The sequence below is a fragment of the Pomacea canaliculata genome, linkage group LG7, assembly GCF_003073045.1.
Source record: "Pomacea canaliculata isolate SZHN2017 linkage group LG7, ASM307304v1, whole genome shotgun sequence".
NCBI lineage: Eukaryota > Metazoa > Mollusca > Gastropoda > Architaenioglossa > Ampullariidae > Pomacea > Pomacea canaliculata.
In genome coordinates this window covers 4,490,757-4,560,173 of record NC_037596.1, presented here as the reverse complement: position 1 = coordinate 4,560,173, position 69,417 = coordinate 4,490,757, and the positions used below count along the sequence as shown (strand labels likewise).

At 39.0% G+C, this 69,417-nt stretch overlaps 4 protein-coding genes across 9 annotated transcripts in view; 3 read left to right on the top strand and 1 right to left on the bottom strand.

The window, feature by feature from the left end:
- LOC112568937 (anti-sigma-I factor RsgI6-like) overlaps positions 1 to 5,211 on the top strand; it is an 18,551-nt gene extending 13,340 nt beyond the window's left edge. Inside the window, 1 exon segment of the mRNA XM_025246513.1 lies at positions 4,952 to 5,211. Coding sequence (XP_025102298.1) covers positions 4,952 to 5,200 — 249 coding nt within the window. The 3' untranslated portion in view covers positions 5,201 to 5,211.
- A 29,558-nt stretch (positions 5,212 to 34,769) lies between these two features.
- Positions 34,770 to 39,521, top strand: LOC112568765. 4 transcript variants are annotated; one of them, XM_025246240.1, is made up of 3 exons: positions 34,770 to 34,949; positions 38,428 to 38,705; positions 39,061 to 39,521. In XM_025246240.1, exons 2-3 carry the CDS (start codon positions 38,445 to 38,447, stop codon positions 39,229 to 39,231), a joined length of 432 nt encoding a protein of 143 aa, XP_025102025.1. In that variant the 5' UTR covers positions 34,770 to 34,949; positions 38,428 to 38,444; the 3' UTR covers positions 39,232 to 39,521. The 4 variants fall into 4 exon arrangements, with proteins under 4 accessions (XP_025102025.1, XP_025102023.1, XP_025102026.1 ...); XM_025246238.1 differs by having other exon boundaries at positions 34,771 to 34,949; positions 38,421 to 38,705; XM_025246241.1 differs by having other exon boundaries at positions 34,773 to 34,932.
- A 641-nt stretch (positions 39,522 to 40,162) lies between these two features.
- LOC112568764 (acetylcholine receptor subunit beta-type unc-29-like) lies at positions 40,163 to 46,383 on the bottom strand. The gene is made up of 8 exons (XM_025246237.1): positions 46,159 to 46,383; positions 45,475 to 45,734; positions 44,429 to 44,626; positions 43,848 to 43,946; positions 42,503 to 42,673; positions 42,140 to 42,337; positions 41,761 to 41,872; positions 40,163 to 41,341 (listed from the first exon to the last, which is right to left on the bottom strand). The coding sequence occupies exons 2-8, from the start codon at positions 45,670 to 45,672 to the stop codon at positions 40,959 to 40,961; spliced, it is 1,359 nt and encodes a 452-aa protein (XP_025102022.1). The 5' UTR covers positions 45,673 to 45,734; positions 46,159 to 46,383; the 3' UTR covers positions 40,163 to 40,958.
- Positions 46,384 to 49,117: 2,734 nt separating this feature from the next.
- LOC112568614 (receptor-type tyrosine-protein phosphatase kappa-like) lies at positions 49,118 to 68,992 on the top strand. 3 transcript variants are annotated; one of them, XM_025245991.1, is made up of 30 exons: positions 49,118 to 49,271; positions 50,708 to 50,788; positions 51,185 to 51,427; positions 51,630 to 51,827; positions 52,422 to 52,562; positions 52,827 to 52,964; positions 53,341 to 53,478; positions 53,837 to 53,968; positions 54,463 to 54,600; positions 54,814 to 54,954; positions 55,241 to 55,346; positions 55,582 to 55,703; positions 55,913 to 56,229; positions 56,779 to 56,866; positions 57,158 to 57,237; positions 57,446 to 57,482; positions 57,624 to 57,721; positions 57,842 to 57,970; positions 58,329 to 58,477; positions 58,670 to 58,805; positions 59,007 to 59,150; positions 59,423 to 59,522; positions 59,824 to 59,897; positions 60,382 to 60,522; positions 61,466 to 61,594; positions 62,149 to 62,303; positions 62,526 to 62,661; positions 62,823 to 64,271; positions 65,284 to 65,634; positions 68,312 to 68,992. In XM_025245991.1, exons 1-28 carry the CDS (start codon positions 49,175 to 49,177, stop codon positions 62,892 to 62,894), a joined length of 3,660 nt encoding a protein of 1,219 aa, XP_025101776.1. In that variant the 5' UTR covers positions 49,118 to 49,174; the 3' UTR covers positions 62,895 to 64,271; positions 65,284 to 65,634; positions 68,312 to 68,992. The 3 variants fall into 3 exon arrangements, with proteins under 3 accessions (XP_025101776.1, XP_025101775.1, XP_025101774.1); XM_025245990.1 differs by having other exon boundaries at positions 62,146 to 62,303; positions 65,316 to 65,634; XM_025245989.1 differs by having other exon boundaries at positions 62,146 to 62,303.
- The last annotated feature ends 425 nt before the right edge of the window (positions 68,993 to 69,417 follow it).

Genomic DNA, 69,417 nt, shown 5'->3' with positions numbered 1-69,417 from the left:
GTGCAGAGACTACTAACTGCTACCACCTACAAGAACGACTCTCACCGAAGTAAAAAACAAAACTGGAGGAACAGCGATAGAGAAAACAAAATGGAGGTACAGACCTCTCCACGAGTTTCAAGGTTCAGCCATACAAAGATTGATGTCATATGCTAAGAATAAAATTTAGAATGAATACGAAGGACAAAATTGCAAAAAGAAGGCACCAAATGAAAAACAAGCTCAAGACATATAAGTGAGGGTAAATAATGAAGAATATCATAAATCAAGAGAGAATAGAAGTGCCAAACCAATTTTGCATAATCCAGTTCATCGTACCTACAAAAAAGATGAGAAAATTGCCTGATCTCTAAATCAATTAGAATAGTCGTGAGATTTCATAATAACGAAGTATATGTACGAGCCAACGACGCATGACTTTTATTTAATAGTACATAACTGAATGCTAAGTGCCAGTAAATAGGTGGTAAAAGCACGAAAAAGCTGAATAAAAAGAACATGTCAATTTGCAAGACCCAGGAAACAAAATGGCACCAAGGAAATTACGCAAATTAAGGCTAACTAAGGCGGACCACAATGGTCCGGAATAGCATACAAAAGACCAGAGTGGTATTCTACAACATTCGCGGCGACATTTTCATAATTGAATCCAAAGCTCCGAGCAAAGTCATGTAACCAGATCATCACACTCAAATTGAACCTTTATACCACTCTGAACATGACGAGACCAAATCTGTGAACCAAATAAAGATCAAAAGATCTTGAATTAGAACCGGCTTAGTGACAAAGCAGCAAAAGCAAACTGTCCATGTCTGGGCAAAAAAGACAAAGAGGGTGATCACAATTATTACATGCCAGAAAGTGATACGGAAACAGTGTTAAAAATTCCCCCTGGGCGATGCGAAACTGAAAACTTAGGGTTTCAAGTAACCGTTGTAGACGCAAGACCAACTTTCTCAGATGGAAAACCACATGGCGAGAAGTGGAGCTACCCATGACCTTAGAAAAGAGATTTGGGTAAAGCATAATTTTCAAAGCAAAATTAGTGTAAGCGCTAAATAAAGTCGTGTGTGAAAGTTATGGAGACCAGGAGAGGCAGTAACATGGTTGTGTTGTTTACTGCAGGATGTTGGTCAGCACGACCGTCTATTCGTCAAGCGCCCACTGAACGGCAGGTGTGGAGAGTTCCGACTGTCGAAACACCTCGGTACACAGAAATAACCTCTGACCACGCGGCGGGCGAAGACCAGACGACGTCATCAACAGACTCCGCAAGAGCGGACAATCAACGTGCAGTGAGTTGGATTGCCGCTTACTAGGTCTGCTGCTGGCTGCCAACTACGTGACACAAGTTGTGCAAACACTATTGTACAATGAGACCAATTATATGTAATTTGTCATCCATGTAATCAGATCTTTCACAAGGAAGTAAGTATTAAAGCTGGGGATATATATTAATTAGGTCTCTCTGTGACTGTTTGTGACCTCACAGATAAGACCTGTGGATGTCTGTAGACTTATCCAGCCAGACAGGAAAGTTATTTACTCAGACATGGAGAAATAGTGTTTGTCAGAGCTCTAGCCAGTCGTTAAAAATGTCATCGTTCCTTACAGGGTCACCACTGCGAGTGGCGTGTCTGCTGCAGATGTTAAGATACAGGTAATAAATATTTGTGGTAAATAAATAGAAATACGCTAATGTTATTAATGATTATGCTATGAATTGTGGTATACTGCGGTAATTGTGGGTAGTAGATTATAAAGGTCGATTCTGTCTAGAATAAAGATTCTGTTTATGATTAGATGAAAATTAGTTTCTGTGAGTAGTAGTTGGAGGGAAGATTATGTGTATTGTAGATTGTATTGTAAGATTCCGTATTGTCTTAGATATTTTTTAAAAGATCGCACATAAAAAATTTCTAAAGAAAGGTTTCAGTCCTATGTGAGGTAAAATTTTATATAAGGCTATATCCTGTATTAGACTGAGTCCCGTGTCATACTCTTCTTCAAGAGCTTCTGTGGCAGATCGTACAAACCCGCAAGTCGTATCCCTTTGGCATGGGTGGCTTGGATCGGACGGAAGTATTAGAACCAACAACGAAATTGTAAGACGAACTGGGTGCACGACCACTTCAACTGGGCCACCCCGGCAAACATGCTCAAGTGGCGGCAGTTTGACTGGCATCCTTCAGGGGTGAGTCGAGAACTGAAAGATGCAAATCGTCAGCAACCCTCTAACTCTCGCAGTCTCTGTTCTTTCTCCCCATCTTTGTTTCTCATTGTAATTTTCTCTGTTTTACAATTTCCCACTCACTTTATGTGATAAAAATTGCTAGTGAACAGAATGTTCTAAAAGATGCTGAAAAATATTCAAAACGTAAAATAAATTGCCAAGAAGCGTGTGTGTGTGAGAGATAAAATGTTTCAACTTTTATGTTGTCAGGATAATATTCCAGAGAAGCTATCTCGGGAAACCTTAACGACTGAGAAGTAAAGTGAGTTTGTGATGTAATAAACATGTTTATACATACTGATAAAAAAGTGCTGTTCTCACCTGTCTGCTGCTGTTTCTAACACCTGTTTCCCCAGCATACCTTCATCTTCCGTCACCAAAAAATAAAATCTGACTTTTCAGCTGTGAAACTGTCGCAGCTCGTTATTTTGACAAAGATTCTACGACTGATGTTTTGTTTATTAATTTTATGACATAGACTAGGTTATGTCATCTACCCCAGTACCGGTGTTAAAATGTTAAAGGCTCAGACTAGTATCCTTCTCACTCTTGCTCTTTATTTCTATGATTCCTATTTATTTTATTCTCTCCCCCTTTCCAGCTGTTTGATCCTGACTCTCACTTTGTCTTGCTCTTCTTTTTCTATTAAATAACGCTCGCGCTCGAACATACAGAGAGACAGAAAGAAAAGCTGACATATTTATGCTATGTTTTCTGTTTATACACATCAAATGAAGAAAGGTTTACAATATTCGTGTCTGCCAGTCAAAGTTCGTGATCACGAACATGGTGTGGTCTGTGTCCGAATTCATGCCTGTCTCCATTCTAGGCGCTCCAGTGGGACGGACGCTGCGTAAACGCCCGTGCAGAACAATACTTCAACGTCTGCAACCTACCCGCGGCCTGTGAGGCTACTTCGCTGTATATCACATTTTATTCTCGTTATTTTCCAAGTGTTCATACAATACACTTCGAATATTTTAATGATTCCAGTTTTTTTTCTGTGGTTTTCTCCATTTTGCGTACTGCCAGTGTATTTTCTTAAGTATTTTACATGTATTGCCGCAACTTTTCAAGGGGGAACACTGGGATGTCACAACGAAAACACTACATGGACAGGGTTCCAGAGAGGCTCACCGACATAGACTATGACATGGAACTTTTCCGGCAATGGTTCACGGCTTGCTGACCCGGATGTTTAAACTTTTCACTCACGACTCAACGAAATGGTGCTCAAGTGCGCAGGACAGCTGTACGGCATGCTTCATTATTGTTGGCATCTATTATTCTATTTTCTCACATTTAATAACCTAACGATAACAGATCTTTATTTGTAATTTTTGCCAAAGCTCCCTAGTCATAAGTATGTTCCTTCTAGCACTTCCTTCTATTTGTATAAAATTGATTTATCCCATTTTTCTCAGTCAACTAAAACAAGGGAGGAGAGAGGCTACAAAGAAACATTGAGTTACATGAAGTATTTTGAATGCACACGTGTGTATGATGCTTTCATTACGCGAGCACACTTACTGTTCTTGAATCTCTTTGTGTATACAGAGATAATAAATGTTGCGTGTGATGTTCGTGTCTGTACGTGGGTTCCGAACTTTGACAACCGACTGATTTCCGTGAACTTTCTCGATGTCACAGGCGTACTTGGCTCAGGGTCTGAGGTTCAAAGCCGCTAACTGTTAGTTTGTACGGCATGGGAGTCCAAGTCCACTTCTTCAAGGGCCAGGAGCCAAGCCCGCTCTAGTGAAGGTCACATATTTGGCCAAAAAAAAACCTCTTCGATCTATTTGAACGAAAGAAGGAAATGCTTCTGATGATTAATTAGAAAGTTATTCTGGCACAAAGCATTTTGGCAAAATGTGAAATGAGAATATAATTAGAGATTTCAATAAGACTTCCATCATTAAGATTTTCTGCTCGACTCTAGTTTGTACCAGGTGTAACAGTAAAAAAGTTTTTTTTCATACGTTACTACCGTCTTCAGGAGCGCCTGGCCCTGGCACAGGTAGGTGTACCCCTGTGGGTGACGGAGCTCAGCGCTGAGGACGATGACCCCAACCGTGAAGCGGACTTTTACGACCGCGCCCTGCGCGCCCTGTATGGACACCCGGCTGTGGAGGGAATCTTGTTTTGGGGGTTCTCGGGCTACAAAGAGGCCGCTGATGGTACTCAGCAGGTAGGCTTACAGCTGAAAGTAAACTCTAAGACAAAAATTATTTTAAGCTCAAAGTTTCTGACATAGTATAGTGTAGTGAATAGTTTGTCACAACATGCGGTTTAGTAATAATAGTAAAGTAACTTTATATAGCAGTGTACCCCACCATCAAAGGAAGGCGTAAAGCGCTTTACAAAAAATATGTAAACACGCAGTATAATAATAATAGTAATAATATAAAAGTAAAAGAGTTTATTGTATTAATTAGTGAAGCTGCTAATGTTGAGAATGTGAATGGCATCAGCATAGATGCAGTCACTTCAGCTCAGTGCCACCACGAACTTTATCAATGGACTGCTTGCAGACGATTTTTTTCCCCCAGTTGACTACTAAAACGAGGCTAGTGTATACAAAGCTTCCGGTTTAGTCACATTCATTGTTTAGGCTCGCCGAGACTTACAGCGTAGAACTTCGCGAGAGGCTAAGCGTTGGTCTCGGCACACATTGTGTTTAAAGATGTTGGCAACGCACCTGCTGTATCATGTTTCCAGTTGACCCCATCAGCTGTGCGCGTGCTGGACCTGCTGGAGAAGCAGTGGATGACCAACGACACCCGGCCGCTCGCCGCCGCCTCCTCCCAGTACACAGTTCGCGGTTTCCATGGTGACTACGAGCTGCGCGTGGTGTACAAAGGTCAGGAACTGACCAACCTGCGCAGACTTTCACCTTGGGCACCGATGCCAAGAATGTCTCTGTCAATGTGCAAGCATAGTACACACGCGTTTGACTGTAACATCTGAAAAAAATATTATTTATCAAAATAGGTGTTTGAATGGATCGAGCGATGGATGGGTGTGAATAAATAGATAGAGGGATGCGGAATAGTGAATGTTTGACAAATTTCTTACATTCATACTGTAAAATGGTCAGGAAAAAAATATATAAAAATCTAATGGATCGTTTATGTAAAGCCATCTTATTTAAGGCAAAATAAAATTATCAATAATAACAGATTTCATATACTCTTATTAAGCTCCTGCTGGCACATAGTCTGTGAGCTGATTGCACTGGCCGACATCGGTCACACAAGCTAAACGTTTCTTCGTAAGACACTCTCCTTTTAATGTAGAGACTGGGTAAAGAAACACTCCACCTAATGTTCTGCCCACGAAATAATATCCCTGGACTGCTGGCAGACGATTTTTTCCAGTTAACTGCTAAAACGAGGCATTAGACGACATAGCTTCCGGTTTATTCACATTCTTTGTTACGGCTCGCCGAGACTAACAGCGGATCATTTCGCAAGAGGCCAAGAGTGAGTCTCGGCATACAGACATCAGTCCATAAATACACGTCCATGGTTCTGCCTGAAATAATTTATCACAGAGAGAGAGAGAGAAAAAAAAAACACACACACACACATTGCACTAAACGTTTTGAGGACATAGTTACCTATTTGTGTGTGAGAATGTTTGGTGTGGTTTGTGTTAAATGTATGTAAGAGCATGTATGCCTGCCTGTCATATTATGTGTTGTGAGCAAAGAAAAATTTCTGTCTTGGGTTTCCTCGACAGACAATAAAGTTTGATTCGATTTGATTTGATGTCTTTTAAAATGCATCATAATGTGACTTTCTTTTCCTACTTTTAATATGCTTATAGTAATACTCACATAGCCACATTCGTATTACATAGTTTTGTATAAACTATAGAGTTTGGGCGCACTGATAAAAGCCTACACAAACTCGGGTAAGACCACGAAGTTTCTGTCTTTTTACCAAAGTACTTACATTTTCTCGGTTGTCACTCATTCACAGGCAAGTATTATGCCACTTCGCTTTCTCGAACATTTTCTCACACTAAATGAAACACATTGAGGTCGCTAATGCTTTTAATTCTCAAATTCTAGTTTCTGACTCTTCTGTGTAAGTTTATTTAAACTTTCGGACTGGCATAGAAAATAATAATAGTGTTGCTTTTGGGGCGACAGTATTATGATGGAACAGGTCTGGAAAAAAAGAAAAATTGAAAGCTAACTGGGAGAAGAAGAACAAGATGTGAGTCATTTAGATTTGAAAATTCGAATTCTCCGCCAAAAGAGGGAGATTTAGCATACATTGTGCAATGAATGATGGGATCGTGACGTTTAGAATTTCTAGAAACTTCTCCTCATAATCAGGTGATGCCGAACAGCCAATCGGCTTCTTTTGTCTTTTTCCTTGATTTGACACGTCATTGCAGACGTTACATTTTTCGAAGCGCAAGCAGAACGTACTGTGTGCACCCAGCTCACATTTCCGAGGATTAATCGCCAAATCCACTGTGGTGTAGTATTAAAACAAACATTTTTTAAATATTTGTATTCTTCTCTGGCCATTCTTCTCAAAGACAGCGCAGCGCGTGGTGAACTGGTGAGTCTTCAGACTTTTTCTTCATTTTGCTGCTTGGTTTTTGAATATTGTACGTGCAAAATTTGTAGCATTTTAAGATACAGCATTTCTTTGAATCTTTTGTATCATAAATCATTCTAACTCAAAATATTCTGCATAAGACGCTCAACTGAAACACAATGGATTATAACAGTAAAAAGTTTATCCAAATAAAAGTCCATACTTAGAACTACAACAGAAAAATAATGCCGTTGTTGATGAGATAGATATTAGTAAAAAAAAATTATATATATTTATGTACTACATATATTTGACGAATAAATAATTTTTTGGCATTCTCTTTTTCTGCTTTGAGCATCCCTAGCCTCTGTCAATCTAATCTGCCCAGGGCACGCTAAATTTCGGGGTTCGCAAAAATATCTGGCAGGGGGTAGAGCCAGCTCCCACACCATCGTACAGATTTGCGAGAAACAATAAAAAAAATAAAAAATAAAAAAAAAACGAAAAAAAAAACCGAACAGGCACACGGTGATGAACAGACATCAAACGGCTCCAGGGAGCGTTAGAGAATGAGCAGACGACGCGTGACGTCAACAGCAATGACTTAACGGTTATTTCCCTACTCGCGCGCGTTTATTTAAAAAAAAAAGTGCCTTGACTAAATTTCGCTTGAAACTAATAAAAAAGCAAGAAAATTGTCTGACGCGTGACAACAACTCAAGATTATCTTTTCAGCCAAATATCTTCATTAAAGTCAGCAGTACAAAGAGCTAGACTACCATCTTAGAAAATATTTTTGTCACGATGCTTCTTGTAGACAAGAACGTTGTAGAAAGCGTGGATGTTCCCTGTTGCTCGATCTTTAAGTTGGTTTTCACAGCTCTGCTGTAGGAAGATCTCTTAGTTTTACTTAAATTCCAAGACTTGCCTGCACTGTATAAGTAACTGGATAAAATGTTTTGAGCGAATTCTTGAGAACTGGGGACGAAGTTTGTTGCCATTATCTTAAGGATTTCCGAAATGAGTACAAACTAGCTCCATCTGAGTGTCGAAGAAAACATTCAGCAACACTACATTGTGTCCCGGTCTGTTATGGGGGTTTTTTTTTTGTTTTTTTTTTTGGGTTTTTTTTTTTTGTGTTGTTGTTTGTTTTTTTTTACCGAGGACTGCATCTTTTCATCTCATGCAGATGTAACTGAGTGGTGGGGGGTTGTGGACTGACGACAACAGTCCAACACTCAAACCAAAAAGTCAGGAACCGTTAGCATGTGCCCAACTCTTTAATGCACGGGTTAGAAATAACGTCGCTTGTCTTCGCGCCTTCTCTTTTTCGAGCCGCTGTCGTCTGCTCCTTTGTGTCGTCACCTTATCTTGACGTCACATCACCTTATGTCATTTGCTCAAGGATTAGATTTGAGATCTGCGTATCGGCAGTGTCACTTCAAACTTTAATTGCCTTTCTCCAGCTACTTCACAAATGACATCCGGCCCTCTACACACTATTTTTAGTGATGCTATTTAAAAAAATATTTCCCTTTCGACATTTCCTGACTGACTGGCCTAGAAGGGATCTATGAAATAAAACGGTGCTGACAGACAAGTAAATAGTCTTGTGTCTATGAAATATGTTACAGACTGCGTGGCCAGCCTGGTTCCAAGCAAAGCTACTATAATTATGTGCAGAGCGTGGTGTGGGGTGGACAGCCACAGATCTTCACAGGCAACGTCAAAGTGACAATGACGTATGTTGCGAAGAGTGCCGTCTGCCCACGAAACTCTGGTGAATTGAGAAAGTTATCTTTATATACTTGGACTGCATGTGCGAGTTTGTAAGATATTTTTTTTTCTTTTTTTTTAAGCTCAAGAAACAATTATTTCTATGCCTGTAAAATTGTTAATGAGAGATTTTGGGAAAAAAAGTGGAATTTCACCTGATATTTCTGTGGAAACGGCTCAGCCTGCATGTCAAGTAAGCAGTTTACGCAGAAGTGAAAGACATCAGTAGCTGTGAACAATTAGACCATTCGCTCATGTCGGAGTTATGACAGTTACATTTATTGAAACCAGTCCTGCATGCAATCGGGACAATCAGTTTTAAACCATTAGCTAAAATAAGCAGTCTGCTTAATCTTCCCTGCTCCAACATACTTTTGATTTGAGGAGAAATGCTCTAGAGATAAGATCAAAAGTTACAAACCCATAAAACGTAAACTGGGCAGACAGTGATTGATCTTTTGTTAATTCCCTGCTCACACAGAGGTTTTTAGCAGTGTGTAAAAATTTAGTTCCACTAGTATTTTTTAATTATGTGTTTCATTTGCTGCTCGGTGGACGATTAAAACTAAAAATATATGAAACTTCATTTCTGAGACTGAGACAAAGTCTGCAATAAAAGTACAGTGTATGAGTGTTGCATAAATCAAAACTGCTCCCTACTAGTTTCTTATGTCCGTTTTGATCTTCTCTGAAAAACAGGTCGACTGTGTGAGTTCAAGCACAATATCTGAGGCTAATACCATGGGCATGATCTACTGCAAGATCTACAGTGCCCTGTGTGGCAACGGTGTGAGTCTAGACAAATAATGTTGTCAAATTGTGTGATTACTATTAAAAAGGAGAGCTCGAGTAAGTAGTGAATTATCTCAGCAATCTTAGATATGTAGTTAGTATTAAGTTTACTTCTGTAATTTTAATATGTATTTATGTACTTTATTTTCATGAGAAAAAGTGAGAAAAATAGAGCCCCTGAAGATGTATAAATGGTAGGAGATAAAATGAGACCGTTAGGCATTCTTGTTGCACGGAGCAGAAACATACTGTCTCCCATACCTTCCAAGAATGCATCAACTTTCAGCAGAGGCATTAGTGTAAATGTAGCTTTTTTGGTGAGCTGCTAGTATAGTTTTGCATAAATTTTGAATTTTGTTTATTTGTGTGGTCATGAGAAAACAGTTAATTGCTTTAAGATTTATGATGATGTACTTGGGTTTTTTTCAGTTTCCATTGTCTTCTCTCCGGATGCAAAATGTCTTTCAATGTTGGAAATGCTGGCATCACCTAACTCATACTTAAAAGGTATACAGCCTCACTCATTCTTAAACTGAGAGGTGATACATGTAAACGGGTGGGTTGGTGGCGAAACTCTAAAAATGTGTTCTGGTTACACCAGCGTGAACATGGTATACCATGTGATAACTGTGCTAAAGTGATGCTTTAAATTCGGTCTTTTTATTAGAAAAAATTTATGATCTTGTTCGTTGATTTTATCATTATATTTCATTTCTACTTCTATGACTGTCAGTACTGCAACAGCTGTTTTTCTGTTCCTTTTGCAGTCATCGAATATAATCTGCAGGAGTTGGTGTTCCCTCTTGACATGCAGTAGGTGATGAAGCAGGGGAGTGACCAGACACTATGTTAACGCTTGAAAAACAAGTCAGTTTACAAAATGTAAAAGTTAGTAAATTTGTTTCATGTTTTTCTTCACCTATAATACCCTAGTTTAATTAGCCGTAGTACTGGTGTATATTTCAGCTTGTAAAGAATTTTTTTTATGTTACATTTGTATTTTATAGCCACAGAATGAGGCTGGCAAGATTGTTAAATGCTTTACTAGATAGTGTGAACACTTAAGAAAATTTAGGTGGTACGTGAGAATTGTTCTCACATTAATTTTTTTTTATTACTCCCAAGTTTGTTTGGTTTTTTTAATTATTATTCAGCCTTCATTGACATGAACTGGCAGAACTGCGTTAAATTTTGGTCAGTCATATCATTCACTTTGGCAAGCAGTAGACACGGAGGCACCATTATATTGGGACACAAACTAGTCTGCCAGAATGACTCGATTTTCACTCATAAGGGTATACAATTTTATTATGTTTGGTTTGTTAGATTATGTGATATATCTTCTACAGAAGCCTTTTAAATTTTTTTCCAACTAGGTAAGATCGCTCAATTACTCTCCCTTTTATTTTGGAAAACATTTCTGGAAATATGACTGGTACAGATATTCCAAGGGAGACGACTACCTTTCCCCTTCATGACTAACATTTGAGCCTGTGACAAAAGTTCGATCTCTAAAATGGGCCATGGGGGTTAAATTAATTTCATTATTCTTATTTTGTTTCCCTGGCTATATTTCTTGAAACTATGTGACATGAAGTATCCTTAAATGTTAATGTTAAAAAGATAATTGGTTATCTGGTTATTATTCAATTACATTTTGTCACGAACGCCGGCTCTCTCTCTCTCGAGCACACACACGACATCCGTACGCGTTCTTTCACACACAAAACAACGACTGCCTGAGGTTGTCCACAAGATTTTTTTTATTTTTCCATGATCGTTTTGATCTTAGCCAAAAGGCCGGGAAGATGTTAATGTAACAGATTGACTTACCCACCGGTTATTTCTCTCGATCGTTATATCCTAGAATCCTCCGGGTCTCTTCTCCTTACGTCATTTTATGACGCAACAGAGACACATCGGAATTTTGTCAGAATTAGAATTCGTCAGAATTGCACCTACTATATTAATAAGTTGCTGAATGGCTCAGGATTTCACAAAGTTCAAGACACATATGTAAAAATAATAATCCGCCTCACCACAATCTTCTATCGGCGAAACAGTTATCGTTACATACAATGCTTACAATCCGGGGCCTTCTCCCATCAATTACATTTAAATAACTCTTAATCTTAATTCTTAATCCTAACCTCCACTCTTAATCTCAATTCTTATCCTGTAGTTAAAAAATCGCACCAGCAGTCATTTAGTACTTTACTCACAGTTCTGTTCGTCCACACACAGTGTCGCGTGTAGCAACGAATCCAATCGCTTTTCAGTGCAAAACTGTTATGTTTTATAGTGTCCTGACTGATGACGAACAGAGTACAAACACTCCGAGACAGAGCCGTTATGCTTATTAGATAACTCAGACACACATATATAAGAGAGGGGGAAACAAGGGACATAACTACGATAACTAAGATATTGTAACAAAAACAAACGACGCGCACATGTGAGAACACCGCAAATGCAGGTTTAATAAAGAAAAAAAAAATAAAAGGAACAAGGGAGGAAACAAAACAAAAAAACAAACAAAAAACAAAAAACAAAGGGTCGGGGGCAGAAGGGGACACCTACATCTACCAAGCGCCACTCCCTCCCTTCTCCGTTCGTACCCTGAAATATTCCCACAGATGTTATACTCCGTTCTCAAAACAGATTCTTCGCAGATAAATGCTACTCCGTTTTCACAACGGATTTTCACGCAGATAGATGTTACTCAAATGTTCTCACAACAGATTCCTTTTCCAGCTCCTCACCCTGGTGACCGCTCTTCTTTTCTTTTTCGTCCAACCGTGCCAAAACGTTAAAAAACAAAAATTGCGTCAGATGATAGTGACGCAGCAACCCCCTCCTCCCCTTTAGAACTAAGGGTCGGGATGAGCCAGCATGCGACACGCGACACGCGACACAGTTCCAATTGTATTATCTCATTTACATTTTCTTGGCGACGCGAAACTCGCGGACAGTGAATGAAATTGTAAAACGCATGTTGATGCCTAGTGATAACTCTTGCTACATGCTAGAGCTGCTTGACAATGGGAAAGTAAACTAAGAATTTGGAATTTCATCTGAAATGTGGCTTTATTGCTGAATCTGGGTAAATAAGGGCACCACATCAAATACTTTCCACTTGGCTCTTGCTAGAAATAAAATAGCATTGTAAAAGCAAAATTATACAAGCATATTTTGAAAATATCAGCGTACTAGACGAAGGCACAGCAGCGAAACCAAACGTCTTGTCATGAAGCAAAGAAAAATAAAGCCTATTAGCAGTTTACTTGAAATAAAAGTAAAGGACGAAACATTACAGGACATACGAAATAAAATAACATTGCAAAAGCAAAATTATGCAACTCACAATATGCTTTCAGCTGGTTTTGATAAATAAACCCAAGAAAATGTTTACTAATCCATCGGAAGTTTGAACCGAGACGTTTAGTACTGGTAGGAAGTTTCATCCTGTTATAACGCTGCACCCAGTCCACACACTGCTGGGCGCTTCAGCGAATGTGACAGGCTTATGTGGATGAATCCTCGATCACAAAGGCGCTACCACAATCGCTCGTACACAGAGGGAAAAAAAACCTTGGCTAGGCAAGGAATCACTTCTAGGATCTACGCTCACATTAACACTTTCCCAACAAACTCAAATACAGTTGACAATACACTTCTAGTCCTACCTAAGAAATAAATTATAGACATTTTCTAAGCTTCGCTACTTAAGTCCAAACATCTGCACTTAAATATTTAATAATCTCATTACCTGAACATGTTGTGCCATTTGATGCCACGATCTTCTCAGGTATCCGAAAAGACGCACAAAGCCTAAGGAGGTCTTCTTTATGAAACCTGAATTGCTCATAGCATGATTCAGGATTGATGTCTTCAAAGAGGAACTTGATCTTGTTTTTCTTTGCTTTGTGCTTCCCCCAAGTTAATGCCAGTTCTAGCATTTCTTCATCCGAAGAATCATCCAAACAATATGCTAGAAATGGATTAATCCGAGACATTGTTGTCGTAATGATCACCGGAACTCTTGTCGTAAAAAACAAAGGGAGGCTAGTGACTGTGAATTGTCTATGCAGTTACTTCCCCATGCATTCGCACTCCCGTCGCTTAATCGCAATCGCTTTCTCAGAACGGGTACGCTTAGAGGCGGGCCCTACCCGTTGCAGTACGCGTCGTCCCTACGCGTCATGAATCTCAAACTCTCTATTCACACGACATCCGTCCACTCTCATGGCCGCCAATGCCGTCTGCTTCTCTCACTTTTTACGCAAGAGTGATCTCCCTTTCCTCGCTGACACTCGCACTCATCAATACATGTTATTTACAAACAGCGAAGAGATTAAACTAAACTTTAAAACATGGACAGGAGGCACGGACTGATCCGTGGCACATTTTATTGTGACATCCAGGCGTCTGATGAGCGTCATGCTTGGAGAAAAAAAGTACAGAAACATATTAGAAACAATTTAAAAACATTTACCAAAAACCATTTTAAAATGAAACATTTAAAACATAAATGTTAAATAAGTGTTTTCTAAACATTTAAAAGTTAACCTGTATGAAGTCACACTGACTAGCGTTCAGTTTATTCATGTTGCAAACTGTCGTGTAGTGGCTCTCGTTCACACTATTACTGAGTACAGTGTCTGGTAAATTATTGACTTGCGCGTTCTTTCTCTCCAATAAAACAAAATGATTTGCCTGTACGAGTCTGCCTACGCTTATTAATTTTTTTTTTAAATTTAAAAAAAAACTAACTAACCTTTCCTAGCTCTAAGCACCAGACGTGCAGCAGACTTCTGTACTTTCTTAAGTTTGTTACAATATTGGCCCAAAATTGGGAGGAAAAGTTGCCCTGCGTTGGCGCTAGCTAAATATAAATACTGTAAATAATACATTTTTATAGTGCCTTTTTCCATCATCAGCCAAACTCAAGGCGATTTACATATAGACATGCAAGCACATATTAATTTATACATATAATAATAATAATATCATCATTAATCCATCATTTTGATAGAAGAATATCAATATATAAAATATTGGTCCAATCCTGGCCCAAGCATGACGTTTCCAGGATTCCAAGTTTTTCTTGGTATTCAGTCTCCATTAACCCTCTTCCTAACCATTTACTTCCTGCCATCAAGCATGAAATGTGTCTAAAGCTGTACTTTAGTTTACAAGTTGGAACTAGACTGATATGAACTGTTCACTTGTGAGTAGCTCTTCATGTGCAGAAAAACGATATTAGAACACATTTTTCACACCAGTTTAATAAAAATGTAAATAAAAATGAGAAAAAAAAGAAGAAATACACTTACGAGTACACGCACACACGCAAGAAAACCGGGGACTACCCCACGCAGAAAAGAAAAAGTTATGAGGTGCTAGTAAGGGAAATAATTTTTAAAAAACCGCCAAACACCAGTACACACATCATGGTACTGTCAGAGGCCTGACGTTAGATCTTCCCCCTCCTAATGTCAAAGACGTCAGGTCGCCTAACAAGCATTAGAGGGGAAAAGGGACCTGCTCAAGTAGTCTACCTCCACATTATCTTCCCCCGCAATGGCTTTTATCCGGATGGGATAAGCCTGAAGCTGCATTGCCCACCTCTTCAACTTATCTGTGCATGCTGTAAGTATTGCAATGGCTTGTTATCTGTTTCGATGAGAAACTCGCGGCCATACAGGTAGGGCTCAAATCTTTTGAAAGGGTTTTTTGACAGGCCCACACGATACCGAGGTAACCCTTTTCTGTCTGTAGCTCTTTCGCTTCTAGAATTTTTTTTGGTTTTTTTTGAGCTTTTCGAGCTCGGTTTTATCTTTCCGACTATGTCTAAGGTAGTTCAGCTAAGTGAAGCCTATCCAACATTTTGAAGGGCGAGCTGACATGTTGGCCTGTTCTAATCTGCTAAGAACGGCGTCGAGGGCTTCTAGATGTTGTTCCCACATCTCAGTTGCTATGTCCTCAGTAAAATTATCGACGTCGCAACGCTTAAGTGGCTGCAACAGCCTCGCATGAGAACATTGTGCCAGCGTCCTAAATCCGAAGGGGAGGGTCGCCCAACGGTATTGACCTACAGGTGTAGAGAACGCATCTTGTCCCGATCCTCCCGGATTGGAAGCTGCAAGTATCCTTTGGCCAGGTCCAACTTGCTGAGGTATTTGGCATTCATTCGCACTCGCTGATGTTTGCCCGACGTGGTTACATATCTGTCAGACATGTGGAGGGACAATTCAAGATTTTCTCAACCTGTTTACGCTGCCCTCGAGAGAGAGAGCGTTGTTAATTCGTACATCACCTGGGCCTTCCGTCGCCACTAGCGGGATGACAGATATGCCTTCGTGATCCTTGTTCTCACCTGTCGTGCCTCCTTCTGCATCGTTATCACTTCCAAGCTTGCCCCTGGCACAGAAAAATGTCTGACAGATGTAACCATATTAATAATAATGACAATGTAACCGAGTTTTGGTGATGAAACGTAAACTTCCTCCCACGAACTCGATCAAACGAAGGAGTTAAATACAAGTAAGATGAAAACCATACAGTTTGTTTTTAGTTGGAATATTTCGTAAGTGGTCCACTTGAGATGATTTCTCACTATGGGGGACGAGAACCGGAGTGTCACGACACCGCTAAGTGTCTCTCACTCACTTCCTTTCTACACACTTGCAGGGTCAGACAAATACGCGTTCTGTCACATAAATAAGCAAAATGGTTTGCCTGAAGGCGTCTGCCTATTTTTACTAACAAAAAAATAACGTATATATTTTTTTTTAAATCCTAACTACAATCTATAACCTTTCGTGAAACTGATATTCCTGTAAACACAATTTTCCATTTACTTAGAGCAGTCAGAACTCGGTACTCTTTGCTCTTTTCCATGATGTCTACGCAGAAGTAATTATCTTATTGTTCCCCACACAGATAATCCAGTGTGAAACTGGGAATTAGAATATCCTCAGCTGAAATGGTCATCGCTGTAAACTTAACGGCTAGGCTTTGACACATAGCTTTCTAACGTTACTTCTGACAGCAAAGCGTTTTTCTACAAATAAATACTGGCGCAACGTCTCGGCATTGGCTCTTCATCTCACACAAATATTGCGATGTAAACGTCTCGTCATTTAGCATCCATGTTAAACTTCTGAAAATATCCTTCATTCAAATTCAAACGTCCAGCTTTCAGTCCCCTCTCCTTGGCTCTCTCCAACCATTTTCCCTTCCTCCCTAACTCCCTCCCCTTCTCGTCACACCTCTTTTTTTACATCATTGATACACGCGCGCTTAGTCCTCCCACTCCGACTAGATCTGTGACACGGAGTACCCGGAGGAAATCTGCGGACAGGCGTCACATTCAGAGAGTGCCCCGAGACGAGATATGAACCCTGAGTTTCTCACTGCAGTGGTGACAAGCGAGTGTTTTTAACATTGCACTCGCCGGCGCGCCCCTAAATTTCATCGGTTTCACCTTCCTGTTGAAATATCTGGCCTGCTCTCACGCCGCCTTTTTTCAGGTTCGCCCTCGATTCCATTCATGTGTCTTCGGCCCCGTTTCGAAGGTCTAGTTGTGAGAGACGATCTGCTGCTGCAAAGCGCATGAACACCACTCACAAACACAGGTCCACAAATCAGGAGAAGTAAAAACAGGTGTTCGCATGGGCATTGTAGGAAAAATGAAGGGTAAGATCATAATCTATTATATAATATTATAATACCTTATAAGGCAACTGATATTTGAAACCATGTCGGTTTGACCTTAATGACATAAATCAACGCACAGAGCCTCGTTTCTAATGTCTCTTTTCAGATCCGTGATGACACATATACACGCATTCTGAAAACTTTCGTCACTTACAATATTTCGTCATTGCACGCGCGCTCATTCCTTCCACTAATAAATAGAAAAATAGAAAAATATTATGGGACACATAGACCGAGTGCGCCCTTCGCTGATCGTCTCACTGCGATAGGGATGGTGATTGGGGTTTTTTTTTCTTCAAACCGTCTGTACTCTTTCATCATACATTCAGAATATATACACACACATTTCCATCTATCTTTATATGCACTCTCACACACACACACATAATCATTTCTTGTGATCTCATTTTGTCTACATTTATTCACCAGAAAGTGGTTATTGAGTAGGTAAGTACTAAAGATGACAGTTTAATGTTGAGAAATCTAATTTTAGTGAATTTGATGATTATATTGATGATCAGTTTGATCCACTGATATCTTCAGACAGCGAAAGTGAAACAGATACAGATTTGGCCACACAGCTGGCATATTTAACATTTCCAACAGTTCACTTTCAGCACGCGGCGCGAAATTGTCTTTGTTGATGGCTAAGTTATAAAATTTCCGTCGCTCCGGCCTTTCATAGTCTCGATACCTCCACCAAATCACGTCGACATTTACCGCATGCACTTATACTAAATTGCTTATTACATTTTTAATTAACTCGTTGCTTATCTTATCTTATATGTTCTGACACGCGGTCCGTCCCTGACCCATAATTCAGTCTTGGAATATGGTAGGCCCTCCTGGAACACGAACTGTTCCTTTGCGTTGACACTGGTAAACAACTTGAAAGCTTTCAAGCAGTCTATACAACACATAATGTAGGCAATATACATCCTCATATTTAATAGGAAAAAACTTTAAGCATTTTAAAGCACATAAAAATATGGAAAACAACTTGTAAGCACTCATGCAGTCTATGCAATACATACTGTAGACAATATATATGCCATGGGCAAAAACTTAAAAATTTAATTAAAGCTAAGAAAATATAGTTCATTAAACAGTAACAATACAAGCATGATGCCAACTTCCATCTATATTGCCATGTAAAGAGTGAGCTTAGATTTAGCATAAAGAAAGGTAAAGACATACAGATGCGTATGGAATTTTAACTACGTCTGTCGACAGATGGTACACTCAAACCTCTTGGGTAACTTCGCTTTATCAGGTAACTTCATGCACCGGCAATGATACCATTTTTCATAGATGTCACGGGAGATCATTGGCAGCTGTGGGTAGTTGGGCTGTCGACAGATACAAAACACTTCTTCCAGCATCTGCCCATGCAAATCTTTACCATTGGTGTCTCTTTGACAAGGCAGTACTGCAAATGCCGTCAGCATTCCGGCTGTTCTGGTCGTAGACCTAAACACAACGCAAGGGCATATGCAAGTGCAAACAGCCCACACGTGACAGGAACTGCTGCAAGCGGAGGGAGTACAGACGCTGGCTGTCAATGTAGTACCTGTAAGGGCAGGGGACAGCAGTGAGCAACGGGGGCGGGTACCAACTGTCAAGGATGCGCCATTGAGGGCAAGAGACAGTGGAAGTCGCGAAGAGCTAGTGTCAGCTGTCTGTGAGTTGTCACAGACGGTGGATAGAGGTAGTGCTAGTGGAGGAGTGTTTACTGTTGGTTACGTCCCTTCTGTCAAAGCAGGCGGCGAGTCGGGTACGACTGCAAGGCCGGCGGTGCCGATGTCGGACAGGGACGGACAAGTGGGGGCAAATGCTCAGACGATGACTGCCGAGGGGAGCCCCATAGTCCTTGCGGAAGGTACAGATACTTCCAGAAGTGACCGCACAGCTGGACATATAAGGAAGAAGCAGCGGCCAAAGCAGGGACTAGCGGTTGAGAGGAGTAGGTTGAGAGTGGCAGGAGGCGTGACCCGGTCACATCCTGTGTCAGAATGAAAGGGTCGAACGGCCTGTAGCCTAGTCCGTCGGCAGTGAGTTAACAAATTTTATTAACATATGTGACGCATCAGTAAACAATAGCCAGCCTAGCTGCTTTCAAAATTTAGCCTTATGATCTATTCTTATTGTTTCAAAAATAGAATCATATACCATCACCTCCCCTGGTAGAGAGCAATGGATATACTAACTGTAACCCAATGGTTACCAAGAGGTAAAATCTGGACAAACTTCCCTGCTGGTGTTCCTACGCGCTGGCAGTCTTCGGACTCAAAAATGCCAATCCTTCAAGATGGCACAGAAATGATCAATATATAGATCAGAAAGTTCCTTTTTCTGATCTAGGATCAGTTTCATTTTATTGAAACTGTGAAGGTCCTGCCTCTCAGCAGGAACCACTGGTAGTGGTTCAGTCTTCCTTCTCTTGGGTCCAAACATTGCTGCAAACACAACATCAACATTATTACACACAATACCACCTTGACATTGGCTCCCAGCATGCATCACCCCAAATGGCAACTCAAGGCAATTTAGTGTGTTAAAGAAAGTTATTAATCAATGAGAGGATTATGCAAATTACTAAATGATAAAGGAATTACAAAAGAAAGGCAAGTTTGCAAATGATCTAGTTCCCTATTATTGGTTTGATATTGATTGATCTGGGTTGTCGCGTTAACACTAACTATGCTCCTTAACCCTAATCCAGATATCTAGTGAGTCAATCTATTCTTATCTACCACACTCATAACACTGCACAATCACTCATTCAGTACAATTCTCAAACTTGTGAAATATGCAGATGACGTGTCCCTTGTGGGCTGCCTGAAAGGCGAGCAGTCCCTGTCACAGTACCTGGCCTGGTACAATACGTTGCCCTGATCGAGTTAGTCTTGGTTGGCAGGGACAAATTACGCTCAAGCCCGTGTGAACGGGCTTTGATCCCTTCTTGGTTTCTTTCATTACACGTCTCATCTGACAGTTGAGAAACAGATGAAACTTTTAGGTTCAAATTATTATAGCTTGCAAGTGATGTGGATAGTGGACTATTTTCGTCTAATATCCCTGCGCCAGTGGGTGTTTGATCGTATGCTAAAGAACAGGGGTGGGCAATTAATTTTCCCACGGGGCCGCATGAGAAATTGGGATGGTTAAAGGGGGCCGGACTACTATAGTTAACTCAGTTTTACCCAATACTGTATATATAGTATATATACTGGCGGGCGGGCCGGCGGATCCGGCCCGCGGGCCGGCGTTTGCCCAGGTCTGCTAAAGAGTAACTACACTCGCAACCACGCAGACTTCCACGTGCCCGACGCGATCAACGAAGCCAATCACTCCTCAGTGGACACAGAACACGTGCACGAGGGGACAATACAACACGTAAGTTTCTTGGCGGTCCCCAAAATGCGACTCGCACAATAAAAATGTTGGGTGTTCTGCGCTAGAAGTGTCTTTCGGTATCTGTGATCTCGTCCTTAATTTGCAAAATACCCACGGTTGTTGCTATCGCCTGCTGAAGTGTCTTCTCTCGAGTAGCTTCCTTGACTCGGCAAGTCACTCATTTACTTATTACCGGTCCCTGTATCCACACGTACAGTTACACCACTTTCGCTTCGATATCTCGTCTCTCGTCGTCTGCTTCTTCCAAAAATGTTCCCTCTCCCCACCCTCTAAAACTACGTCATAAAATGAAGTCGTGTTCTGACGCTAAACACGACGCAACCAAAAACATTCTCCGATACTGGTAAGGGCAATAATCTCTGACAAACAAAAGACAGGGGTAACAACCCACTGGTCCGTGACAAACATCATCAACTACAACATTCACATCAACATCAACATTATTACACACAATACCACCTTCACCTACTCCCTTATGTGGTGATGTTACCAGTGCTGAATTCTCAACAGCCTGCACTACGTCATCCATATGGGTATGGCTGGTCCCATCGGCAACAGAATTATTCTTGCCCTATTCCGTGTTATCTTCCACAAAAGGCTTTAGCTGACCAGATATGGCACCTCGCTGGTAACACACGTCCATCAGTCCCCTCCATGGCCACTTTTCAAAGTGAGAAAAAATAATGGAACTAAATTGCTGATTGCCATTCTAAGGTAAAACAGATGCAACAGTTTAGTTTCAGTAAGATGTGAGAAATGTAAGCAAAGCCTATAAACAACTGCATAAAAAAATGAACCTCTAGATGGATCATTCCATGGCTTATCCAAAGCATGGCTATATCTGTTTTTGTTTCTGAAGTTCTGGTGCAAAACAAGATCCCTTGTTTGTAAATCTAAGGTTTTTACCCCCTTCTTTATCACTTCGTGCTTTTGTCAGACAGCACATCTCTTCACCTGAAATTTGAAATCAAAGGGAAAAGGGTAATCTTTAATAGATGTCTACTGAATGTTACACAGTGTAACGATTCGCGATTCAAAGCAAATGTATTTTCTAATTGTTGGTTGTCTGTAATACCAGGGGAGAGCAGTCACGCGAGTGCTGACGCAATCCCCACGCGGATTATTTCACGTCATTTCGATGTGTTTTGACGTAGGGAAAGTTGACAAGGCGTAACTTTCAAGAACTCGGTCCAGAATACAAATGGCCTCCCTGATAATTTGTAGAAAGTTGGAACACACTTACTGCTACTGTCCACCAGTGTCACTGAGACGCACGAAGAAAGACATAAGAAAAGTCACTTCAAATTTGTTTTGACAAACGATAAGTTTTGGCCTGCGATTTGATGAAACTATTCAAAATTAGTACCTGGTTGATAGCCTACGGCGACTTTCAATTTGCAGAAATTCTGTAAATTTTTCTCTTTTTTTTTTGTGGCTAGTTCTGGGTTGCATTTGCAGGGGACTTACGCCACCCCTAAATAATGATGGACTATACTCTGATGACAGCCAAACTTAAAGGTTTTATAAATTGTTTTTAAAATACATTTTGGTTTGTATTACTATTACGCAAAATGTTTTAAAATGTTTCATGTAAAACTTAAACCTTATTACTGTAGAACAAGTTCGCTACTCACAAGTAGTGCTGAAAGCGATGACATTTCGCGTTCCTCTTCTCGTCTGTCACGGACCGTCCGAAGACACGCGCATTCTTTCCATAAACCAATATAATCAGATCGCTTGAGGGTGGGCGTCCCTCCTTAGAGGCACGACTAATTATTTAATTCAAACACAATTTTAAATGAAAAAGGACAAAGTATCAACAATCAGAGGTCCACTCCTTCTTTCGCCACGAAAGATATATTGCCAATATATTATATCATTCATCCAACGCACTATTAGAGTTAACAATAAAGTTGATTCACATAAATACTGTCACTGATGAAGTATTCCGCTGTCTCCGGTGCTGTCCTTTCTTGATGAATTACCAATGTTAATATCCACTGTATTATAGTATAAAATGTACGTTCTTGACGAAACCCAAACCTTTTTATATTACAGTCATTGCAACCCTCCCAAGTCCTCTATTCTTATGGGTAATACTAATCTTCTTTCCTATAAGTCGATTTATCATTTTTTTTTTTTTTTAAAGTGTTGTTTACGATACCGACAGTTTACATGCAGAACGTCACGGACTTGTACATGCGGTTGCCTCCTAGGTGTTTAGCAGGATGAGGATAGGATAGTTGAAGGCCGAGAGAAAACCTTCTCTCCACCGGCGGTTTAAACTCAGGCTGTTTGGAACTGTCCTTTCCGGGCGACGGACGGTGGTCGGTGCACCAGTTTTGCACCAAGTTTTCTGCTCTGGATCCGTCGGTTACTCGCTCACACCAGTGTGTGGTGTCTTGGCCCCACCAAGAATACTGTACTGTGCGGGATGCCCAAGCCACAGACCTCCCCACGGCGCGGACACGGACTACAGTAAATCACGATCTGTGATTATATCCCCTGTAGTACAAACACAGTATTACTTCCCCGGCAATACTTATTCCGCGGTCGCAGCAGTAGCGAGAACGTGCAGAGAAAAACCACCAATTCCAACTTCTGTTCCGCCGTTTTTTCTCAGCCTACCGGTGTTTTTTTTTAACGTTATTTTTCCTCTCTCTGTTTCGTCACCTTATTTTGACATCACAATTTACGTCATTTGCTCAAGGGCAAACAACTTCCTGAGCACCACCCTAGATCAGATCAACCACGGTTGTCGACCTTCCCGCCTTACCACCTCTACTAAGTAATTATCCGATAAAGCTAGATAAGTCCCATACACCAACTAATGGTGTTGTGACGAAAGAGGCGGGAAGAAAGATGGGCCTGGCTCGCCCGAAGGGAAAGGGGTCACTCCAGCTGGCTCACTCCACCCGACTTTTACCCTTACACTCAGTCACTCGCTTGTTCACACGTCAACATACGTACGCTCTGGTAAACACTTTCACCCGCGTATGCAAACACAACCGACAAGACAGTTGTACAATGAACACAATAATTATTAACTCTTAGAACGAGAAAAACAAGACTGAAACTACCTTTTCACTACTAGATTTCTCGTGTTTGAGACTGTTTACAGTCTTATAAATCTGTTCTGATTGGAAACTGTGAGATTTACTTTTCCTTATGTAACCAAATGGTGGGGTTTTTGCTAACGACGACAACCGTCCATCCTTCAATATAAAAGTAGGTCTTGTCAACAAGTTTTCTCCAGGTTCCTAAGACGCAGCTGAACGTTTTCTGAGGTAGATTTAGTATCCAGGTGAGCAGCTCTTTCTGCTTCTAAGTTTTCTTCCAGAGATTTCACTCTTGCGATGGTAATCTCCAGATCTTTGGTCAGACTTCTCTCACGTTCCACCTCTCTTTCAAACTCGTCGACACTTGGCCCTCCGGCAAACTTTTGGAGTCGAAACAACTGATACGTGCGTAAAGCCTCTACTGGGCTGTCTCCCTCTGCAGCCATTGTGCACTCTGGTGACAAATATCCTGTTCGCAAGCGCCAAAATGATGTGACCAAGTGGTGCGGTTTTTGCTAACGACGACTGCGCTACACGTCGATGCTCCTTCCCCGATCCGCTGTCGTCTGCACTCTACCTTTTTCCTAACGTCCTCCGTTTGTCGTCACCTTTTTGTCGTCACCCTTATTTTGATGTCATAATTTATGACGTCATACCTCCAGTCCATCACACTTATTCAAATGGTGCTTCAGTATTTAAGAGAAGTTAGAGGAGAGAAAAATATTTAAAAGATTAGTGAGTTTAAGAAACATGAAATGCATTCAGCCTTGCTGTCAAGTAGATGTGTTTTGACGTAGGGAAAGTTGACAAGGCGTAACTTTCAAGAACTCGGTCCAGAATACAAATGGCCTTCCGTGATAATTTGTAGAAAGTTGATGATGATGATGGGGTTTTATAAGGCGCAAAATCCGTATCATGGAGAAACGCTCAATGCGCCGAAATTTGCAGTGTTGTCCATAGGAATGGGAATCCCATGGGAAACGTCCCATGGGATGGGATGGCACGGGACAGCACACATTTGTATTTCCCATGATAGTCGATACTTGATATTGCAAAATAAATTTACTGTTATTTCATTCATCAAGGAATTAAATCTTTCCTCTGAATCATCTATTGTATGTGAAGTAGCAGGAATTATAGAACAAAAGCCGAAAAGTGGTTTTCAGTGTTGTCCATAGGATTGTTAATACCATGGGAATCCCATGGGAAACGTCCCGTGGGATGGGACGGGTAGGGACAGGCATAAATTGCCATGGGACGGGATGGGATGGGATAGAAAAATATGTCCCATGGACAACCCTGGAAATTTGACATAAAAGTACACCAATAAAATCCACATTAGCAGCCACAGAAAACCAAAAGGAAAGTCCACACAAAAATCTATACAGGATCAAACAATCCGACGGCTAAAAAGGACCACAATTGTGAGAGACGATCTGCTGCTGCAAAGCTCTTGAACACTACTCACAAACACAGGTCCACAAATCAGGAGAAGTAAGAACAGGCGATCACATGTTCATTGTAAGAAAACAGTGAACAGATACGACGTGAATGCAGCCTCATGGTCTGCATACAAAAATAGTTGAAAGTGATTGTGACATTTGTATGGAAACTCATCTCGCAATCATCGGTGCATTGGCTCAATTTTCGTAGACAGAAATATCGTTCCATCAACACAACTGTTGTGTAACAACTCACTAACGGTCATTGTAAGCTGAGCCTCCTGGAGATACCTGGTATCAGTCATTGCAGACTGGCCTGTATTTCACGATAAGCTTGCTGTGATAGCTCAACTTCAAAACTTTCTGAAGCAGCTGCAGGAAGGTAATCAGATGTTGGTCGACACTGCCGATGTGTAGATCTAAAATCAAAGTAATGACAAGATGGCGCAGATGTGACAGTAGAATTAAAATGGCCCAGGAAAAGACAAAAAGTTCCGCAGAAACAGAAATCCGTACAGGAACATAGCAAATATCATAAAAGATGGACTGATGAACACAAGACTCAAAATCTCCCACAAAAAAAAAAACAACTGGCAAATGCAAAAAGGAGACTTCATTGCATTCGTCGGAAAACATAGTCGTCGAAAAACATAGTTGTAGGCTGATAAAAATAATGATCTTTGCAAGACCATGCGTTCGGTAGAGGTTAGATATTCCATCCACTCATTGATAGTAATTAGACTTGGGTCTATTCCAACAAACGCCAAGGGGCCTGGATGTATATTCCCCTGTGGGACGGCTGCGGCGGCTTGCATGGGTGCAGGTATCTTCCCTTGTGGGACGGCTGCGGCGGCACCATCCCCAATACCTCCCCCCCTCCTTCCACCTCACGCCCATCCCCAGCGACTTCGGGATGTGCTTGTGCCATTACATAAGGACCTCGCCGCTGGTGAATGGGTATCCTGGGCGCCTGCCCACGATCACGTCCCCTTCCACTTCCACTACAACGACCGCGATTGCCTTTTCCTCTTTTCCCACGAGGCATTGTCTATAATTTTGGCAAATTGTCGAAATTCAGTACAGTGTACAAAGATGGCTGACTGCAGACTGGACTGCAGTTTGAACACACTTACTGTTCTGTATTACATTTGCAGGGGTCTTACGCCGCCCCTAAATAATGATGAACTATACTCTGATGACAGCCAAACTTAAAGGGTTTATAAATTGTTTTTAAAATACATCTTGATTTGTATTACTATTACGCAAAATGTTTTAATAATGTTTTTCACGAAACATTTTGAATTGAAACATTTTAAAACATGTAAAGGAAATGTTTTATAAACATAAAAATATTATTAAAACAAATCTAAAATTGCGTCCTATTATGACGTCGGGTTATGACGCCAAACCACGACGCAGCAACCTCTCTCACACACGGGTAAGGGTGATAATCCCTGCCTACCTGTTCTTAACATAATGCTGCTGAAACAAATACTGGAGAACTTCCACTGAAGTTTGTTAGTAACGTCGAATCACAATAGTAAGTAATTAACTAATCATGGGCAAGAGTTAGTTAAATAAAAAGTAAAATATACCAGCACCTACAACACTGTTGCATAAATGAAAATCTACAGCGACAAAGTTGTTAAGAAAAAAGTTGCTGATGAATTACATAAACAGCTAAAGCAGGATCAAACTTAAAAACTTAAACCAAAAGGCTTTGAATAAGAAATCACGTATAACCTGTCGTGTGTAGCAGCGAATCTAATCGCTCACCAGTGCAGAACAAACGACACTAACACGTGAGAACGCTACAAATATACCTTTAATAAAAGCATAAGAAAAAAAAAACTAATGAAATAAAAGGAACAAGGAAGGAAACACAAGAAAAAAACAATGGGTCGAGGACAGAAGGGGACACCAATATCTACCACGCGCTACTCCCTCCCCACAGCGGACCCTCAACCAGATACCTCCCAAATAAACGTGTCAGGAACGCTGGTTTTAAATCTCTTTCTCTCACAACACGCTCGCGTCCCCTTGCGTGTTCTTTCAACCATCTAACACAAAGATTTGTCGAGGGCAACAAAAACTGTAACGCAATCGATGTTAACGAAATATATACAAAGTCCGTTTCAATCTGCACTGTTCGTGTGCTCATTAACGTTCAACACACACATACACACAGTCCGTGTACCGTCTTATGGTGTTCTCGACACTTCACTGCACGAATTTAGGGGTTCAACAAATGAACCAAAGCTGGCACCACAAATATACTCCCGGCACCACACATATACTCCCGGCACCACACATATACTCCGGGGGATCAACACATGATCCCAGGCCGGCACCACAAATATACTCCAGGGGATCAACACATGATCCAAGGCTGGCACCTCAAATATACTCCCGGCACTACAAATATACTCCGGGGGATCAACACATGATCCAAGGCTGGCACCACAGATAAACTAGCAGGGATCGACACACACAATATCCCAAGCGAACACCACACACACTTTACGTCCGCCTTTCTTCCCTGCTCACAGCCGTCTGCCCTCTTCCTAATATTTTTCATCTTGCGTCTCTCTACAATTTGCGTCATAAAATGACGGGTTCTGACGCGAAACCACGACGCAATCAACACTCTCTTAAATGCAAGGCAAGGGCAACAATCTCTAAGAAAACAAAAGACAGGGGCAACAACCTCCCGCCCCTCACAGACTGGTCCGTGACATTCCTCCCCTCTTACAAAACAAAAATGTTCACATTTTTGCTAACTGTACTACTATATTTCTCACTATATTACTAAGGAGATTCACAATTTTGCCGTTCCACTCTATATCTCATTACAATTTTTAGGAATTTCACATTTTTACTGTACCACTCATTTTCTCACAACAATGCTAAAGAATTTCACATTTTGCTGTACCTCTCTTTTTCTCACTATAATGCTAAGGAGTTTCATCCTTCTCCTGTACCACTTTAGCTCTCACGACAATGTTAGGGAATTTGCCAATTTTGCTGTACCACTCACTTTCTCACAACAATGCTAAATAATTTCACATTCTTGCTGTATCCGTCTATCTCATTACAATGTTAAGGAATTCCACATTTTTACTATACCACTCATTTTCTCACTATAATGCTAAGGGATTTCTTGATCTGTCTCTGCTCATGACAAGACGTCTGCTAATTTATTATTAGTGCCCTTAAAAGGTTTGATGCCGAATTTGAATTCTTGCAGGGCGGAATAGATGACAGTAAGTCATATGCTCTTCGCCATACTGGATCATGGTTTGTACAACTTGTAACAACTTTAGGCTGGTTGCAGTGAATCCATAAGCGCTCCATTTCCGAGCTCAGTTTGTCGATTGGTGTCGGAGTCTCCAGGTTGTCGGTACATAGGCATGCTGAAAATTTTGAAAAAGTGCAAACCTCTTTAGGATCTTTATGAGGAGCTTCCTGGATCATGAAAAGTACCTCTTTGAATTTTGGAATCTCGCTTCTTTGTTTATTAACTCTCATATTCTTTGACTCCTTGCTCCTATCCTCTTGATGAAATTTTAGCTGATGGTATTCTAAGTGTTTGGAAGCTGTTTAGCCTTATGATCTATTCTTATTGTTTCAAAAAAGAATCATATACCATCACCTCCCACTGGTAGAGAGCAATGGATATTACTAACTGTAACCCAATGGTTACCAAGAGGCAAAATTTTTACAAACTTCCCTGCTGGTGTTCCTACGCGCTGGCAGTCTTCTGACTCAAAAATGCCAATTTTCTGCAGGCCATCAATTAGCGGGAACTGGTCCTTCAAGACGGTAGAGAAATGATCAATATGTAGATCAGAAAGTCCCTTTTTCTTTTTTTCTTTTTTTGAAAAGTTCCTTTTTCTGATCTAGGATCAGTTTCATTTCATTGAAACTGTGACGGTCTTTCCTCTCAGCAGGAACCATTGCCTTTTTTGGGGGGCTCATTTTTGGAACATTATCAACCAAATACAACATTCGGTGAAATGATCGATCATAGTTAATATATCGGTTGCCGGCAGTAGTTTGCTTCAAAGGACCTTTAGGGGAAGAAACGTTAGTGTCTGAAAAGATGTATACTTGTGGGATCATCACTAAAGTTCAAATGTTTATCGCGCTACTTTCAGTTTGAGTATTTCATGTCGTTAACGGCTCATTCTGCATTACGACCTTCAGAGGAAATTTTTTGCTTTTGCATCTCAATTCTTATGTGTCAATGTAGATATAATTGTAGTGGCATTTGAGGACTTCCACTGAAGTTTGTTAGTAACATTGAATCACAATGGTAAGTAATTAACTAATCATGGGCAAGAGTTAAATAAAAAGTAAAATATACCAGCACCTACAACACTGTTACACAAATGAAAATCTACAGCGACAAAGTTGTTAAGAAAAAAGTTGTTGATGAATTACATAAACAGCTAAAGCAGGATCAAACTTAAAAACTTAAACCAAAAAGCTTTGAATAAGAAATCACGTATAACCTGTCGCATGTAGCGGCGAATCTAATCGCTCTCCAGTGCAGAACAAACGACACTAACACGTGAGAACGCTACAAATATACGTTTAATAAAAACTAAACCAAAAAACTAATGAAATAGAAGGAACAAGGAAGCAAACACAAGAAAAAACAATGGGTCGAGGACAGAAGGGGACACCAATATCTACCACGCGCTACTCCCTCCCCATGGGGTGCTATACCATTTTTTTTTTCTTCAAAACACTTTCGCCCATTGACTTAAGATTCAAGGATATTCCCAGGCAGCACATCGCAAAATGTTTATCGTTAGAATCTTATATCAACCAGTCTTTATATTGTTACCTCCCCCCCCCCCTTTCCCAAGCGGTCCGGTGGCGCAACGGTTAGCGCCTGTCACCAATACAGTGAAGGTTGGCTGCCCAGAGTTCATTTCTCGTCTCGGGCACGCTGTTCTTCTCTGCACGTGGCATCTGTTTACAGGGCTGGCTGCTTTCCGTAATATAGCCTCAGTTGCTGGCACGGCGTAAAACACCAACGCCCCCCCCCCTTCCACCTCACGCCCATCCCCAGCGACTTCGGGATGTGCTTGTGCCATTACATACGGACCTCGCCGCTGGTGGATGGGTATCCAGGGCGCCTGCCCACGATCACGACCACGACTGTACCTTCCTCTTTTCCCACGAGGCATTGTCTATAACTTTGGCAAATTGTAGAAATTCAGTACAGTGTACAAAGATGGCTGACTGCAGACTGGACTGCAGTTTGAACACACTTACTGTTACCGTCCACCAGTGTCACTGAGACGCACGACGAAAGACATAAGAAAAGTCACTTCAAATTTGTTTTGACAAACGATAAGTTTTGGCCTGAGAGTTGATGAAGCTATTCAAAATTAGTACCTGTTTGATAGCTCAAGGCGAATTTCAATTTGCAGAAATTCTGTAAATTTTTCTCTTTTTTGGGGGGTGGGAGGAAGCAGGGCCTCGTTCTGTATTACATTTGCAGGGGACTTACGCCACCCCTAAATAATGATGGACTATACTCTGATGACAGCCAAACTTAAAGGTTTTATAAATTGTTTTTAAAATACATCTTGATTTGTATTACTATTACACAAAATGTTTTAATAATGTTTTAGATGAAACATTTTGAAATGAAACATTTTAAAACATGTAAAAGAAATGTTTTATAAACATAAAAATATTATTAAAACAAATCTAAAATTGCCTCCTATTATGACGTCGGGTTATGACGCCAAACCACGACGCAGCAACATCTCTCACACACGGGTAAGGGTGATAATCCCTGCCTACCTATTCTTTTTTTTTTCTTTTTTTTAAATTTGTTATTAGCAATATCAGTAATTTGCAGATTGTGTTCCATAATCTGAAGTGCTTTATAAAGAAAGTAGGCAACGTTTTGGATAAATGCTAGACAGTTACTTGCAAATAAAATGGATAAATGAAACTGAGGATGCTTGTAGAATTTTTCAGGAATGTACAGCTGTTGTGGGCACACGAACACAAAATGTAACTCATGAATCTCTTCTACTGTAATTGAACTGTGTACGTAGTGATTTTCCTCATCACTAACAGCAGAAGTTTTTTTTTTTTTTTTTAAAGAGTGAAGTCATTTTATTGGGTAAACTGGGAAAAAAATAATTAAATGGGCAGAGAAGTATCAAACTACATCAAGCAAATGTACAGACTCCAACAACTGCATGATGTACTCTTGCATGGAACAGTGCAAGGCTACTAGTAGTAAATATGTAACCATGCTTTTAGACAAGGGAAATAGCACCTTTCCAGGCTAATTCATGAAGGAAATCAGCAAAGCGTCTTTGATATTAATAATAATTTTTTTTTGCTCAGAGCACTTTACATACATAAATGCACCCATATAACAGACATGCTCACTGCTACTACAGACGCCACTCATACACCAAGTAAATACAGACATGTCATGCACGCTCAGGGTTACATTGAAGTCGTTCTGAAAAGATGTGTCTTAAGCTTGAACTTAAAGGAGTAAGAGAATCAGAGATACGAAGGCTGACAGGTAATCTATTCCAAGTTGATGGGGCTTGGTAAGAGAAAGACCTTTGTCCACATGTTTTGTGGGACTCGCAGAAGCTTGGTGTCAGAAGAGGTCGAGCGGGTTATAGATGAGAGTGAATTCAGAGAGGTACTGAGGACTGGTGCAAGAAACAGCCGAGTTAATCAAAGTAGAAAGTTTGTAGGCTATACGGTCTGTGATTGGCAGCCAGTGAAAAGAGCGAATGATAGGCGATATATGTACGTATCTAGATGGTCTACAGATGAGTCAAGCAGCTTTATTCTGGATCCTTTGAAATCTGTCCAGAAGATACTTGGGAATTCCAGCTAAAAGAGAATTACAATAGTCCATCCTTGATAGCACAAAGGCACAGATTAGAGTTTTAGTTGCATTGGAAATAGACAAATTGTACTGATCCAACGAAGTTCAAGGTACTGCCTACCTGTTCTTAACATAATGCTGCTGAAACAAATGCTGGAGAACTTCCACTGAAGTTTGTTAGTAACGTCGAATCACAATAGTAAGTAATTAACTAATCATGGGCAAGAGTTAGTTAAATAAAAAGTAAAATATACCAGCACCTACAACACTGTTGCACAAATGAAAATCTACAGCGACAAAGTTGTTAAGAAAAAAGTTGCTTAGATTTAACATAAAGAAAGGTAAAGACATACTTTTGTGTATGGAATTTTAACTACGTCTGTCGACATATGGTATACTCAAACCTCTTGGGTAACTTGGCTTTATCAGGTAACTTCATGCACCGGCAATGATACCATTTTTCATAGATGTCACGGGAGATCATTGGCAGCTGTGGGTAGTTGGGCTGTCGACAGATACAAAACACTTCTTCCTGCATCTGCCCATGCAATTCTTTACCATTGGTGTCTCTTTGACAAGGCAGTACTGGAAATGGCGTCAGCATTCTGGCTGATAAACAGCTGGATAAACGGATCCACATATATTCTTTATAAAAGCTCAGGCGTTCTGGTCGTAGACCTAAACACAACGCATGGGCATATGCAAGTGCAAACAGCCCACACGTGACAGATCCTTGTTGCTTCTGAACGTTAACAAATTTTATTAACATATGTGACGCATCAGTAAACAATAGCCAGCCTCGCGACAAAGTTGTTAAGAAAAAAGTTGCTTATGAATTACATAAACAGCTAAAGCAGGATCAAACTCAAAAACTTAAACGAAAAGGCCATGAATAAGAAATCACGTATAACCTGTCGTGTGTAGCAGCGAATCTAATCGCTCACCAGTGCAGAACAAACGACACTAACACGTGAGAACGCTACAAATATAAGTTTAATAAAAGCAATACAAAAAAACTAATGAAATAGAAGGAACAAGGAAAGAAACACAAGAAAAAAACAATGGGTCGAGACAGAAGGGGACACCAATATCTATCACGCGCTACTCCCTCCCCACAGCGGACCCTCAACCAGATACCTCCCAAATAAACGTCGTTCCGTTCTTGTAACGGACTCACATATGGATACTGTCACTTAAATGTTTTCAAAACATTCCTTTCTCCGCTCTTCCCCCTGGTGACCGCTCTCTTCTCTTCCTCCCCTCTCAACCGTGCCCAAAAAATGTCAAAAATAAAACAAAATTGCGTCAGATAACAATGACGCATCAATTTAACCCCCTCCTCCCCTCAGAACTCAGGCTGAGCCAGCATGCGACACGCGACACAACCTGTAAAGTAAATTGACGGAAAGTGAGACTTGAAAAATTGTAAAATAACTGCTTAATAAAACCAGACGCGGAGACGTACAAGAAAACACGTGATTAGAGTTAACAAGTAAAATTGTAAAAGTAAAAAAGTTATAGTAAATCGGCGAACAAAAAAGAAAAAAAAAATGGCTATGCAGTTAGAGCAACGATAACGAAACGATCGAGAGACTAAGTGATAACGAAACGAGCCTCAAAAGGCTATCGTATGCAAAATTTCAACCCAAAAATCTGTGGACGACAATTCACGTGTTGTTGGAGATCAAGCGCAGTTCGCGATAGCAGTTTTTCAAAGCAGTTTCTTGTTTTTTGTTGTTTTTTTTTTTTCCTTTACAATCCCTTTAATGTCAAGGGCTATCCCATTATTATAAAGACAAGGGTTGCTTTTGTAACATTACCAATGCCATATTCCATTTGCCTACCTGAAGACTGCATTATAGAAAAACTATTTCAAAATAATTGTTCATGAAAAAGAATATGTGATTTCTCTGGCATATATCTGTATATTTTTTTCATTTCTCTGCGCATGAAATGTTAACTTGGAAGAAATTGTTCATGAAAAGAATATGTGATTTCTGTGGCATATATCTGTATATTTTTTTCATTTCTCTGCTCATGAAATATTAACTTGGAAGAATTTTTTAAAATAAGCTTTAGCATCATGAATGCATATTGTTTTTCACCTCCTGCACATAATCACTTTGCAAAAGGATTTTGTTTTAAAGTGTATAGCTTTTCTGGTATTTGTAATTATTTCATTTTATAATTCATTCAAGGATAATTTTTTTAATAATTTTCCTGATGTATGGAATAATGAAAGTGTGAATCATTTCCTCATTTGTGTCTGTCCATTTAGTAAAACTTTTCAAAATCATTTCTTTAGTCCCTGTAATTCTTCTGGCGGAAATGGAGTTAACTATTTGGCATTCATTGCTCTAATAATATAACAAATTGTGAACATTATGCAAAGCTTTTTTTATATGTGTGATCAAGAGTCAATGTTCACTGATACAATTTCTTTATAACGGCAAGTTAAATGCCTTCTCTGCTACCATTATTTCATTCTAAATCACACATAATTTGTATTGTAAGACATGTACGATAATTCGATAATTCTGTGAGGATAAGCTATATGAGATTAAAACCAGAAAGCGAAACAAATTTTCAAGACTCGTTTTCCTGTGGTCGTGACAGAGAATGGGAGTAAGACCATTTGTTTGAGGTGCTTGTGTCTAACGATAAATCTGTAAGCACTCACTCTCACGTGAGCTCAAATACCTGCACACCAGCACAGACCCACTCTAAGAGACGTGCATGCATGCCCACTACCACCAACACCACATGAGCACGTGAATACAAGCAGACATACATACTGTTATCAGTGTTATGGCCTGCACAACGTTTGCGAGTGTTTGGGTCGAGTGCTGCGGCAGCAAACTCTTAAAAAAAGCTTCTGGGGTTTCCCACGGCATGATGCGTAATACACCGTGCCGACTACTCCACAGCCCGCTGCCATCTCATCTTTCTGCTGCTTTTAACAGCAGTGCCGAGGTCTTGCCCTCACTTATGTGTTGGTGTTGGCTGCTTCACGACAAGGTTTCCACAGCTCACCTTGCTGCTGCTGCAGGTCAGTGTTTGTGAAAGGTAAGCAGCTGCGTACATATAGTTTTGTTCAAGTGCGCAGTTAGTGACAGGATTCGTGCGCAGTTCACTACAAATTTTAAAGGCTTCTTATGAGTATACAATAAAATAGGCGATGTTTAAGCTTTTTGTGGTAGCATTTATATGTAAGTGCTATTCCGTCGACGTCCCATGACAGCTGCTCTATATATGTTTGTTTATTGTGTGTGGTCAGATCGATCCAAACTGACATCAACTTCCAGTAGGCAGTGCAATGTTCATAAGTGAAATCACACAGCATGCAATGACTTGCTATCTATGACATCACAGAGAAAGAGCAAATAACCTTGAAAATGGCCACTTTACACTGACCTCACTCCTTTGATCAACACCTTATTCCAAGTATTGAAGATCAGGAACTTTATTTACAGAATAACCAGTCAGCTGTTATAGATATCTGCTATGTCCTGTGTTTCCATGTGTTCAGTGAAATTCATAACAAGCAATTTCTTATTTAAGCAGCTGCTCGGTGGACAGCAGAAGAGACTGCCCCTACCCACACCTACCTACACACACACATTCTTTCCTCTCCCTATACATCTACACAAATGTAGTGCACAAGCAGAAATAGTCATGAGAGTGATATAAATATTATCTTTATAGAGATAAATTTCCTTGTGCTTTATGTAACCCTTCACAGGGCAAAGTTTAGATAAATAAAGATCTCTCTGTCTTCATAGAAGGCCTTAGTCCTAACTTTTTACTGAACCAAAGCTAAGAATTTTCTTAGAACTTTAATATATAATATTAGACAAGTATTTATATGTCTCTTACACTTACAAAAATCTTTTAAAATATAAGCAATCAAGTTATTTTTAATATCACATCTCTTCATAAATATTAACATACAGAGATATGGAAGCATCTTATACTTCACTGTACGGGCATATTTTGACATTAATTTTATACTTGTTCCTCAAAGATTTCATTGCCCATCTTATAGGTTCAGTGCAGTTAGTAATTGAAGAAGAGAAAATAACATAGTGTTATTAGCATCATCGACACGTCAAGTAAAATGGTCATATCAATATATTCTGTATTTGAAAAACAGTCCTTAACACTATAGTCACTTAGTTGTGATGATGTATAGGCTCAAAAGGCTGATAGTTACTAATACAGAGCACGAAGTCCAAAAATGTTTTTCCTGTGACACTACCTGCCCTTCCCCTAGCAATATGTAGTTGATTTATCAGGAAAGGTAAAGAAAGCAGACAGGAAATGTCGGTCTGTCACCTTCATATGTCCTCTGTACAGTAATCATTTTCCTAAACAAGGTGCACAACTTATTAGCTGACTTTAAGACCAACTGTTATCACCTTATGTGATATTTATTACTACTAGTTGTTTGTTTTGTTTTTTTAAAAATAGGTAAGGATTTAAGTTTTGGTTTTGAAAGCACTGTTTTCTTTTCTACAAAGATTCATGACAATAAATAATGTGACATGAATGGACCGTATATTATTTTAACACTAAAGCTAATTTGGCCCTCAAATTCTTTTTACAATTACAACATAATAGCTTAAACAATTTGGTATGTTATGGTGCATACTATATATATATAGTTTCATAGGTGTACTAAAGACTTAAACCACGGGTTTTTTAGATATTGTGCAGCAAAACAATGGAACACTCTCCCTTTCCATATCCGCCACCTACCCACTACTGAATCCTTTAAACGAACACTGAAAACTCACCTCTTCCGTAAACATTACTCCGAACAACCTGTCCCATAATGCTAGTCCTTTTTCACACCCTTTTGCAATATCATGTTACTCCCAGCTCTTGTTGTTGTTTGGTTCCTCTTTGTGTTTTCTGTATTTGACTTTATTCTTCGTTGTTTATTCTTTTATAGTTCATATGTTATTTGTTTTCCTGTCCCTCGTATGCTGTCCATGTTTTGCTCTTTTTCTTAAACACTAAGAGCATGCTTCTTAGGAGTGTATGAGCTTTACAAATTTTGCATTTATTATTATTAATCTTTTTACTAATTGTAATAGAACACAAAATAATGTGTAGGCATTAAATAGTAGGACTTCAACTGCAACTATAGTAATTACAAAACATTTTAAGATAACTAAAAACTAACTCAAGACTTATTTTGTCTTTGTATAGGTCTGTGTGTGCACACGTGAGAGTGAGAACATAATGTTTTGAAAAACATTAAGAATGTGCAGAATGTATTGTCAACCAACAGAAAAAGCTAACTGCCTGTCATAACGTCCAAGGTCCGTATCTTTCCAGTACCGTGTTTTAAATTATTTACAACGGATTTGAAATCAGAATCTTCCATTTCATATGTCTGCCGAAGGAATAGACCTGATCATTTCTTGTGAGTTAGATTTCTTACTAATCTTAATTCTAAAAACCACAGGCAACATTTCTTCAAGCAGACTATTACGTCTGTAAACTAGTTTTTTCCATTAACTTTTCGCTGTGTAGAGATCTATGCCACCGGCGACCTTACAGTTGTTTACAGCGGAAACGCTTCCTAATGACGTGTGACATGCGCAGTGGCTAGGGTTTCCCCGCCCCACATTAAAAATAGATGACCTCGTTCATACGGACTACGTATATTTATTATTTTGATATCGTCGCGTTTGTTGTTTTTTTTTTTAGGTTCAGAAAGCTCTGATTTTTAAGTTCATTTTTGTGCTAAGAACCATGTCTGCGATGAATATTAAATATTTTAGCGATTCTAAAAATTATGTTTTTCTTACAACATTTTTTTTTTACTTCCGTATTCCTACACATCCGCTTTTCCATGTCAGACCTCAAACGCTTCCTATTATTACAATAAACTGCAAGTTTTGTGTTTGATGTCAACAAGCATTGGGACCACACCTGTTTGTTTAACTTTTCTCTATTAGAACGTTCACATATATGGGAGGTTGTAACCGGGGGTAAGTTTATTCGGTCATCTAAAAGCTACTTTCGGTTTCCCATTTCTGGCGCAAGGTCAAACGCATATCGACTACGGCTGCAGCACGTCACTCATTACTCACTTCATTTCTCCGCTCTCTTTACTAGCTGGTGTGCTAACATTCAGTCTTGCAGCCAGACCCACCTACACTTGTATTTTTATTATTTTTTTTTATTATTTTGTTGCTGTTTGTTGCGATCGATGTATAGACCTCATGCTCCTGCCAGAGTAGCTGATTCGGTGGGATCGAGGTCAGAGAAGATATTTTTAGACCTGCAGTTTCATCATTGTACCCTGAACAATGGAATTGTGTGTCATCACAAGGCCACAAGTGGGAGAGGGACACGTACATCACAGAGACTTAATATAAATAATGATTGGACTGCACGAAGCATGCCGGCTGGGATTTATCCTTTGATGAACTCCAACAGAAAACTATACTCTAACATTTAAACATTCACCTTTGTTGTACGTTGCACAACTCGACCACAACGCATACAATCTGTTTCTTCTAGTTTCCAGGCTTGTGATCTGACACTATGGGAAACTTTACAAGCAAGATCACAGTCCGCAACCAGACTGAGAAGAAGCTCTTCATCCTGGTATTCGGCGACCAGGAGGTGATGTACGCGTTTTACCGGGAGTTGCGCAGGGTGCCACCAGGCTTGTACGAGGGCATTTCCGTGGCTTTCTCGGGTAGGGACATGGCTGTGAAAATCGGTGTCATCCACGACCGATATGAAGACTACCTCATATACGACCTCTTCCGGGTTACCACCAACGCTGACCTCTGCATTCAGGTATGGTAATCATGATAGCATTCAGGTAGATTTGTCACCTGGCAATCATGAATGGCAAATTCATGAAGCACAGTCATATATGGTAACCATGAAAATGTTCCTATGTAGTAGTCATGATAGTATTCGTGTATAGTATGCCATGCAATAATTAATAAGAGCTAGAGATCGATGTAGCGTTGATATATTTCTCATTAATAAGACCAGCAGCATCAACATGCTCATAATCATGATCATCGATTTTTTGTTTCTTCATTGTATTTCATTCTTTTCCTTTCCATTTTTTCCCAAAATTGATGAAGTGTTTGATGCCCTCAGAGATGATCGACCTAGAAGGGCCATGACGACTCTGTTGCAGGCAGTAGACGAGAACGGGGTGTTAGAGTGGCTTCAGATCCGGGGAGTAGAACTACTCGAACGAGGCCGCTGCATTAGGCTTGGATCGGACTACACCCAGCTGGCCATGAAGTCGGAACAAAAGGTCGCAGAAGAAGTCCGAAAGCTGACGGAATCAGAATTTTTGCGTTGATGTCATGTCGAAGAGTGTGTTCAGCCGCGAGCTTCTCTGAATTTTAAACACTTTCCATCTCAACCAGCTTAAGGGAGACTGACAGTGTAGCTGCTCCCTTTTTTGATCACCATGCTTAATTTAAGACAACAGATACCCTTAAGTTTTCAGATTAAGCCGGGCTTTATTCCTGCTGACAGCGAGCCAAAACAGCAGGTATCAAAAACATTCGCTTTAATGACGGAACTACTCAGCTGTCCAGAAAAAAGAATTAATTTGTATTATAAGGTCTATAAAATGTTGTGAATGTTCATATTGTTGTGCTAAATTGAGATGGAAGGAAGGTGTACACGTTTGTCACAATTTCGCTTAAAGTACATAATATATATTAACATGGATGTAAGCCGCGCGCGCACACACACACACACTGGATTGAGAAGGTCAACTCACTGTTTGTTTGCGTTTTTCGTGTTATGTTGTTACTTGGTTCTCCTTCAGTTTTCTTCACTACTTATTAGTAGTAGTTTAACACTCCTCCGTTTTTGTATTCTTGTGAGTCAGCTACTAGGAAATATTGCGTACATATTTGGACCAAGGCAAGACCTAGTGTACAGTCAAACCCACCCACCCACTCACCTCACACCTCCTCTACACACACACACACACAGAACTAGTAGGTGATCTGGTTATTTAGCAATAACTACTGTCGCTGTTTGCACACAGGAGATAAAGAACCATTTGGAAGAAAACCGTATTCGATTTTCACGAGAAATGCCAAGAGAATGGACTTTTATTATCAACAGGTATAAATTTTCTACTTTTCTTTCGTTACGTTTGGTTGAACCTTTCGATCTCTTCTCGTACAGCTTTCACTCCAGTTGTACCCGAGTGATATCTGTGCGTATGTATTAATATCGCCATAAAACATCCAGACAGACATAAGCTTGTCCTCTTTGAAGTTGGCCCACAGTAAAGGGTTAGATTTTTTTATTTACAGTTTATTTTATATTTCTACAAAAATTGTAAATGGTGTCAACATTCCTTGTGCATTGCGTAATCAATGTCTTTTTTCTTTTTTTTTTTATTTTGTTTCAATGAATAGTGCAAGGAACACTGGTTGTGGTGCACACCCACACACATTCATTCACTATTCAAAGTTGGTAAGATGAAATCAGCACATCTAAACAAAAATCACGCCCAAACAAAACAGTCACTTCTAATGAAATAGAGAATGTACAATCAGTACACAGATATTAAAGTCGGGTAAAAGTCTCAGTGGCTTCACACTGCAGTTAGGCACAAACCACATGGTCGGCCCAAGCAAGGTAGATTAATGAAAAATATAGGACACAGCAGGTAATTTACAGCAGACTCAACACAGCCGCTTCTCATTTACTGTCACTCCTGTCTTCCACTCTCTTTTCCTGTTTTTTCTCTTTCTCCTCTTTCTTGATGTTAGTGTAGTAAGGCTGCTTACTACGCGCTAACATGTAGAGTAACATCATACAAGACATAGCTGTGCGAGTTCACATGAATTTCTAATAGAGGAAACTACTGGAACATTTAAGAATGTTTCACTATAGATTACTGCCCACTAACAGATGGAAGCAATCAACCAATCAGGTATTTTGTATGCTTCAAAGTAGGCAAAGACTTCCCCTTATTTATGATGAGACCTTAAGATTTGTTAACTTTCGGTAAAGTAGTTTCGAACCATTCTGATTGTCGAAAATAAAGAGAGAATCCCTTCAGTTAAGGGCTATGACGTCATGAGTTTTTATCAACTGCCTGGCACCGCCCCCAACCACAGCAATGAAGAAGATAAACGTGCTACCAACACTGTACAGAAAGAAAATGATGAAAAAGAAGACGCTAAGCGTTTCTCCCGCTTGCTGTCCGGTTATGGGACAGACCTTCGATGATGTACTGGCGTTTCCCGAGGGTCCACTGTGGTCGTCGTCAGCAGGGGAGATATCTGTGGTCTCGCTTACTGTAATTTTCCCTTTCTCGACAGCGACGATCGGTTTATTGGGTTGATGTATCTTTGCTTCGACTTTTGTAGATTTGATTTTAGCTTTTGCCCTCAACATCAACTGCTGGAGATAGAGAATTATCTTGGAAGTCCTTTTTCCTTTCAACAGAAAAAAAAATTTGAATTCATCACGGTAGATTTTAGGTAAAACTTGACTAAAATGTTAGTATGTGTGGTTTGTGCACCTATTAAACTGTTTTATTTTACATATTCCATTTTGTACTAACTTGAGTAAAGAATAAGTTTATATTTACCTACATGCTGTCACATAATGAAAGGTTTTATTCATCTTTTTTGAATACACTTGGAGCTGACTTAAACAAAGAAACAGAGGAAAGGTCTGTCCGTCAGCAAATCATACAGGGACGAGAGAAATAAAAGAAATGGTGAGCTTTGGAGCTAAAATCGTTATGGAGGTTCGACCAGTCAAAATAAATAGTCTGTCTGTTGACAACATTAAGAGACTTGCTATATTCATATGCAAGAATAATCAAGAATGATTGGCTGTCTCAACTCACCAAGAGGTTTGCTAGAGGGTCTGTGGTGGAGTCGTAAAATGAGAACACAGAGTAACACACTCAGAGCATTTAACCCCAGCATCAGTAACACGTACAGCGTCAGCAGGGACAACTTAAAGAAAAATAGAAGAAAGTCATACAGTTAAAAATAACAACACTTAAGCGAAAAACATCATACACTAAAACTATCAATAGAGACAGATTTTATTTTACCTGTCTTTACTAATGTAATAATGTCCGTTAGACTCCAGCTATTAGAACAATTGTTACTGCTTTGTTCCAGAGAGGAAAAGGGGAGGATACACCGCTAAGTCATAGACGGTGAGGTAAGAGGGACACCTGTGCAGGGGTCTCCACACTTTTTGATGAAAGAACTTACTTGCACCGATGATTGAGGCATAGCATTATCAATTATAGTCAAGTAGACGGTAAAAGCCAGCAGCAAGGTGACTGACACACTCATCCTTTCGCCAGAGTCCGCCGGAAGTGCAAAAGGCATCGGTGATGTCATCGCCAAAAGGAGGATCGGGATAAAGATGTTGAGGACAAAGTATGTGGAACGTCGCTTGAGCTGCAACTGGATTGATTTTAATATTTTAAGTGCAGCAATCAAATTATCAGCATTCCCAAGCAAGAGTTTGTTTTTTTCTTTATGCAGCGCTTAGTATAAAGAGTAAGAGAAATTCTAAATGTCAAACTGGTGAGTCCACATAGAATCAAACAAGGGCATCTTAAGATTTACACTGATTTTTATGTTGATATTCTCGCTGTTTTCTGCACTGGCTGACTTATCGATGATCTTCCAGATGCTATCCGAGGTGAATCGGTCCATGTCGATACGATGACTCTGATTGAAGAGGACACGAAGTTCACTTGTGTAGGACACAGATGATATGAAGACGATGTGACACACCTGTGGTACACAGAAATGCATCTTGATGTGTACATGCGTGAACATGCATTTGTACATACGGTGTGTGTGTGTTGTGTGCATGATGGCTTATGTTCATCTCGCCAAGAGAAAAAAATTGACAACCTTTGCAATCAATGTCTTGGTTGAACTTTAAAATTTTTTCAAAGAGGATAAGTAAAGTTAAAATAATATTTAAATAAGATTGCGTAAGCATCAGAAAGTAACATTATGTTTTGGAAAATCATAACTCTTACACGCTTTCTGTGTCCAATTGACTTCCGAGATGCTTCTAGCCAATTTCTCGATTTCTCCCGTTTCTTCTGAATTCTTACAGTAGTTCAGATCAGGAACTATTTGTATTTGTCACCATCTTTACAATCACACGAGTAAAGTGCATTTGTTTAGAAGCATTAAAGGGATACTCAAGGCTTGTGATAAGGCTCTGGCGACGGTCAAACGTTTCAAAAATATATTTAGTTACAATTACAGAGCACGAGAACAATACAGGAGAAATAAAGGATTCGTTTCTCACTTAATTACCACTTATTAGCACTATTCGGTTGCCGATGTTTATAAAAATTGAAAAAATCCAGTGAAATCGACCCTTGTGTCCTTCCACCGAGTAACCGCGATAGCTTCCCGAGATGGTCAAGCAGACGAGTCTTCCTTATGACATCAGTCTACTATGACGTCACACGCACAGGAAGTGTCTGTGGTCATTGCTAAGATTTGACTTCTTTATCGTATGACGCACTCTGTGTGTAAGGCTTGTAAGGCTCTGTCTGTCGGAAACTGAAGAAAAGAAAATTTTGAATCTTTTCCCATCTTTTCGAGGCAATCGGGAGCAGCACATTCTCCAGGCATGGTTCTCACTATGGAAACCACACGTCATAGGGTCACGTGACGGAGAACGAGACTTCGTGGAAGCAAAAAAAAAGAGTCCCATGTAATTTCTCTTATTAAACATAACATTCTACTAAAAACCATCAACTTTTACCACATGAACACATAAATAGACGAGATTCAAATGTATCCTACTCTTTACGCGATTCTAAGCAGTTTTATTTTGCCTTTACAATCCCTTTAATAAAATATTTTCAAGTCATGTATTTTTAAAAGTACACAATAATATCATAACTTACTATAACCAATTTTGCTATACATATATACACACCTGTGTGTCGAAAGGATAATAAGTAACATCTATGTCACATGACGTGTCAAAGACTGCCATTGGGTGCCAGTTGACAGTACCATTACTCCAAACCCGCACCTGAAATATGTCACCGGCAAAAATTTAGTTAAACTTACATCATGTGTCGGGATTTTTAGTCAGTTATCAGTTATAACTGCAATGTTATCCGCTTTTTATCAGTAATCTGGAATCCGCTATTTTCATACCGTTCACAGAAAATACAAATAATCATGTCTAGTCTTCTTCAAACACATTTTTATTTATTATCTAATTGTTAGGTATTTTAAAATAAGCCAAAAAATGGTTAATATATTCAAATCTTGCTTAAAACAATATTTATGGCAATAGCAAAGAGTGCCTCTGGAAAGTACGTGGAAAAAACATATATAAAAAAAACTTCGTACAACATTTGGTAAACTTATAAGCGTTAGGATAATGTACTTTATATATATATACTCTAAAAATCAACATTTTGGGTGGACTCTGACATTGGATGTAAAGACTGTGGACGTGATACTGGATGCAAAGAAGTCTAAAAACACAGAAATGAAAACCGGAACCTGGAGGTTGTCGTAGCCCAGGTATGTCTGGGTTGTGACTGTATTGCCGACAACGATGTCCGGCAGCCAGATAGAACTCTGCTTCACCAGGATGCTATTGATGTTGCTGTAGTTGGTCGGATCCCAAGACAAATACTCGTCAACCCAGGTCATCTTCAACATTGCGCTGGTCTTCATCCGCTGGTCCTGCTCGTCAATCTGCAGCAGTGTAGACAGCAGTCGGGAAAATAAATACCATGTGAGACAGACAGACAGGCAAACAGACAAACACATACGAGCGGATTTTTTTTTTTTTTTTTTTTTTGGTTTTGTTTTTGGGTTTGTTTTTTTTTTTTTTTTTTTTTTTTGTAAATGAGTGAAAAGAAAAGCCATAGATGAAGAATAGCTTATTCTCTTTAATTTTTATGATATCGGAAATATTTCAAGATGAATGGAGCACAATTAATATAATCGATCTAACATAGTACATATTTATTTAGTAACCCGTTTTATGTCCTATGACTTGATATTTTGAGAAATGTTTGCTGAATTTTTATCTATTATTTCTGCACAACATGTTCAGAAAAGATGCATTAGAGCTTAGAAAATGGAAACAAAGGATAAAAAAAAGTGTTTGTCAGATATCAGCCAAAGGCCCACTGGGTTTGTATTTACAGACAATACACTTCGAATGTATCTAAACTTTAAACAGCTGGAGACTCTTGGGGAGGTAACACCGAGAAGAAACTCCAGGCCACTGGTGACGGCGCCGAAGTGCACGAGATGCAAGGGGACTATTCATGTGAGAATCTGTCCCAACCTTCCTACATCGTACATCTCTCGTCGAGGAGCCGGACAACAGAAGACCAAAGTCAGCGAACACTATTTCTTCTGCGGAGACAGGTCCTCCATACAGCAAGAGACCATTGTGCGAAATCACAAGTGACAGTTGTGTGTATACAGGAAGTGCTCACCCATCACACGTGGTGAAACTAAGTGATAAGCTAAGTCATAGTGATGATGGTGGTGTCAATGTTATGAGTAGGAAAAGCAGGAAGGATACTTACATCCACTATAGAAAACAGAGAAAATACTAGGTCAACCGATGTAGGACCCGTGTCGTTGCTGACCGGTCGGAAATCTTTCTTGTAGTCCTTAAAGAGAACGTCTGTCAGCCTTTTGAAGTCTTCCCTGACCATAGCCTGACCTCGGGTCACCATAGAAAACAGCGCCAAGGCACAGAAAAAATAAACTCTTCCCTGCATGGTGTCCAGAAACGCCACAGGAATACTAGAAGAATTTGTCCAGACCTCACACACAGGTGTATCTGTAGACAGCAAATTCCATGTTTTATTACAAGATCCTCTAAAACAGTTGAAGAGTTTAAAATCAGACTACATTTGGAAGCAATAATGAATGGCGTTAAGACAGAAACAAATACAGGTGTAAATCAGGAATGAATATTTAAACAAAGCCAGCTTGAACTGTTTGCTTACTATTAGGGGAAATAGTGTTACATCTCAAACGAACACGGTAGTATAAACACTAATTTTGCATTCATCTGTTCCTTTAATATCGAAGCTAAGTCGTTATTCTCATTCCACCCCTTGCCCTGTCTTGGTTTTTTTTTTTTTTTTTTCTCGTTTGTTTGATTTTTTAAATAGTGTTTGTCTGTATCTGCTCATATTTCTGAATACCACCTGTGCGAATTTCAGAGGTAACTAACCATAAAACTGATTCTAATCACAAACCTTCAAGGGTCCAACGCACGAGACACGACAGAGAGCAGCAAGACGATGTCCTGACCTCAAGTATGGCGTTAGCTCTGACTTCTTGTGGCTGGACGTGTCCTGGTCTGACGGTTAACACACTATGTGTGCCGACTGTAGTTACCCAATCTGTGCCACCCTCACTGTCACGGGTCACTGACTCAGAACTGTTTTCAGCGAGAGATTGTGTGGGTGGATAGGAAGGTACGTGTTCGTGGGAAGAGTACCCGTATAAGGAAGGGGGGAAGCAGCAGCCAGGCCTTTAAATAAGAAAATAGGCTGTTAATTCAATGAAGTAATATATAGGCAAATGAAGTGTTAATGATTAAACGATTAATTTGTCTGGCATCTGCATTGACTCTACATTATTCTCTCTTTTTTAAGCAGAGAACTTTCTTCCTTTCTCTTGCTGTTTTTCTCTCTCACCCTCTTTCTCTATTTTAAAACTTGTTGATACAGTATCTGTGATGCTCAGATTACCACCAGGTGAGCACATAGTTACATTTGACCAGTTTTTCTTATTAATTGTTTCATCTGCTAATCAAGGTGGGTGCAGTCAAGAAAATCAGGCTGCTAGGAAAGTATAAACATCATAATAACTTTTTTGTAGGAACGAAATAGCTCTTAAAGATTACAATCATTAAGTAGATACAAACCCTTTGGAGAAGATATCTGCATATCATTTTATCGAGTGGATGGACGGGTAGGTGTGTTGGGTACCCAAAGAAAACCGATGCGCTCACAGCAGGGCCTGCACTGTGTGCTCAGTTTCCGGATGTATCGTGACCTCACAGCACCCGATCTGCATGACTAAGGGTCTACTTCTACACATATAACATGATAGCGCTTACATACGTGTATTACATCCTTCCATCTCTGCATTAACCTAGTTATTTCCCTCAGGTGACAGGAGAATTGGCAATGGCTTCATTTCTAGGAAGTCGTGCCTGTGATGCCATCCGTGAAGGAGGACGGTTGTGTCGAGTTTTGTAGTCAGCTGGCCTTACAAGTATGGTTTTCGTTGAGAAATTCTTTGAAAGAGACATTTTCTGCAAGATCATCAGAGAATAACTCAGTGTCAATGACTTAAAAGATAAGTAAATATTATCCCTGTATTATTTCATTTTAATGAAATTTAATAATAATTAAATTTAATTTAAATTTAAATTTAATTTAATTTCTGCAAGATCATCAGAGAATAACTCAGCGTTAATGACTTAAAAGATAAGAAAATATCCCTGTATTATTTCATTTTAATTTAATAATTAAAAATTAAAAATAATCGATGTGACTACAAGAACTAAAACATACAAGTTAGGCAAATCATTGTTTTATGAAATCTCTGTACACTTGAGGCTAGCATTTAATGGCAGGAGGGTGACGGTGAACTGATGAGAAGACAGAGAGAGAGAAGCGGGGGGAGGGTTAGCTTAGCTTTCTGTTGTTACAGTCTAAAGGACTGCGGTGACCTCCCCTGTAGCACAGATACAGTCCCTGGGTCGTCATCTAGTTGAGCAACTTCAGTTTTACACCAGGTTATTAGGAAACAAATTATGGAAGATGTAGTCATTACTATGCTTGTTGTTTCCTTCCGTTACAATAATATAAGATAAGCATATCGCGTGTCAGAATTGTGGCTCCATTAAGTCTCAACAAGTTTCTGGTTAGAGCACTTACTCCCCTATTTAATTGTGTGTCAATGCGTATCTAATCGAGAATAACAGCTTCTGTGATTACAGGACTCTTATCCTGCTTTACTGTGCTGTTTGTGTTGTTACCTTACATATCAGTATTAACCGACGATTCCGGGTTATCAATACTCACACACTTACGTAATAACTTAATAAAATATGATTCTATTGTAGAGGAAAAGTTGTGAGAAGTTTTGAATAAAAAGGGGGTGTCACAGAGGTGGGACATGAGACTAAACAGCCAACAAGCACAGCGAGGGTGGTCGAGCCCCACCTGTCGCATGACTGGTTTTTTGGTTTTGTTTTTAGAAAGTAGGAAAGGAAGGGGGAAGACAATACAATTAACTGTCACCGAGAAAGGCCTTATGTTCATTTTTTTAGTATTTTGGAGGGGTTTTTTTTTTGTATATTGAATTTTTTATGTCGATAACAGTAGAGAGCGTGGCAAAGGACTTCGGAACCCCATGAGCCCAACTGAAGAGGGGCTGCTCACCAACCGGGTCATTTGGAGAGGTGTTGTATGCTCCTCAAGGAGTAACAAGTACTAAACTAACTAGAAGATACCATTTGAAGGCGGAAACACTGGTGATAACAGACAGGCACACATACAAGGCATAACAAGAAAATCGAGAGACCTAAAGCAGATAGTGAGACAGAGAAGAAAAAAGTTCTTTTAAAACATTAAAAGGATAGGAAGAGTGAGACAAAAGATAATAATAAGAAGAGGCAGCTTAAGTCGCTTGTGTGCTCCTTTTACACAGTACAAAATAGTTCCCTAAAAGTTGTGCAGATGTATGTATATTGTTTTCAAAGATGTACTACTCAAGGATTCGGGATCACTCCCGACTTCAAAACACAGCAAAAGTGCTTTAGAAATGAACATCTTGGCTGCGGAAGGAATATGGGGTACAAAGTTAATGAAGCAGCACGTGGTTCAAGGCGGTAACCACACAGTCGTCTGAACTTTGTTTACTTCTAACTCATTGTTCATTTTGTTTTTCATGTTTACATTGTCTATCCGCCTCTCTTCATTGTGTGATGTATTTCACGTCAACAAGCATGACGGGAAAGTAGTCACGATTTATAAGAGAAAGGCACTACGGTAAACTCACAAAAGTGACTCATTACTTTTTTTTCCTTTTGACCCTACTCTTATTATCATATATCGGGTTACGAGCCACAAACATGTTGAACACGGATGTAAACAGCTCAGTAGAGTGTGCAGTTGATTGTCATTTTTTTTTTTTTGACTTCCTGGTTGAGAATTTTAAAAGTATGTGTACCATACTCTTCTGTTCCGTTTACTGATGACCATGGGTTGTGGTGCAGACAAGAGGGGATCCCTGTGCCGTGTGTTGTATTTGTTTTTTGTGGCAGGATTTGCGACTGCTGATGCGCAGGAAGGTAAGGATTTTTCAGTTTTTCTTCGACAGGCCATGTTAGTATAATACATTCGAGTACACTCATATATCCCAAATATCAAGGCTTCCTTCAATGGTCCATGAATATTTGTGACCCTCCACGACGAAATGAGTCTTTCGTCGCGCGGAACAGTTTTGTGCTCGAGGCCCCGAAAGGTGATAGGGGTTAGTTTTGTGCAGTTTGACTTTTCTTTAACAATGGATTCCTTGGTTATTAAACTATCAGGAAAATACACTGCTTTGTTGAAATAAAAGTTAGAAATGGACTTTAAATACGTTTTAATCGAGGTGCCCTACTGCGATCCGTACTGCTTTCAGACGAAATTCAAACGCTGTTTCGATACTGTTCCCTGTCATAACCCATCGTGTTATACCTTGCCATAAAGCCTGGAGACTCTATGTTCAACTTCTTTAAAGAACGATTGAAATATTAATCAATCGAAAGATTCGTCTGCAAAAGTTTAGGAGTAAACAAATCTGGTCGGCCACATCTACGCTAATCTTTGAACTCGTTTTTTTCTCAAAATGGCCGCCACCGTACTTTCACACTTCAAACGTTAACTTTTGTATCAAAAAAAAGTTAAGAACCTGTACTTTTTATAAAATATGCAATTTGGCAAATCTCAAATTTCTGACCGAAGACTCAGTCCGTCGTAGAGGGTCACATGTCTAGTGCCGACTAACATTAGAGTAGACCAGGCGCTGCAAAACTACAGCCTTCTGACTACTTCCGTTTCTGCTGCAATAACGTGTTTGTTTTGTATTTGTTTCAAATTGTAACCGAGGTTAGGAATGGTACAGTGACAACAATACTTTATCTTTCTAGGTCAGACGCATGATTTGCATGTTTGGTTCGCTGCTTTCCCAAGCACCTCAGTTCTAGTCATAAGTTCAGTTGTTAAGTGTCTGCTTGTACAAAAAGCTTTAAGTCTCTGTGCAGTGAGTTTTTACTGTACCAGCGTTATATGATGGGTGACAAGGATGACTTTCAAGAATCAAATTGACAAGGGACACAGATTTAACCGGAATACCACCTATAGTGAATCAATTTGGCAAAATTTACAAACATTTTTCAAAACTATTATAAATAATTTCATGTTAAGAGAATTTACGTTTTACTTTTACTGACGGCAAGAGACTGCGACGATAAAAAGATATAAAAATTGAATAAATTAATGTTGGAAAACAACGAAGCTTCGAGAAAGTTGCAAAGAGTCCATTCTTTCAGAAATGGGTAAGCAACGCTTTCGCCTTCGTTAATATTGAATGGGAGCATATTTTTTTTCAAAACACAAGTCCCATTTTTAATGAACGAGAAGACTAGCAAAATAGCTTACACGATTTTCTTCCTCTATTGATAATGTTCATTTGCTGTGTATGTTTGTGCGCGCATGTGCGTGTGTATGTGTTGTATTCCAGGTACAACATGCCAATGTTCGTCGTATAGAGGGTGCAACTTTAATGGTGTTTGTCGACCATCAGCCACAAACTGCTTAGAAAGTAAGCGTTTCTATTTCTGTCACTCTCGATACTATGTTTCTTCTTTTCTCTAAATTTCCTTTTTATCTACTTATTTCAATGTTTGTTACATCAATATCTGAAATGTGCTTAGTACGTACTTTCACTTTTAATTCCATTTATCACTTCTTTCTTCCATGAAGTACGCCAAAGAACGCTGTGATCAGGAACCTTGGGCATGAAGCTTATATACCCCAAGCTTCCATCGAAAGGATAATTTTATATCAAAGAGTATCTTCCTTAGTGATCTAATACTAATATATAGTAGTTATTTTTTCAATTATTTTTACAAACTTAAAGACCTTTTTTTGACCTGACTCTTAATGTTGTTAAGCAAACAAAACCATGTGAAGCACATTTACTAATTTTTTGTTGCAGGAAATGTTGCTCTTGGTAAGACTGCGAGTGTAAGTTCTGTGTATAGGAGCCCCGATGAAGATTCAGGTCCTGCATGTCTGGCCGTAAATGGAAATAGGGAAACTATTTTTAGAGACCTAATACAGCAATCTGATCCTCCTAATTGTGTACACACCGCTCTTGGACGACCCAGTCAGTACTGGGAGGTCGACTTGGGCAGAGAATTCCTTATTTCCAGCATCGCAATCTACGGACGAGAAGAACGTAGGTTACAATAATTGCCTAAAGAAGTAATGATAGTTTGGAATGTGAGTCCAATCTCTCTTATAAGTAGGTTCAAGCATAAGTTCAAACGACACTTAGCAATCGTTATAAATTCCTTAATCCAATAACATTAAATAACGTATATGTGCATAAGTTATATATAATTCAAATTAAGTTACATTAACAGTCAGGTTTCTTTCAGGGGGTTTTAACACCTTACGAAAATCGACTGTCACCGTCGACGGCGAGAAGTGTTACAAATTTCCTTCAGATAACAAACCACCTGTAACAACGGTTACACCGTGTGAAAGGCAGCTGCGAGGTCGGAGAGTGAGGCTGCAAAAGGACACCACACAGGACACATTGGACTACTTTTGTCTTTGTGAATTTGAAGTATGGGGTAAGGCAAAGTTTTTTTCATTAGTGAATAAAACAGAACAATTATAACTGTAAATAAAAATTTTATCAAATAATACTTCAATAGTTTTTTTTTTCATGAAACGGAAATATGTCTCATTTTTACATTATTTGTTTTATCATTGTTGTCTTTATGCATCCATCTGATAAGATTAGACTATTTTAAGTTTATGTACATTTATGTTCATTTCCCAAATGATAAAGTAGTTTTAAGTTCTTTTAAATATCAGTCATTTTGAGTCTTTCTTTATGGATCTACATATTCCGTGAAATGTAGTAGAATTAATGCTTGAACAATTTTAACCCTCTGATATCTTTCAGCAAAGAATAACAAATAATATTTATTATCGTAGTACTGAAGCTATTTCTGAAGCGGTTATTCTGGCCTGGATAAGTATGTACCTTAACCCAGCTTGCATGGGATAAAATAAATTGTGTAAATTATGTTTCAGCGAACTGTAATCGTAAATACAATAGATCTTCATGCTGCACTTGTGTTTCCCACATTATACTTTATTATAGACTATTATACTATATATTTATTATTAAGATTCTTCTATTTTTTTGTTTACCATAGTAAATTGTTTGTTAAATGGGTTCTATGGCGCAAACTGTACTGAATGTGGACATTGTCAGGAGAACTCGGTGTGTGACTATAAAACAGGAAAATGTCCAGGCAAATGTGACAGTGGCTGGCAAGGAGAAAGATGTGACAGAGGTAAAATACTGAAGCAAATGATAACAGTTTCTTTATAGCTATGACAACAGTTTCATCATACTTCACAACCAATACAACTTCTATAATTAAAGCAATGCGTACAGAAACGTTCCTTTGAAAAAAAGCTACTAAAGATTGAAATTGAAGAAGACGTGTTTCATTGCACTTTTCAAAATTGTTCTTTGTCGATTGTAGCACTGTGCATGAATACATATGATTTCAAATTACAGTAATGTTAATGATTTCGAAAGTTTTTTTTCTCAGTGTGCGACTTATTCAAGTACGGTCCCGACTGTGAATACAAATGTGGAAGCTGTAAGGACAATGTATCATGTGACCGTTTTACCGGGGTGTGTTCCTCCGCCTGTCAGCCTGGGTATCTCACACAGTACTGTAACCAGAGTAAGTAATCTAAAAATTATAACTTTTAAATGAAGACTAAACACATTCTCTCCATCTCCAACACTTATAATTATACTTTTAAAAATTTCTAAAAAATTAAAATATCACTTTGTTCCTACACCCTGATCTGTTTAAACACTACATCTTTATCATCATCGTTGCCATACTCGACATCATCTGTGGGGAAAGGTTATAAGAAAAAGTACTGTTTCAAGAAAAAAATAACTTACTGTCCACACAACAAAATGATAAATCGTTCATATTATTGTTTGTCTTCGTTCTTTAAAGTTTTAGTAAATAACTCAATCACATCTTTATAAATACTTACAGTGTGTGTAGAAGGAGAAATATTGTATCACTACGACTGTTTACGCAGGCTGCACTGCAGGTCGTTATGGCGATAATTGTACTGACACGTGTGGCAATTGTCTGAACAACAAGACATGTGATCCAGTTAATGGAACATGTCTGGCAGGATGTCAACCTGGATGGCAGAACGAAAAGTGTGACATAAGTGAGTATCATCTTACTGAGAAAAGCTGAAGAATTAGGATCAAACAATAAAATTGTCCAAATGGAATCCAGCACATTTCGGGAAAGAAATACTATAAATGATTCACACCTTCATAACATCATTTTATCTAGACCATTCCCGATGACTAGAAACTTCTGTTCCTGAGGCTGGTTGGAATTTCTTTTTTTTTTTTTTTTTTTTTTTGGATTTAATGACTTTAGTTTTGCTTTAGATATGATTTCTTGGGGTAGTTATTTCCGTGGTTTGATTCTCGTTTTCTTTATTTTTTTTTAAAATTTGGTACAGTTGGGAATCTATTGTAAAATCACATCAGTTCTTTTTCTTACGTTTTTGAAAGAATGTTCCAGCAACACGTATGGCGAGAGATGTTCCAAGACCTGCGGACGATGCAGCACCGACACAAAGTGTAATGAAGTTACTGGGTCCTGTGACACTTGCCAAACTGGTTTCCTGCCTCCCCTTTGTAACAGTAAGAATTGAAAAATCAGTCATTTTACAGAAAGTAATAATCGCGATCCCATGTTCGCGAACGGTTGTGGCACATCTCGACTAAAGACTTTGTCTTTATTGCATATTTTATAATTCCTGCTAATTTCTTATCTAGCGCTTTAATTAAGAAGCCAGATATTAAGGCTGGCATGTAAGGACACATATTCAATGAATACTTATGTAAGACCCATAGCCCAGAAATTTAACAAGATACGCTTATGCCACAGATGAAATGTACTTTGTGTTACTTTTCTGAAAACTCATAGCTTATAAGTTTCTGTCTGACAAAAGTCCGGTTCAAATTCGTCGTGATGATGGTCATTCATTCAAATGCCAGAAAATTTCTAGGCTCTAACTTTCTATGAAGTATTATCAATGGAAAAGAAAATTAAAGAAATTAGTTTTGTTTTCCTTTAGCTCATTATTCGGTATGTCATAAGTACTTCTTAATTAAAAAAGAACAATTGTTATCAGACTGTGAGGACGGAAAATACGGTGAACTCTGTAACCACAACTGTACAAACTGTGATGGCCAGGAGGTCTGTGACAAGGAGACAGGAAAGTGTCTGGAGGGTTGTGTTGCTGGATGGACGAGTGACAACTGTAGCACACGTAAGTAATGTTACATAAGAAATTAAGTATGGAGTATATAAGTCGAGGTACCATACAAACTGCAGCATTTAATCACTTTTACATAAGTCAAACCTGTCACATTGTTAGTCTATGCCGAATGAGAAAGACGAAAAAGAAGGTTAAACTTAGCTTTTTCTTTGTCTCGTCATAAAAAAGGTAAAGAGATTATATCAATTTTTTTTTATTTCCAAGCGTGTCCACCTTCTACCTACGGCCACCAGTGTGCAGAACGTTGTGGCAACTGTCGCCTCAACACCACGTGTCGTCACACCGACGGTAGGTGCGAGGCAGGTTGTGCAGGTGACTATATGGACGACCTATGTAAAACTGAAGGTGAGACATTCAGTAGGTGCTCAGTCCACTGTATTATCAATTTTAAAGATGATATTTTTTGTAATTATACTTACAGATAAAGAAATAAAAATGTTAAAATAAGTAGTACTGGTTCTTTCCAGGATAATGTGCGATATTTACTCTTTTAAAGGTTCCTATGAGAATTTCACTCTTACAATAAACTTGTCAAACGGTCAATGATCTTTTTATTCTTTTCTTCTCTATTTTTTCTCTATTTCTCACTCTTTAACATCGTAAAATAATTATGCATGATGTCTTCCTACAGAGCTCAAGAAAGATGACGGAAATATCCCGCTAACTGCTACTGTCACTTCGATCCTTGTTATTATTTTCATCCTTGCTGTTATCGCAGTTGTCATAGTGATTATAAGGTAACAAATTCAATTCAGGTTCATTTTACCTGTAAATACATAACAACGTGTACACAAATAATAAACCTAAAGAGACAAGTATGCGCCACAAGCCACGCCCCGTTCTTCTTTCTATTTAATACCCAATTTATACTTACTAAAGAATTATTGTTGATTTCTCTATGCCACAAAACAGTTTTGGTATTTAAAATACTGTTTGATGTTCAAAGCATGCTGATATTTGAATGTTTGTCAGAAAAAGGCGCCAACGAGAGTGCGGTCACCAAAGAAAGGAAGATAATCGTGAAGAAAGTCAATATTACAGCAACATTGAAAGGCTCTCCTTTGCAGCAGATCCCCCTTCATCTGAAATCTCAGGTATTTATGCATTTTCAAAAAACTTAGCATTATAAAACGTGTTCATCTGTCTAAATTGCCGATTTATCTCACATCTATCAACAGGGTGCAATAACAGTGGAAAAGAATTACATTACATTATAGACATTTTTCTGTTTAATGTTTGGATAATGCTTCTCTTATTTACCCAACCCTTATGGGTCTGTTCAAATATGTGTAATTTTTTTTAGCGGATAGAAGAAGAGAACCCAAGAATGTAAAACCATTGACTGCAGGGAAGCCCATACAAGAAAGTTACTTTTCTGTACAAGGACCAACTGATAACATCTACGCTAATACGCAAACGACAGCTTCTACATTAGACGACACAGTAGCCAACACTGACACACTGCAACAGCTGGAGGAGCTGGAGGACGAGTGTGACCACATGTACAGAAATGACGAGAGTGTGTACGCCACCTTCAAGGCTTCCAGACCTCACCTGGACAACGTGCAGCGCTCTCTGGTGGACTTACTTTCGTCTGGTCAACTTCAAATCCAGTTTGAAGTAATTGTCGGTCCTCTAATGGTTTCAAAGAGAAAAAAAAACATACTTTAAGAACGTAGGATTAAATGAAGTAAACATTCTGTGTGAGCCTTGGTATGGCTCATATTGCTGTATTATATTATGACATACAATAAAAAGGAGTAAACAGGAAACTCTTTAATTGAAAATTTTTAATTTTTTTAAGTGTGCAACTGACCTGAATATTTTTCACTAGATTAGTATTTTTAATAAGTCATTACAGAGTTACACAGCAGTCAAACATACTTAGAAATAACAATAGTATATATCAGTAAAATTATGTATTTCAGTGCTTTTAGCAAAATCGTTTTTTTCAAACTGATGGAAAGGTCTGTTTTTTGTTGGTTTTTTTTTTTTTTTGTTTTGTTTTTTTTGCATTTATTACATATTTTGTGGAAAATGAAAACCTAACATAGATTGCATACCTGATTTGTGTGACATGGAAAGTAAAAGCAATATTTTCAGTTTAACATTTTTCATTTTATATTAAATGCTCAAGGTTGGAATACAAGTATTTTTTCAATTCAACAGCGACTTCCAAAAGGACTGACTGATAATCACGAGGCTGCCAAACTTCCAGTCAACGTCAAGAAAAACAGATACTACTCTGTACTGCCGTGTATGTTGAAAAAAATATACATTGTTAAATTTATCCTGCAATGTGTGGGTTGTTTGCATTTATACTGCTATATGTAGAGCTGAGAAGACAAAGTTCTGTACTTTTTGTTTTTGTTTTCAGTGTTTCTTTTGTTACACAAGAAATGTTTCTTATCAGGTGTTTTCCATTAAGGTGGAAGGAATGTATTTTTTGTGAAATGTTATCGCTGTAAAAGTGTATCATATCAGTTTTATCAAATATTAACTTCTATACTAGTGCTGCTTTAATAATATTTGTTTTGTCTTTAAACAGATGACAAAAGTCGCGTAGTTCTGACAGATGGGTATGCTGAAGAAAAAGCCACTGACTACATCAATGCAAATTATATCTCAGTGAGATGAATTTAATTTTGTATAATACCCACACTATGAAAAATATGATTAATTATTTTGTACAAATAGTTTTTGCAAGACGTGGTTCCATAAAAATACAACTTATTTCAAACAACTGTTCTTAAATATTATATCAAACTTTGTTTAAGCTTGAAACCATTTTATTATCAACTATTTTCTACAAATTTACAATTTTATTGTATTTCAGGGTTTCGGACACAAAAAGACTTACATTGCTACGCAAGGTAGGAGTGATAGAGTTGACTTGAGATGTAATGCAGTTTTGTTATAAAATCTTAATGATTAAGTATTAGTAGAAAGTGTTATATTAATAATAGTAGTATATAGCGATTTTTTTAATATTTATGACTTACATTTATGTTCAGGTCCTCGTGACAACACTGTTATCGACTTCTGGCGGATGGTATGGCAGGAAAATGTCAAACAGATTGTAATGCTCACCGGCTTAATAGAAGCTGGAAAGGTGAGTTATACATTTGTTAGCTCATTTGACAAGATATACCTTTGTGACACTTCACATGAAAACTCAAAATAATAAAAGCAATCCAAAGATTTAATTGATTAAAAATGTATGTGATGACAGAACAAGTGTTTTGAGTACTGGCCATCCCTTGAAAGGTCGGAAAGGTATGGTCCAGTGACTGTCACTGGTCTGGACGTGCAGCGAAGAGCAAACTTTCTGATCCGTAAATTTGCCATCAAAAAGGCGGGCGTAAGCAGATAAAGTTCTTTTTTTCTAAAAAGTATGTTTAACAAATTCTTGAAAGCTCCAGAAGTGATAGATACCAATGCAGTACGTCAGCATACAGATGGAAATAAATTGTTACAAAGATAAATAAAGGTATAGCGTGTTTTGCTAATTGCTAAACTTTAGGAGGTAGAATATATATATAAGGCTAGCTTTCAACTGCTAATTATTTGTAGCCCTGTCTATATGCTTTATATATATATCCTAAAGTACCGGTTATACAAGTTGCACTTATTAACATGAAGTTAATTTACCACTCGTATTTTGAAAACATTATGTACTTTCTACGCTAATGACGTCCCATGCCACGTGACTCCCTTAGAGCCAAGAGGAGCGTGAGGTGGAGCAGTTCCACTACGTGGCCTGGCCTGACCACAGTGTGCCCTCAGTTACCTCCCTCCTCACATTCTGGCGCTTCGTCAAAGCACGTGGACCTTCACGACCACCACCACCTGTCCTTGTGCATTGCACGTAAGTTCTAGCGAGTCTATGAATGCTTTTGTGTGTGTGCCTGCCTGTGTATGTGTATGTGTATGTGAGAGAGACAAAGTGTTGGTTGTGTGAATCTACAGCAAGGCAATGGTGAGCAAGCAAGTAATTTGGCTTGAATGGAAAGGCTATTTATGTTGATAATTTGACAAAACACTATATTTTGTGATCAAGAGCTGGTGTTGGGCGAACTGGAACTTACATCAGCCTTGACATTGCTTACGACCATGCTGTCGCCAAAAAAGAAGTCAACGTTCTCAAGATTGTCAGGCGCATGCGTCAAGAACGCTGCATCATGGTCCAGACTGTAGTAAGGGAGGCAATATACTATTACAATAGAACTACGGATTCGGATTTCTTTTTATAAAGAGAACAGTACTAAAAGTGTTTTATTTTTTAAAGTTTATTTAAATGCCTAACGTACATCATCACTCTGACGAAAATGAGGCCTCACCTTTTGGAGGGTTTTAAGGTTGTTTTTTTTTTTGTTTTGTTTTTTTATTGATATCAGGAGCAGTATATTTTCCTTCATGAAATTGTGCTGGAAGCTTACACAGCAAGAGACACACTCATCGTCGCTGACGACTTTAGCAAGATCTTCGATAAACCAATTAACGTTTCAAAAGAAAACAAGCGAATTGATCAAGAGTTCCAGGTTATGTTGTTATGAAGTGTATCTTCGGATTTATTAAATGCTTTAAAATCCATTTATCTATTTATAAAGAGCTAGTGGTATCCATTTCATAAAACTTTATAACATTTTTACCTGAATGTAACTTAATCTAGCTTATATCATTAATTATATATATATATTGTACTTATGTAATTTCTTTAATTTCTTTTTTAAAATATTTGAATTTCAAATGCGCTACAACAGATAAAATTTCTGCTTATAAATTTAACAAGAAGCATATTATGACATTTCAGTCTGTCCTGCACATGTTGTCTGTGACAAAGCAATTAACAACAGAGACAGCAGCTCAGGAAGTTAATAAAGCCCTAATTAGAAATAAGGAGGCTCTTCCAGGTGAGAAATGTCAATATCAGCGTATTGGTATTATTAATTGGTATTATTTAGGTATTACAACAAACTTGTAAGCATACAAAATAGTATTTCATACCAATTCCTATTTTGTTACATCAAAAGGATGTCTTTACTTGGTCTCATTATTTACAACATAAAGAGACTAGTCATGCAGCGACTTCATTTGTTACTGTAAGACTGGATGACCACAGGACATACAGTGCAAGGATTAAAAATATCCTTCCACATAAAATGTTCTTAAATCTGCCTGAAACATATTTCATTTGTTAACATGTGATCACAGCTGACGATCACCTGGTTCACCTCACCGCTCACGTGGCCAAAAGCAATCAGTTCATTAATGCTGTCTACATGTCTGTAAGGAGATCATCTTACATTTTAATATTCCTTTCAACGTGTTATTTTTTATTAAGTTGTCATGCTACAAATATTGAAATAATGGCTGTCCTAGACATTTTAATTTAATGTAAGACCTACCCTATAACATGTATCTTCAATTTTAAGCCTTAACTCTAAATATTCACTACTAGACTTATACCAAAAATATTTCATGATAAAGCTTCTTATTATATTTACCGCACTATCAGCTGATGCCTGGGAATTGTCTTTAATTTAAGAAATGTCTTTATAAGACACGCTTTCGAAAAATTATTATCTCTTAATATAAGGCCCATGAGCGTCTGCTAAATTTGCTTTTAGTTTGAATCATTCAGTGCTCAACCTGCATTAGGACACTAAGATTCAAAGTTATCTCCTAGTCATTTTTAATAAAACCAAATATTTTCTATTAAACTTCTTTATAGCACAAGTTTTGTTTTAAAGGATAATATTTTTGTACAAGACATTCCTGGAATACCAAGGACTCATCTTGACACAGCTTCCTTTTCAAGACACTGTGGTAGACTTCTGGCGACTGGTGGATGGATGCGATGTAAAAGCAATTGTCTCTCTTGGGTCAGACAATGATCAGCTTCACGTCAGAGTAAGAAATTTTAATTTTAAGTTATTTATAAAGACAAAAGTGCGATTTTGGCGGTGGTGATGTCAAGAAGAGTGAGCAATTACAACAGTCACTAAATAAGCAAAAAGCTACACATAATTAAATTAAAAGCTAGCGTAAATCACAATTTAAAAAAAAATAAAAGAGAGACAGTTCTTAATTTCTTTCTTAAGCATTACATATCAAAATCTTATATACATGCTACTTTATCATCAGAGTGGCTACTGCTTATAAGTGTTGGAATTATCAGTATGTAGACAATATTAAATAAAAAAAAGGTTTGTTTTAAAATACTGTTGACTTGTTAATGTCCACCAAATCATGACCTCTCATTAAAATGCCATATTTTATGTAAAATCATCAAGTCACTTAAAGTGGCATACTTCAAATTAATGGGTAACTCAGGGCTTCTGCTCAGGCTAAATTCTTTGGGGTCCCAGGGACCCCTTCTTCATATTTCTAAGGGGTCCCAGGCTAACTCTAAGGGATCCCTTTACAAAAAAATCAACAAATCAACTACTTTGCTCAACTGCCTTTCATGCACACAAAGCACTGTACTGTCTAGTTAGAAACGGTGAGATTTCTGTGCCATGAAGTCTGTGCAAGCATATGTGATGAGCTTATGCTCACTGTACTTGGGGTGCTCACTTTCTTTCCGTTTCTGAGACGATGATTCTAATCACGCTGTCAACGACATCTTGGAAATAGTTTAATGGAATTCTTCCCGGTAAGGTAAAAAAACTCAGCGCAAGGGAAGTTACTCTCACCTTGTAGCAGACGACAATAGATTGGGCTACGATGTCAGACGCTTCAGTTATCCAATTTTGAATCTATTCTTCGCCCAAATTTGAACGGGTCCTCCGAACTTTTAATGTGTACTGTAAGCAAGTTTTACATAAGCAGAAGCCCTGGTAACTTATTTCAGGACGCCTGTCAGTACTGGCCGAAAGATGCTGGTACTTCTCTGACGACTGGTCCCTACACACTGAAACACAAGGCTACGGTGTCCTTGAGTAACAGTCTCACTACCTACGTCATTATTGTGGAGAAAAAGGTGTTTAAATATATTAACATAACCTTTACACGATATCATCACTGATATGCAGATTTTGTTCAGGTTTGGCTTCTATCTAAAGAAGTGGATCTATCGAATACCTGCTTCCTCACCCCTACTGTGGTGGTAATGTAATTATAACCTTAATGGAAAGAAAAGCTTAGAGAGCAGAAAGTGAATCTGAAATGATCAAAAGGTTTGCTCCGAAACGCCCGGCACAAGAAGCACGAGTGACAAAGTAGGTCTAGTCAACACTTGAGTGAGGATAGTGGATAGATAGTTTGAATCGCGTTTTATGCACCTATGATTTTTTTTTTTTTTACAAATGTGACATCCATAACGCTTAACTAGATAAAATAATTGCTAAAACATTACATAATCATTATTTTTTTTGTATGTGCAAAGAATGTATTTTCCTTTTTTCTATCTTACATGAAATTGAAAACTTTAAGCAACAGATTATGGGTATCCATCTAGAATAATTTCTAAAAGTTGTTAAGAAAAGATTGTTTCCCTAGGTTTAAGTTTATATACTATTTATCCTATTTTTGGAGGGAGCATCATCTCCACGTGAAGTGCATCTGCTTCACTACAGAGACTGGGATGGTGAGCTGCCAGGCGTTATGTCGGAGTTCTTACATTTTCTGGACACTCTTGAAACACTTCGTTTGAAGGATCAGAAACCAACACCTCTTGTTGTCCAGTGTCTGTGAGTCGGCTTATAATGTACACATGTTTTAAGGCTTTTAACTCCAAAAACGAAAACTAGACTAAATTAGATCAAAACATACTACTATCAATAATACTAATTATATTTTAATGGATTTAGGGCACGGAGAAATAAAAGGTCTATAAGGGGAAACTATATTTTATAAACTTACTTCTTTTCGTAGAGGTCGCAGTAGTAATTATTTTTTCATTTTCATTCTAGAGATGGCGTGTTGAAATGCGGATTGTTCTGTGCGGTATCCAGTATTGTCAGTCGACTGACCTTTGACCGAGAGGTTGACGTGTACATGGCTGTGAGAGAAGTGCATAGCGTCAGACCTCAGGCCATGAGGTCACTTGTAAGCTTGCTTATGTTTGGTTTTATTAACCTATAAACTATAAAGTTTTCTAAAACGATTCTTTCCCGAAGAAGTTGAGGAACGGGAGGAGAAGGTACAGGTAATGTTGCTTAAAAATACATTTAGATAACAAAAAGTTTTCGAATTTATGTTGCGTGCAGATTCAGTACCGTTACTGCTACCAGCTGGTCCAGCAGTGTGTTGCAGAACTGACCATTTATGCCAATGCCTGAACCAAGCTCATCTTCCATCTCAAAAAATAGTTCTAGTCAGAACACGTAACAGTTTAGGAGGACATTAACACTTGCACTTATTTAAAATAATCTGTCCTTTTCGCTTGCGAATGAATATATTTATGTGATAGTACTTATGCTTGCTTATTACACATATCTTTATAAGTTAATCTTATCATTGCTTTGATGAGTTTAATGAGATAAACAAACCTGTTATATTTTATACATCATCACATGTTATAAGTATTTGTGTATTAAGTCCAAGTTTCATTGGCGTTTTGCATTCTAGTCTTTTGCATTAGGGATGGTGTAAGGGTCTTGAATCGTTACTAACAATGAAAACAACTCAAGCCAGAAAAATCATTTTTTTATTCAAGTATAAATTTATTTTCTAGTCGATTCCATTCACTTGTAGCACTGTGCATACTTCAGCAACTGATTTTTACTTGCCCTAACTATAATTTATCGATGTTTACCTTTAATATCTTTGAATGTGCTACTTTTTACTGTTTGTACCTCGTGGATACAGTTTTCAAATTGTAATGATGTAAAAAGGAAGTTTGTTGAAAAAGTAAACAACAAAATATTTAAGAGTGCCTACATCTACTGCGATCTGGTCAGTCCGCTCGCCGTGGGTGATGTCATGGCCCCGCTTCTCCCTATAGAGCCCACGACAGACAAGACGAAAGACATTATACAGTATATCTTTGAAAAACCACTGGATTCCTGTCTTAGTGCTGTAATCCGAGATTTGCTTTTTGCTGTTTATGTAGGAGTCCATTCAAGACAGCAGATAAAATTTTCGATACAGCAAACATAACCTTAGAATTTTGCGTTCTAAATATCATGTTGGTATACTCGGTTGTGTAAAGCACTTTGAGCCTTTTTAATGTTTGGGGTAAACCACTTTATCAACATACATTAGTAATAGTAGTTTATTTATCTTTTCATAAAGTGCTTCGATGTTGCGGTAAAGCGCTGTGTAAATTTGTCATCATTATGGTCATCATCGTAGTCGACAGCATTCAGCAGCATTATTAGTATTGCTGATTCCTTGTTTTGCACAAGAATTTGCGCAGGAGTTTTGGCCCAAGATGTGAATGTGTGTTTTTACAATTACATCACTTTCAAATAAAGCTCCGGGGTTTCCCGTAAGGGAATTTTTAGAAACTTTGGAACACGTCACAAACCTTGTAGTCTACTCAACAACACCCCACCTCTATCCCCCTACCCCTGCTAACATTTTTAAAAGCAGCACAGACGCGTGGACAGTTATTTGCACGCTGAGATCGGTTGTTACAAGACAAAACAATCTTGTAGCTCTTCCACAACACTCTGTGTTCTTCCTGGAAAGCCAGCAACTCACTTTTCTGAAAGGTAAGCAGCAGCTTGAAAGTATACATATATATCAGATTATTTCGCGAGAGACATGCATGCGCATTTCATGAAAGGACATAGTATGGATAATGCTCTACAGCATTTTGAATACTTGTTTAAATTTAGACACTCCTCAATCGAACATTTCAATTTAAAATAAGCTTTAACTTTATTTATGCTGATCACTACAAGTAAAGATGTAAAACTTATTGTAATCTTGTTCATATTTGAATAAGTGTAAGACTTTCAATTTCAATAATAAACAGGATGAATAAATAGTACCGAATGATGAGATCATCTCGCTGTAAATGCAATGTCCAACCTAAATGTGTGTTTGTGAGATTCTCTTCTGCATATTATCATCTCCTCCTCACCTTAACTGACCGCCATACCTACCTCCAAAATGAGATATATATACATACAAAAATGTTTCTGTTCTTTGCAGTTAAATGTTTTTTCTTTGATCACGTACATTGAAACAACCTTAGCGAGTATATACAAACTTAGCAAGGACCGTCTTGTCAGTACTGCTATCGGTTGGAACAAATCGAAAGCGACTTTCGGTTTCATTGTATGTTGCCACTCAGTGTCGTCGGTCCCACAATGGCATCGATTACATTGTTAACTTTTTTTAAGAAGATGTCATAGCTCCGTATCTACATACAATGGGTTCTTTAGTTTTCTGAACTACTTATTAGTAGTAGTTTAACACTCCTCTATTTTTGTATTCTTGTGAGTCAGCTACTAGGAAATATTGCGTACATATTTGGACCAAGGCAAGACCCAGTGTACAGTCAAACCCACCTACCCACTCACCTCACACCCCCTCCACACACACAGAGAGAGAACTAGTAGGTGATCTGGTTATTTAGGAATAACTACTGTCGCTGTTTGCACACAGGAGATAAAGAACCAATTGGAAGAAAATCGTATTCGATTTTGACGAGAAATACCAAGAGAATTGACTTTTATTATCAACAGGTATAAATTTTCTACTTTTCTTTCGTTACAGTTGGTTGAACCTTTCGATCTCTTCTCGTACAGCGTTCACTCCAGTTGTACCCGTGTGAAAGTCGCTGTCAGAGATTTTGGTTACGCAATGGGGAACTCGACCTCAAGCAGCAACAGGGTCAGTGTCCATAATCTGACAAAGAAGAAATTCTTCATTCTGACCTTCAGCAACAAAAATAACAAATACATTTACTACAGAGAACTGCGGAAAGTTCCAGCTTCCGGAGGCATCACGGTTAGCGCCCAGTGGGACGATGAAGCCGTCAAGATCGGCGTCATCCACGACAGATACGGCGACTACATCATCTACGACCTCTTCCGTGTGCAGTTCGATGGAATTCTGTCAATCAAGGTGCTTGTGCAAAGTTATCTTTTTTTACTTGCCTAAGAATAACGAAGTAAACTTCGCCGCCTCTACCCACCTCCAGTTCACCATGTATTAAAATATTCAGTCACTTTGTGGGAAAATTAAAGGGTAAATTGAAAGAATAGTTTTGTTAATTTTAAAATATGTTGAGATCATAAGTGTTCACGTGAAAGCATGGAACACGAGAAAGAAAAATCTGAAATTTTATCCCTATCGTGAAACAGAAATCTATTTCAAGCACACTATTTACGAGGAATTTGTTTGGGTACCCCCACCTCCTGGCGCCTGGAACTTACGAACCCCCTACCGCAGGGGTGTCAAACACCCGGCCCGCGGGCCACATCCGGCCCGCCATGAAATTTTCCCTGGCCCGCGAAAGAATTTTAGTTAATCATTGTTAATGGCCCGGCGACGGTGACAGTTAGAAGGCAAAGAACAGAAAAGTTCCAGTCGAGCACAGCAAGCGATGGGATGAGTTTAATGAAGTTTGTATAGACCACCAACAGTGCACTGGTCAAGTTACCACCGCTCCTGTTGATGACATGAAGGGATGGTGAAGGCGGGGCCCATAAATCTGACCTTTGACACGGGACACGCTGGCCTGAACACGGGCCGCGGGTCGAAGAATTTTAGTACCTGTTAACTTCCCTGAATCGGTCCGAGATCAAAGGGTGACTAGGGCCAACCCACGTGTATGATGAGGCAGCTCAGCAAAAGACTAGTTACTAGTAGAAACTCATCACTGTCTGACTCTGCGGGCTGGCGAGCGGAAGTCGTCTCGATGAGACGTTAAGTTTTGAGAAGCAAACGTGGAGATCAAGTTGGTGGGAGGATAGCTTCTCCAAGGACAGTGGATTATATATATACCTACCAACTAGAATTATATGTGCAAACTGTGCATGATACGTGTGAACTGAATTATACACGTGGACTGTAGATGATAAGTGCCAACTGTGGAATACTGACTGTCCAGTTCCTGCGTCGTCAAGAGGGAATAACTGCCGCCAAAGAGATAAGTATCCGAGTATAAATAGCAAGCCACGGTGTAGAAATAATTGCTGCTTGTGTATTGATGATTTGTGTCTTTTTTGCCTGATTATATCTTCTTTTACATACATATACTGATGCAATAATATCACATGTCATAGCAAATAGTACTGAGCAGAGCAGAGCACGCGACTGTTTATTAGAATTAATTGAAAGCTGTGTGTAGTGTGCGTAGGTATTGGTGCGCCATCTGGCGGGGAACAAAGGCAGATGATCAGAGCTAAGCACGTGTTGTGACTTTTCTAAAGACTTTTACTTAATGTTAATTTAAAGCTAGCAAAAGAGAAAAGTTGATTTTGAAAACAGAATCTTTCAAAGCCAGTGGGAGGCTGACTACATGTTTACTAATATCAGCGGTAGACCAGTGTGTCTACTTAGTGGAGACACAATAGCTGTGACCACAGGATATAATCTGAGACGGCACTACGAGACTAAACATCAGGACAAGCTGAAAAGCCTAAATGCAGAACAGAAGCTAAAGAAAGTGGAAGAACTTAAGAGGAATCTGAGATGACAGCAGACATTGTTCACTATAGCAACATCACAAAGTGAAGCTGCTGTGAGAGCAAGTTTTATTGTGGCAGAGGAGATCGCTAAATCAGCCCGGCCATTTAATGACGGAGAGTTTGTGAAGAGTTGCATGATGAAAGTGTGTGAAGTCTTGTGTCCAAACAAAAAGCAAATGTTTGCAAATGTAAGCCTCAGCAGAAACACGGTTGCTAATAGGATTTGTGAGATGGCCACTGATGTGAAAACACAGCTGACCGAAAAAAGCAGACTTCGTTGCATACATTTACTCTCTTGGAGTGAAAGCACTGACACGACGGACACCGCACAGCTCGCCATCTTCATCCGTGGAGTCGACTCCAGTCTGAATATCACAGAAGAAATATTAGACATAAAATCCACGCATGGGACAACGACAGGAAAGGACATTTTTGACAGCGTATGTCAAAGTATAACTGACATGAACCTGCCCTGGGACAAACTTGAGTGGACTAGTTGCAAGGATGCGGTCACATAGCCAAGAAAATTGTAGTGGGCAGTAGAAAGCATATCACTGCATAATACACCAAGAATCGTTGTGTGATAAAGTCCTCAACATGGAGCTTATTTGTGTGAGCAACTTTACTCTGTGATGAAGATCAACAAAACATCACAAAGGAGTTGTCTTACTGATGAACACTTGCAGCCCATCCTGAGAATCTCCACAATACAGAAACTTACTCCAAATATAACCGAACTTGTTGCCAAGAAAAAATGTCAAAACGTCCACTTCTGACAAAGTAAATTAAAAAGAAAAACTGCTAGGCCTTGGTTTGTTATTACTATAATTTTGTTTTCATGTATGATTTTGCTTACGCAAAATTAATAACAAAAAGTTTAGTTTTCTACTGTTCAATAAAAAGTTATCGGACTTAAATAATAACCTTCGGCCCGCCACCTTGTGTACGATGTGAGATTTGGCCCCCTGGATAATTGAGTTTGACACCCCTGCCCTACCGCATCCCTACACATCTGTCTAGGCAATATGCTAGTACGTGATGGGTAGAACAAGCAGACTAATTAACAAAGTGATTTCCATCTACTGTAATTGTTTCCCCGTGTGTTTCAGGAAGTAGAGGATGATAGCGGCGTCAAGGTGTCTCCTGAAGAGAGCAGAGGGGCACAGCTGTTGCAGCAGGGCATGGCTGTAAGACTTGGCTATGACATGGCCCAGCTGGTATTGAGGTCTTGTGAACACCTGGCACAAGAAGCCCGACAGGTAGTGTCAGCGGAAGTAGCAAAAACTGACTTGCGCGAGCAGTTCCTTAGAGATGACTTGAGAAACTTATCGTGTTGGCATTACAAGAACAAAGAACATGCAATCATATAATGCATATTCTTCTTCATTGTGCTTTCCTCATCTTCTCTTCGCCATCGATGATGTATCTCTATTTTCCCAACTCTCTTTTTTCCGGTCTCTGATCTCTCAACTAAGATGATCAGCTACGAACGAAAGACTTCCATGAGGGCATGACACTACGCTAATACTAATTTAAAACATTGCATATTATCGTCTTAGCAATTATCTTTTTAAATATTTTGATGATACTTTTGTATATCTCTCCTTTTGTGTGTGCTAGAGAGAGTGTGTGTGTTTGTTTTAACATCTGTAAGACCACAGATTTTTCTGCGTCTGTCTTATAAGAATAAAAAAATTATCAAATATATTCAATTCTAACTTCTTTGGTCGAACGAACTAATCTATGGTCTGATGTCGAAGAATATGTACAATAAACAGTAAAGGATGCGATTTTGTCTCTTTGTTGTGATTGTCACTCCTGTAAAATAAATGCATGGAAGATAGTTACAACGGGGGGAAAAAATACAATCACAATATGTGCATGTCCAGAGCTTTATTCACTCAAGCACGTCATTGAATACTGCTTAGTACAGGGTAACTGTTTTTCCTGCAAAATGTATTTGGGACACAAACGTTAGTTCATTCCACTTCCACCACCTATCTACCACCCACCAGAAAAAAGCAAAATACTTCCAATAAAGAATATTGACAATGTTCCCTAATTCTTTAAACAAATTGTCTTTTTTTTCAACGATCGCTATCATAATTGTTAGAAGGATATGTTTGTGTTTAAAATGTGTACATGAGTTAAAGAGGTCAGAGCATCAACTGCAACAGAGTGTCGAAATGTCATGATTTCCTCTCTCTGTATATGC

Bases quoted from the DNA above. Each gene is read 5' to 3' on its own strand.
- LOC112568764 (XM_025246237.1), bottom strand. From the start codon at position 45,672: ATGCAGGGAAGAGTTTATTTTTTCTGTGCCTTGGCGCTGTTTTCTATG. The intron at 44,627-45,474 runs GTAAGTATCCTT...ACACTGCTGCAG, and splicing joins CTCTGTTTTCTATAGTGGAT to ATTGACGAGCAGGACCAGCG. The intron at 41,873-42,139 runs GTAAGTTCTTTC...TTTTTCTTTAAG, and splicing joins TGCCTCAATCATCGGTGCAA to TTGTCCCTGCTGACGCTGTA.
- LOC112568765 (XM_025246240.1), top strand. From the start codon at position 38,445: ATGGGAAACTTTACAAGCAAGATCACAGTCCGCAACCAGACTGAGAAG. The intron at 38,706-39,060 runs GTATGGTAATCA...ACTCTGTTGCAG, and splicing joins ACGCTGACCTCTGCATTCAG to GCAGTAGACGAGAACGGGGT.
- LOC112568614 (XM_025245990.1), top strand. From the start codon at position 49,175: ATGACCATGGGTTGTGGTGCAGACAAGAGGGGATCCCTGTGCCGTGTG. The intron at 51,828-52,421 runs GTAAGGCAAAGT...TGTTTACCATAG, and splicing joins TTGTGAATTTGAAGTATGGG to TAAATTGTTTGTTAAATGGG. The intron at 59,898-60,381 runs GTAAGGAGATCA...TTTTTGTACAAG, and splicing joins TTAATGCTGTCTACATGTCT to ACATTCCTGGAATACCAAGG.